Raw genomic sequence first — 71,255 nt, forward strand, 5'->3', positions numbered from 1 at the left:
ACAGTGGAACTATTTCTACTCAGTTTATATTCCTGTTGCTTCCTTTATACTGACACACACATGCATCCTGTTGAGTAGAAAACCGATTTAGCCATCTGTGTCTCATTCCCCTAGAACTAGCTTTCAGTTGGATCAGTTTTCTCATTGCTTTAGTGGCTGGCTGTGCCAATTCCAGAGCTGGATCTTGAGAACAAGAAGGAGCAGATGGAACCAGCTCTGTTCAGTGCGAGCCCACACCGATGCCAGGCTAAAGTGACTGGATTTGCACTCTTGGTAACGGTTACTTTGACTTTCTATGTGGGAAGACATTTTACAGTACTGCCACAGAGTTAAATTATAATGAAGGCATCCTCAGCAGGTGTTTGGGATGGTGATCATAGGACTCTTACTGTATGGTTGTAATGGAAATGTTACAACTTGTGGCTTCTGGCAAGGTGTAGATGTTTGCAAAATATGGCCTTAAATTCTTAAAATAATGTATTCAATAATTTAAAAAAAGGAAAAAAAAAAAACCAAAAAAGAAAACAAAGAAATGTTCATGTCATCTAGGAGCCTGTAATCTTAACTGCTATTTTTACAAGAGAAATTTACAGAAATGTAATACAATAACTAAAACTTATTTGTACTTCCAAAAATTTTAGGCAATGGCCCCTGGAAGCAAATTTAAGAATGCTGAATTAATATTACCGTGTGAATGGAAAGAATGCTGCTTTATAGGGAAATGCATGGAGGAATTTTGTAATCATATTGCGGAACACTTGGAAGAGTACCTACAGCATCCCCTGGAAACAGCAGGTCATTTATGTCTCATCTGTCACGCAGATTACGTTGCAGTTTGGAAGATTATTCCTAGCCTAGAAAATAATACTGATTTCAGTTTACCTGCACTGCAGATGTCCATAGCTTTTCTAAGGCCCAGCTGCATGAAGCACTTAGGCAAAGGCTTATACCTGCTTTTTGCTTCATATCTGATTGCCCTGGATTTTTTTTTGTATCGATAGCTATTACTAATATGGAAAGAGACTGGCGAGGTGATATCATGAGAACTGTTGAGGGGTTTTTTTTTCCTAAGATTAGGGCATCAGCAGGTGCAATTGTCTAGAACAGATTTTGGGAAATCGGTTTTGAATGGCAGAGTTCTTCCTTCTCAGGGAACTGGCCTGCTGCTTAAGAATTCTAAGTTTAAAGTAGCACTTGTATGAATCTTTATAGAAAAATGAAAACTTTTATTGTTTATATGGTATTTGCACTATATGGATACATACACTGGTGTTATTTTGTGACAGGTATTGTATTTTACGTCTTTTTAATAGTGTTAAATGTACTTAAAAGGAAAAATTAAAAAAATTATATTCCGCAGAAAATTATAGTCAGTCTCTGTAGATGTAATAGCAATAATATACTAGACTTTTTAATATAGCTATTTTGGCTCTTGTGTATCCTGCTCTTTATTCTTAACACTGTAATAAAGTATAATTACAGGTGTAGACATTTTAATTAAAGGTGAATGAGTTTTAATTAAAGGTGAAAAAAGTAGAATTGGATGAACATTAACAATGTCTCTGTGACCTAAGCTGAAGAGTGTCATAGTATTTACCTAAGAAAATACTTATTTTTACAAAAGTTTCCTACTGAATCTATGAAGTGCCTTTCTGCAAAAAGTTGTGTTTTAAGGTACAAAGCACTCTAGTATTGCTGCAGTTGTGAGGCAGTGGAAAATCTGTTTGCCACTCAGATTTGCAAGTTTAATCTAGTGCGTTATCAGCAAATAGCAATTACCAGCTTCTCTAGTAAGGTTACTTGCAGATTGTGAAGTTACTACAACTATAAGTACTGTTAGCATTCTCGCTGTTGTGGTGCACAGTTGCAGATTTCACGTGGTGTTCTGTAAAATGTTACTTCTTTCTTATGTTTAGGGCAGTACCCATGTTGGTGGAGAGGTTGTGAATTTGGGGCAAAAGATCCCAGAAAGCTGATAATACATGTCAATTTTCACAGTTACCACACCAAGCTAAAATTCATAGGCTCTCAGTTACGGGCATTGCACCACGATTTGCCGGTGTGTTTGCAGAACAGCCGTAGCTGGCATCAGTCACCAAAGACTTCGGAGGATTTTGTTTGCCATTGGGAGAATTGTGATGTAAGTGAAATATGTTGAGATATTGCTTTTTTTTTTTTCTTTTCCTAATTTTAACTCAGCATTCTTTGGATTTGACTCACTATTGGGAATTTTTGCTCAGTCTTACCTCTGAATAATGTTTCTCACTATCTTTGTAAGTCATACATGATGATTATTATAGTAGCATTCACAAGAATGTAAACAACACATTTGCATAGCATCTGCAACCGCGAATTCAGGTTTTCTTTCTTTTTGTGGTTGCTAAGATGATCTTTTTGACAAAGATGCAATTTCTCTTGTGTTTTAAGAGTGTATAAGCAAAACTTTAATATACCCAGTTTAATGATAAATTAATGAACTTGGTAGTTTGTAGACAGGTCCAGAGTGTTTATTGTTTGTCTGAAGAAAGGCATCAGAGTATCTGATGTTTCCTTGGTCAGATGGAAATGTTGTTTGGTTTTTGGTGTTGTGTTGTGGTTTTTGTTTGTGTTTTGTTGTTTGTTTTTAACTGGGACAGAAATCAGACATTTGCAGCAGGCTGTTCATGTAAGTCTGATGTCCAAATGGGGCCAAGATTGGTTTAAAATAAAAATGGCTTGTATCTTGACCGCTTTTTGGTGTCCTGTATTAAATAAAATAATTATCCATTCAGTTTCAACTGTGCATCAAGTAGACCAAGATGATTAGCAGTTGCTATCTTTTTTTGACAGTGTTAACATAAATAGTGCTGCCTATATATTTTTTTTTTCTGCTTCTTGGAGATGTTTATTTCCAATCAGAAGTGGCTTCATATTTATATGACATTATAGGGAAGCACTTTCTCTGTCAGTGTTGGCCTCAGAAACTCAGCTGTTATTTATAGCTATTGAGCATTACCTTTGCATCCACAAGTGATGTATTCTTACCATCTCCTTTTGTGTAACTGTTGAGTAAGATAGTTATTGGAGCAAATAGTAGTGCAGGAAAATGGTCTCTCTGATCTGCATTAATTTTTTTCATGGTGTATGAGTTTTTTGCTTTGTTTGAGTTAAATTATATAACTGAAAACAAAATATTGGCAAAGAAGAAACAACTGAAATGCATTGCACTGTGGAAATCAGAAAAACTGTAAACCTAAACAATTTTGCAAACCTCATGTGGGCAAATCTGATGTAGGTTTAGCAATGTTGAACTACAAATCAAAACAAAAAACTTTAATGTTTTTCCAAAGGCACTTGATCCTTTCTTCCTTATGTCTCTCTGGGCCTTTCAGTGGTTCATGGGTTATCATCCTTAAATCCTAGTTCTCTATTGTCTATGACTTTTTCATGTCAAAGTTGTGATAAAATTAATTTATGACATAAACTATGCTTTTTGAGGTTATAAACAAACATTAAGGAGGATGGAAATATTTCCATGCAAGGGAATGTCAGACTGGTGGTGCTTTACGTAGTTCTTTTATTCCTCACGTGTATCACAGTCGAATTAGGATCCATGTGATGTTTGACTAAATATACTGCAGTGATGGAGTAAAATTACTTTGTTCTCTGATGGTGGTTATAGCTCACGCTTTGCTTTGCTAACCTCCTTAGTAGGTCTAAAGTTATTTTCAGTTTCCTCTTAACATTTCAGTTTACAGATTGTTTGTTCCATAGCATATATGAAAGGTGAGTGCATCCTCATCTGTGTGCTATTACTGGACAGAATGTCTAGAAATATCCATTTGGCTCTTTTGGCTCTGAATCTAGAATATCTATACTCATATAATGCTTAGATACTTCTCTTTTCATTAATTTTCCCTCCATGAAATAAGGAATGACATAAAAATCAGAGTGAAGTTTATAGAGAGAGGCAATTTTGTTGAGTCAATCTGTGAGAAATAAAGGCTTTTATTTACTAGTGGGTTAAGCATGGAAGTACCCCATGCTGCTCTTTTTAAAGCTGTAAGCCTAAACATAAAATACAGAGCATTATTTATGATAACTTTTGGATTGTTTGCAAAGTTTTATTACAAGGTATTGTCTCAAACAAAACTTATTGCCATTATGTCTCATAGCTTATAGGAATTATTTCTTACCATAGTTATTTTTGTTATTAATGCTTTTTAATACATACCAATCAGTCTTTACTTGTGTACTGCTATTATTCATCTATTTGTTTTAAAAATGAAGAGTTTCAGAAAAACTTCAAAGTCTTCAGAATTTGGCTTTGCTGCATCTGTCAGTAAGCACAGTCTTTTGAAAAACATGCTTTAAAAACAGAAGAAAAATCTTCATATTAATGGATTTTGTGTTCCATTTTTCATTTTTGTAAGTGGGCAGTTTTGGCTGATGGAATCCTTTAGTCCATAGCATTTTGCTAAATCTTTTTATACGTGTTTTTTCAAGTTCAATCTATGTTGTGAATTTTATTAATTAAAAGAATTTTTCCCAACTTAGTAGGCAGGCTAGACTAGACCCAGGAGGTGGGGTAGGGCACACTGTGAAAGAGGAGAACTTTGAGGGCAGGGAAAAGTGCTTACCTTTCCCACCATCCTGCAACTATGTTCCCACAGTTATGAATACAATTCTCTTTGAAAATCACCCATACAGCTTCCCCTGACTCTTGTGGTGCCTCCTACTGTGTCAGATTCAGTTTCCCCAAAGGTAAAGTGTCTGACTCAGGCCAACATCCCCAAAAATTCTCTCCTTTTCTCTCCTATTTACATAGAAAGAAATATTCCAGAAAGTTCCGGCAAAACATTTGAAGAGATGGTGCCAACAAATTAAAATGGATTTAACACCCGTATGGTTACTCTGATTAAGAAGTGAAGAAGCTTTCGATCACTGTCTAGCTCAATACTTTTAGTTGATTCACCTTAATATGCCTATATGTATTTATATACACAAGACCTTGGATCTCTCAGATCGTGTTTCAAGCCCTTCAGAGGATATAAGGGCTTGTCTCCCTGAGGGAGCTATTGTGAAATACATTGCAGCATGAATTTAAAATGCAGCAGTTTGCCTGCATTAACTCCTTGTGTGAATGCTCTGTTCTGCACACAGAATGCCTAGCAGTTTAGTTCAATCCACTCTACTAAGATTAGGATGATTAAAAGCAGATAATACTAAATAAATAGGTTTTTTATTTATATATTTTTCTTTAAAAAAAACACAACAAAACCCCAAAAAACCCCAGTGCTGTTTAAGTTTGAATCAGCTGTATGTTATGGGCAGTGGCAATATCAGCCTAAGGAGTTTCACCTGTTCCCCATTTCCTCTCCCCAGTGTTTTGATTTGGTTGAAAGCCAGATCAATTCCTTATCCCAAGTCAATATGTAGCCTAACGAACTTGTGCTAGCACAACAGAGAGCTTAAGGGGTTAAATTATTGGGAACAGGGAGGAATACTTTGAATTGCAACTGATGACAGTATGCAGTTGAATGACACCCTTGTTACTTGAAGGAAATGCAACAGGCAGTCTACTTTCTCTGTGCAGGTGTGGATTTTTGTGGAGTGAGGCAGAAGTTAATTAAGGTTTAGTCCCCCTTGTCACATAAATACTGACTCATGGAGTGCTGTGTCCATAACACCTAATTCAGTTTAATCACTGTGCAGCCTTCCCATTTCTGTTGGAATTAACTGCATTGCCCTCATAGCCTTCTTGTGACTAGGAGCAGGTAGAAGTGAAGGGAGTGGAGAAGGTAAAAATATACCAAAGAAATAAATAAACAGAAATACATTAACAGACACATCCCTGCCCCAGAGAATGGGTAGCATTCTCTCAATTAGTCTAGACAGACTTTTCAACTACTAGATAGTAGGTGAAAATTCAGGACCTGGTTTCTGTGGTGGATACAGCAGAATGTTCTACATTTTTGTAGTTGACGTAATTGTGTCTGTGTTGAGGTGAGTTAATTAAATACTACTGCAATATTTACTGGTGTCTGTTTGGTTTCTAAAGACACTTAATTCTATGCTCCTGTCAGCTGATACCCTGCCAAAACTATCTTGTCTTCTCCATGCTTCTATATTGTTTTCAGGTTACCTTCAATAACCCAGTGTGGTTTTATCAACATGTTGCTCTTCATGCCAATGCTACTGAGGAAGAAACTGTTACAGATCAGAAGCAAGCTGTTTATTGTCACTGGAAAGGTAGTTCACATTAAAAAAATTCTATTTCAAAAAGTATTTTACTGCAGCGTTTCCTACAAAATTCACTTAGTGCTACGTATTGCATAGGCACTTGTGAGAGATCTTCAGATACTTTTTCATCTATCTTAAGGAGTTGCAGAAACATTTCTATTTTATAGGCATCATGATTTAAGTAGAATAGTTCCTATTTTCCATGGGATTGAACACCCTCAACTTCAATTAATCTGAGCTGACAATTGCCAGCACTGAACGGGGTGGGGTTTCCTCATAATTCTGCCTGTGGTTGGTAGTTCATATACCATTCAAACAGGCTTTTCGCTTATATTCTACCATTCAGAGTCGGGGTTGTCTCCGTCACAATAATCTTTCACGGTGAGCTTACTCTTTGCTTTCCCTCATCTGTTCCCTTCAAATCAAGGGAAGCACGCCTATTGCTGTCCTAGTTTTTTTTTTTTCAACTCTGTGGTGAGAAAAAGCATTTTTAATGCATTCTTTATATTGCTAGCTACCTCTTGTGTTAAAATTATCGTCATGGCTTCAAAGCTGATGTTCTGCCCTTGGCTCTATTGTAGAAGCCACATTCCATTGACAGTCTTTCATAGCAGATGCCTTGATTGTTTGAGTAAGGGCTAAACTATGGACTGCCATTTGATGTGCATGCCATTTAGCTTCAGACCTACAAGTGTATGAGCAGAACCTCTCCAGAAGAAAAGACTTTCTGCTGAAGAATGATGAGACAACTTGTGGAACTCTGGTCCTGGAACAGATCATTCTGTGCTTGCCTTAAACCAATCAATTTGCCTCTGTCGTGTAAAATGTGTCAACAAAGTCCAGGTTTGATTGGAATCCTCTTGGTGAACCCCCCTAGATAAGTGTCTTTTCAATTTATGGGTTAAAGTTAGTTTTTGGGTTAGGTATTCACTACAGCAATGACAAAATCCCATCAGTGGATTAAGGTGACATAATATTGTTCCTTCTCCCTCTTGTGATTAGCTAACAGATGCACTGGTTTTTGGCTGGGGATCTCACTCCCATGACCTGACAGTGCAGAACCTGTAGTCCTTGGAGGAACAAAAATCACACATCAGTGTGATCATAGCTTTAGAAAATATAGCCCATTAGGAGAGGTGAAGGGACCCCTCTGACTGTATAGTCTAAATAACAGAATGGGAAAAGCAAAATGGGGAAGAAAAGGAATATAATATGTCTTCAAATATGTTTAAGAAATACCCTCCTGTTAGGAACAGTGAAATCCTATGTTCTCCATGTTTGTGCTAGAAAGGATGAGAAGTAATAAGCTTCAGTTGTAATAAGAGAAGGACAAGTTATAAGTTAGGAGAGCCATTTTAACAGGGTATTTTAAAATACAGCAGCAGTTGCCTGTTGAAATTATGGAGGTTGTCTATCACTGGGGAACTAAGAAAGCTCCTTTTGAGACCAATACATAACTCAGAACAAAACAGTAAGTCCTGGGTTCTACAGGGTCCGTTTAGTCTGTGATCTTGATGTTCAGAGTGGTAGTATCATTTGAAAGTGACAAACAGAATCTGACAAGCAGAATCATCCAGGCAGGGAAAGATAACTTCTCATTCACACCCCCAGACTTAAAAAGCAAGGACAGGCAAGTAAGGTCTTACCTCTGTGAGGAAGCAGTTGTCATGGAACTGGGACAACAGATAGAAAATGAACAGTCTTTTCCAGGGACCCTCAGTATACTAGCTGGTGGTCTGAGTTGGCTTGAATTTGTGAGGGCACAGCTAGAGTGGGCTGCTCTGCAAGGGGAGGCAAACTGATGACAGTTAGTCAGGCAGGGACGTCCACTGACAGGGTGCTGTCTCACTGAGCCTGAACAAGAACAGAGCAGTTCTGGTGGTGCTAGCCAGGGTCAGCCACAGCCCAGTGATCACCAGCCAAGTCCACTGTGAAAAGACAGGTCTGAGGTCAAGCCAAGAAGTCCAGATAGCAAGTGAGAAGCAGGGCCAGTGAGGTGCAAGGTGTGGGAAACTTCAGCTCCCAAGCCAAAAAGCACAGGGTATGTGAGTGGAGGCCCCAGATAAGCCTTCTCACTCCTCTTTCTCACAACTTCGCTGTTTTCACAGAAGTGTGAATGAAGCTTGAACAGCATCACCGTATTAGACCAGACCTCAAACACAACTAAACTCTTAGATGTGTGGGATGGAATTGGCTACAGAGGAGGATTGCGGAGAAAGATGGCTATGGGCTGGTCAGGGCAACCAGAGACTGTTGGTATACTCAGGGCTCTGGCAAAGTTCACAAAGGAAGGGTGTAAGAGAGAGATTCAATCTGATGTCCTGTATATCACATTTTGAATCTGGGGTTAAACAGAGACAAAAATCTTCATGTTGCACTAGAAGAATAATCTGTCATCAAGCTTCTGATCTAGACGTGGGAGCTTGTCTTTTTTCTATGGCCCCTTCTGATCAGAAGTATCCTGTACACAGTAGAGGTGAAAGAGACATTGATGATCCTGGTTCCTCATTGTAGGCAAGGTGAGGTTTTAGAATTTCTTTTGTCTTTTAATACGGTATCTGGAGTTCTATCCCTTGACTAAGTATGTTCATCTGGAGCTCAGACCTCCCTTCCAGGAAGCTGTCTACATTCTATGGATTGGAGTGAATGTGGGTTGTTATCAAGGCTATTACATTCTTGTTCCACTTGAGTGAATGTCCAGATGGATAGTAGAAATGGAACTTACAATGCACCTACTTGGTTAAATGAATTAGGCAAATCCCTTTTGTGAAATGAATTTTATGTATTAATTTCTGAGACTAAAGGTATTCAACCTGTCACTGAGTTTGATTCACTTTATTACTCTTATCATGCGTCATCCACAAAAGAATACCTTTCCCTACCTCTTGCTCTTGAATTTGAATTTAGCCCTCTTGATTCTGAAGAGTCCTTGATTGGGTCCAGGCTATTATTTCACCTTTCTAAAAAGCTAGCTTTCTGCGTAGCTGTTTTCTTTGTTAGGTAGATGATAGAGTCTCGTGGCTGCTTCTCCTTATGTGAGAGGGTAGGCTGTTCCTTCACATCTGCCTGAAGTTTTCTCCTGAAAGTAGTTCTTTAGCTCCATTTGCACCAATACATTAACCCATTAGGGATTTTCCCTTTATTTGTCACACGTCAATAGCCAGAGCTTTCTACTTGCACTGTTAAAACTTGCACTGTGTCCACAGTACCAGACTGTTCCTGAGCTCAAGAGATCTGAGGATGTAGCTATTTGTATGCAAAGACTGTTTGGTGGATAGCTGATTGCTTGTGGTTAACAACTCTGTGAACATGTCTGTAAAGATGGAAAACGTGCAGATAAAAAAACCGAAGAGGCCAGTAAGCAGGGTTCTCTGACATGTACAGTTGACATATATTCGCTACCCCATCTTGTTCTCCTGGTTCTCCAGAGACTGTGAAGATTGCTGGCGTTCTGTGATGGGGGAAGGGAAGGGGCCCAACATAAATAGTAATAAACATTTTCTCTATTCTACTGTGTGAGCATACATGTGGAGTCAAAAACTGTGACACATGAGGGTAGAAAGTATAGCGGCATGCTCTCTGCTGATTCAAAGCTGAAATTTTTGAGAGACACTTGGCCAATATGTCTCAAAGAATTCTGATTACTAACAAATAATCTGGCTTTGGCATGGGTATTTGCAGGGTTAAATGTCACATGATGTTTGTAATAGTACCAGTCTGATTTTTTTCCAGGAAGAAGCATTTTTGTGTGTTTCTGAAAATATAACAGTAAGACATAAGTATGTAATAGCCTTGTCTGTTTCTACACAAGAAGGAATACAGTACTCATGCAGCTTTTATTCTGTTTGTTTGGTTTAGATTGTTTAGGTGTATTTAAAGGAAAACATAAGCTATGGGATCATTTAAGAACCCACACGCAAGAAAGAATTGTAGCATGTCCTACCTGTGGACGAATGTTCTCCAATAACACTAAGTTTTTTGATCATGCAAAGAGACAAGTTTCAGAAGATAGTAAGTGGATATACTCTTATTTTTGTTTATATTTCTAAGAGGTTTTCATTTAAGGTGCTTTGTGATAATGTGCATGGGTATTTTCATAAATATTCCTATTTTTTTGTGTAAGTCCCTTGCAGGAAAGCAGGGTTTACTCCAGGAAGGCAGTAGTTTTCATGAAGCATAGAAGCTCTCTTGGCATTGCATGTCTGATGAATTAGGGTGTAATGAAAGTGAGCAACAGAACACCCTTAGATCCGTGTTTCAGCAGAAAAGCTATTCACTTGGCAGCTGTGGCATCATACTGCCTCTCTTCCCTTGGTGCCCATAGCACAGCATGACATTCCACTGACACTGGGAAACTGCCCATGAACGGTAAAAACTTGATTATTGAAGAGAGAACCTCCATAAGAGCCAGGCTTGGATTACAAAATCTCTGCAAGTAATCCCAATGAGCACTGAACTACTGTCAGGTCAAAAGGCAATTTTCTTCTCTTCAGCTTTTCTTTTCCACGAATTATTTTCTTCACCAGAACACTCCCTACCTCAATGTACTGTGTATCAGCTGGCATGCCTTCCTGCATGCTAAAGAAGAAGGGAGAGGTGGTTGGTTTTCTTCTGTTTTTAAGTGCTTGGAATATATTTAGGAATTGTGGATGTTTTGGTGATGAAAGTATTTGCATTCTAGGTAATTGACAGAAGAGCTCAAATTTCAAACTGTTAGGGTTTTGAACAGATTGTTAATCTGTTTAGGATAAAATTAGCTTACTGATAAACAATCCTCTTCATTAAGCCTAAGCTAAATTTTCTTCTGAAGAGTATTAGTAATGAAAATGTATATTGAAACTGTCTCAGTGCTGTGTTAGTTTATTCATTAAACTGGCAGCTATAGGTTATTAATTAATAAAACTTCCATAAGTTATTTGTGTTGCCATTAAATAGTTTCTGTTTGAATTCAGAACAACTATTTGGTTGCCAGTACTGTCAGAAACGTTTTGCCAATGAAAGGCTGCTACGGGATCACATGAGGGGACATGGTAAGTCAGAGCTTTTAAAAATAAAACATACTTTTCTTAAGGTCACCTGGTACAGAACAGGTTTGGTAAACTACAGAGTTATAAGTATCATTCTATCAGCTAAGAAAAATAATATATGAAACCAGGGCAACTGTGTTACAAATGTTGGAAGGTAAGAATTTCGCTGCCCCTCCCTCTGAAGTATGGAAATTCCCTTTTCCATACCTTCTGATCAAAACTTTTAAGGAGCTTTTCTGTGTTGCAGTAGCTCCTGTGCAGATGCTTATTCTTCACTTGCATCTCTGTTTACTGGCTTTCATGACTAGGGGAATGGTTAAAGCCAAAGCTGTGTTTTAGCTTGGGCTGCGACTCTGCTCACCTTGCAGTGCATAATCAGTAGCGTAGTCCTTCGTTGACCTAACCACAACCTCCCTGAGGTCCCCAGATTATTCCCACAAGTTATAATACAGCAGCTATGAGTTGCTGGGAAAGAATCCTACAGCATCTAAGCACAAGGAAACATGTGATATTGCTGTTGGACATACAGGAAGTGCAGAAGCCGAGAGAGGGGTGGGTCTTTGTGTTGGGAATAAGAATATTTGAACCATGTAGCCAGACCTGGGTACCAGTCATTTAGGTTGTATAAACATACAGGTAGCTTTGTGCAGACTTGCTCAGTCAGGGTAGATTCTACTTTCTAGTTGCATTCTTAAGGAAATGTGATTTTTCACTGTCTGCAAGTCAACACATTGATGCTTAACAGCTATGCATTTGATTTGGTGCTTACTGTGAGCCACCAGAACTGACCATGTTCATATTTAAATGTCTTTGTAGTTGACATGATCTGATTAACTTATCTTAATTTTTGTACTTTCCATTAGAAAACAGAATTATTTTTGTTTTATTAGTTTTATTCCTTTGTCTCAAGGTGACTTTGGATAGAAATTGGAAATAAATACAAAATCTTTTTTGTTTTGTTTTTAATAGCTAATGAAGCAGTTTAAATATGCTGTTTGGTGGGGTTTTTTTGTTTGTTTTCTGGTTGTTTTTTTTTTAGTTAAAGCATAACACACATTAAGATAGATTGATTAAATGAAGCACATCACTAACTGAACTATTTGTTTCTGGTCAGTCTGGCTGCACTTAAACCTCTGAATTGTACGACGTGCCTGGCTGTCCTTGTCCCCTGATAATTCAGACTGTGTCCTGCTTGCACAGCCAGGGAAAATCACAAGGTGGCTGGATGTAGGAACAAGGATGATATGAACCTGTGCCACGTCCCAGTAAGCCACAGCGAACCAGCTTCAATGTAAACTTGGCTGAGGGAGCTGGAAGGCGTTCCTGGGTCCAACTGTTCAGGCGCCATTTAAGTCCCTTTGGATATTAGAGCCAGTTACTTCCCTAGTTCATGATTCAGCTTTCTTTAAAAATTCTGGCAGCATACATGTCTGCATGTGAGTGCAGACTGCCAGTGCAGACATGACATTTTCAGGTTCTTACCCCAGCATATTTCATAATAGTTCACTGGTATAGATAAATATTGAAATTTTCTTCTAAAGAGTGTGCCTGTGTGTAAGAAGGTATTCTGAAATAAGCTGTAATGTGAATGCAAATGCTGTAGGTATTCTGAAATCACTCCCTACGTGGACATACTTACATGCCCGTTAACTAAGTGAACTGTTAGATACTCCCATTTCAAGAGACTGCTGAACTTCACTGATGCAGTTTTGCAGATTAAGTTATTCCAGACTAGTTTTCTACATGAAGCTATTTAGTGGGGGGGGCGAAAAAAATTTTTCCTGGTTTAGATCAAACTGCAAGGAGAAGTGCCTGTGCAGGGAGTGATTCCAGAATAGTTACAGTGCATTATATTTACTTCCTTTTTTGAGAAAACATGAGCACTTCAACTGCATGTTTTTCTTTGGCCACCTGTAAAGCACTGGGCTGATTATAAATAACACATTGTTTCAAAGTCCTAAATATTACAGATTTTGTCTAAATCCAAAACTTCTTTAATGAGACTCTTCCTAGTGCATTCATCAGGTTGCCGATTCATGTGCAGCAAAGCAAGCATTTGTTCAGCTTAAGATGTTACATCCTGCCTGCCAATCTGCCAGAGGTTCTCCCCAGTTCCAGAGTTGGCAGAGCAAACCTGTGTCTCGGCCATTGCAGTTCATAGCCTGGCAGGTTAGCAAGCGCCTAGCGTTATTATGCCTTAAGCAAATATATCTGAATGTGAAATGGGGAGGCAGAGATCAGACAGATATTCTTTCTGCCACCTTTTTAAGAGTGGTAATACCTTAAACACTAGAAGTAGATTTGCCAGTGCTTGTCTGTCAGAAGGCCTCCAGACAACATCCACCTTTTAGAAATCCTCCCAAAGTGCCAAGGGCAAGACGATAATCATCCTTTGTGTTAGAGCCTAGAGAGTGAAACGTGATCCCGTACATCTTTTTCCCTTACCATCTGTTTTTTGAAAGTAACTTGAAATGTCATAAGACTGACCATTATTTTACTACTCTATTGTATCTGCATTCTACTTAAATATTTTTATCTGTATATTTTATTCCCAAATGTATTATAATATGTTAATTTTAATCTGATAATTTAATACATTTTTTTGGTCATATGTCATAGCAGACAATGCCATGGTAAAGTTGATACATAACTGAAAGTATCTTGCTTTCTACCCTCTTTACTAGTTAATCATGTTACATGTGCCCTTTGTGATATGGTATGCACAAGTGTCTCCTCACTGAAAGCACACATCAGATTCCGACACTGCAATGAACGTCCATTCCATTGTCACCTCTGTGACAGCAGGTAAGAAAATTTGAGGCTTGTAGCTATGTGAGGAGAACTGCAGAACCAAGTTAGTGTTTTACGTAGAAGTTAGTAAAGAAAGAAAATTTTTCAACGACAAAGATAATCAACTGTTCAGTGAAGAAATCTAACAGATTCATCTACCTTCAGCCCCTGAGACATTGTAGTTCATGAACTTCTGGTGCAAGTAGGTCTGGTGGGTTAAAAGCGACATTTTCTTGGCAAGACTATGTGTACTACAAGATGGTCATCACGACAAGTTGAGGTGTGTAACAGTAGTGCCTTAAACTGTGGGGTTTGCCATTCGAAATGATTTGCCGGCTCTTTGCTGGGAGAGTCAGAGTCTTTGAGTGATTTTTCTGCCACAGGGTTACTATATCTTCTGCTGTCTTGCACTCTCATTTTTCTATGGTGGTTTCTTTTCTCCTTTCACGATATGAAGCAGTGAAATGGGGGGGGCCGGGGGGGGGGGGGGGGGGGAAGTGGCATTGTGATATGATAGACCAAGTTGCATATGTAACCGTTGGCAAATTATGTTTAACTTTGCCAGAGAAGGTGAGAGGTCTAGCCTTTGTATGCTGGAAGTGGGATAGAGTGAACAGATATTGAAGTACTTCTGTGTTCACACTGTGGGTGGACAGAAGGAAATAATCTGAATTTCTAGACCAGAGAGGATGAAGTGACCCATCAATAATAGCTAAGAATTTTTAAAATGTGAACAGAAAGAGAGGGTGATGCCTTGCAACATGGTTGTGGAAAAATTACCCAGATTTGGGCATGGTGTGGATGTGTGGGAAGAAAGAGGGAATGGAAAATGAAATCCAGAGCACATCAAAGTGATGTCTGTACTATTCCCTTTTCACAGGTGGAAAAACTGAGGTAGAGAGTGATTTACACATATTCCGCTTTCACTTGTCATTGTCAGAGCCAAAATTTACTACCTCCCAGTCCTAAACATTAACCACAAGACTGCTTCTCTGTACTATTGTATCTGTTATTTGTTTTACTTTGTATTCAGTTTTAAGAACGCGTATGATCTGCATAAACATGTTGAAACACACAATGATTCAGATGCCTACAGCTGTGATGTTGAAGGATGTGGTTTTACTTCACGGACTTTACAAACTTTGAGACAGCATTATAAAAGAGTGCATGTGGTGAGTATATTAAATAGCAGAATAAAATAAATTGCTATAAATGAGACTAAAGTTTCCAATTTATGTGTGCTTAATTTTTTGTGAATTAATGAAATGTTACATTTCTTGCATCAAATCAAGTATTTATTTGCACACATTTCTAGGACTCTTGCAAATATTATGCAAATACCTGACTCATCCTCACCTACAGATTTTGTGTGCTTACCTTAGGTGCATGCAGTTGCATACTGTTGCATACTGACAGTCTTGAACTCTGGACACACCCTCTCCCCCTTCCTTTTTTTTTAAAAAAAAAAGAACATGCCAATCCTAATCTCAACAGGAAACTATTTCGGGGATTAAAATCCAATGTCACCCTTCTCATGTTGGTACTTCATCCTTGGAGCCAATAAGTTACCTGAAAATAGAGGAACTATAAAATGTGTAAAGCTTACATCACTTTTAATCGGGTGAGTCTGGCCACAACATTAAAATACAGTTTTGGCTCCTATAGCTTATGCATGCTTGTTGCCTGTTCCTTCAACTTTCTGAGTTAGGATCACTGCTGTGTTGTAAAATGAATATATTTTAGTGGAAGCTATGTGTCACAGAATGGTAGGGGTTGAAAGGTGTCACACTGTTGTTGGAGATATCTGCAGTACTAATGGCCAATGCAGAGACTTTCGATGTTCACTTGAGTTCCTTAATCAGACAAGTTCTAAACCCACAGTTTAAACATTTTAGGAAGTTAACTTCAAAAAGTTTTCATCTCGTTAGTGTGGTTTTCCCCTTTTCAACAAAGGATTATTTTTTGGTCATATATACGTGCAAGCCTTCAATGATTCTAACAGTCTTTCTTTCCAAGAGTGATGGCATTCTGAAATACAAATGCCACATCTGCCAGAAATGTTTCTCCTGGAGTTATACGTTGACCCTACATCTTCGAAAAGCTCATAAACTCAGCAGTCATTCCCGTTTCAGGTATGTTACCAGATGATCCTTGTTCAGATCATAATGTTTTGGGTTTTTTTTAAATATTTCTTAAGAGATCCAGATATTAAATGCTATCTTAAGATTGATTCAATTTTAAGCATCTGAGCATGAAACAATTTACTGCTTAGGTTTCACTATTGTGCTGGAAAACCTAGTGCAGAGATGGTTAAACCAAGGGGGGGGGAAGTCATCTTGCTGTTATAGCTTTTACCACTGAAAATCTTGTAACCTAGATTGTTGAAAGAAGTTTTTTGTGCCTGCAAGTTGTATCCACCAAAAAGAGTATATAAATATATCAACAGCTTCTGTAGCATAAACAAGCCATAGTCTCCCTTTTGGGACAAGAAAATCCAGCAAATATCATTATGGATAGGTATCTCTTATTTTCTGTTACATGACGTGTTTGATAAATGCTACTTATTGGAACCCTCTCGCAGGGCCCTTCACATAGAGTGTCTTTTGTTTGAGTGCCACCTAATAAATAGCAATCTAATTAATCTCTTAATTGCTGACATTCTCAGTTTTGGCAATCTAATTAGATGATGTTATTATTTTCTGCTGTAAATGCTATGGTTGTAGCTTGTATTTTCTATTTTATTCCCTTAGATATAAAGATGATGATGAGGGTCATATGAGTTTGAATTTAGCAGTATATAATGCTGCCGTGGGTTTAGGTCAGGCTCTTAATAACAAGATGGTTACACATAAGTCTTCACTAAGTCAAAATAGTTTTGGAAGAGAAGGAGGGGACTCTTGCAAAAGAGACACTTCAACAGCAGAAGTACTTTTTGCACAGCTTCAGCCATGGTTACAAGCTACTGGAGAAAACTTTCTGGTAGAAACAGACACTTCTGTGCCAGGGCCTGTGTATTCTGAACTTCAAACTGCTGTCCAGCCCTTTGAAAACTGTTTTACTTCTGCTAAAGTTGATGAAGCAACACCAATGAATGTGAGAGGGAAACTAGCAGAAACGGAACTGGGCTTGGGAATTCAGATAGCTTTCTAGAAAAAACTGTGAAAGAAGAGGTTCAGAAGAGGTTTATTTTTTTAAACAAAATACGTTTTAAAGTCTTCACTTTTATGTGTCAGATCTTGTATATAACACTGTTTTCTCAGCTTTCATGTTAAATTATTCTAATGTGCTTAGGAATACGTGCAAGATACAATATTGTGCACATATAATACTTCCATTTGTAGCCTTTTGGAGAAGAAACTTTTAAGTTCTGTATATTCATACAGAAGACACATGTGTGCGTGTATATTCATTTTAAAAATATAGCCTGTGAGGAAAGTGTTGAGCCAATGCATGAGACAAACAGTTTGAATGGGTAGGTAAAATGACCCATTTATTATTAGCCCGCTGTGTTGTTTAGTTGAAATGAGATAACAGCCTGTGAAATGTATATGAAAAAATGTACAATTTTGGTGGGTTTCTTAGCTTCACTTAGTGACTTTAAAATTATTTCAAGAGTTATTAGAGAGACATTATTTTAATGGACTTTTAAGCTACAATGTATTGTTAAGTTAATACATTTAAATAAAAAAGAAGGTTATATCTAAATAAAGATGTTCATAGAGCTGACTTCAGGATTTATATACCATTTGGTATAATGGAAATTTTATAGTTATTTGCTGTTGGGTGCTGCAGGTACAATGACAAGAAAGTGAATGAATGATATTGGCAGCATAGCTAAATGTGCCTAACTGTATTTTCATAAATAATTCCGCATAGCCATAGTTATTCTGAGCTGTTAGGAAAAGTGCTTGGCAAAGACATTTTATTAATTCTTGTATAAAAGGCATAGACAAGAAGGCAGGTACCTTTCCTCACAGTAAAAATTAATTACAGTGTTCGAAACATTTTTTAAAACAAGAACTGAATAAGCCCTCCAACTACAATATGTAAGACACAGACGAGAAGTCAGCTACAAGGCTAACTTACCTCGTACAAGCTACTACAAGCCAGCCTCCCTTGAGGACCCAGAGGTATGTATGCTCTGAGGAGGGCTTGAGGGCTTGCTGTGCCCCTTTGAAAGCAACTTTCAGCGCATATGTAGAGCAGTATTTCATCACCGCTGCTTACTGAACGGTCACCTCTCTGAGGAGAAAACCGATACGGGAAGGAGAGCCTGCGATGAGCAATCAGCCTGCGCAGGGGTGAGCCCTGGCCAACCAGAATGGCTATCAGACAGCCTGGGAACAGTGTGAACAAGAATAGGCCATCTGAAGGGAGCTTGCCATGTAACCCCGAGGATTCTGGGACACTTCTGTTTGGGAGGATTTCCACTGTGCATCTTCTGTAGTAAACTGTCTCCTCTGAACTGGCCCCTCATCATCTAACTGCCGACCGCTGTGGCATGAGAGGACTGTGAGGCCATGCTAGGCCTGTGTGCGGGACTAGGAGAGGGAAGGGGTCCTACCGCGTCATCCCCACAGCTAGAAAAGCACAGGCTGGTAGGAGCAGGTGAGGAAGTGGTATCAGCATCAGATCCCTTATGCTTGTACATGAACCATTCCTTCCACTTCCTACATTTGCTGTCACAAAGGGCGTGGGGAGAGTGAGCTAACCGAAGAGTCTGCCGTTTTGCTACAGTGGCATTATGAATGGGAATGAGGCTTGCTGGAGGGAGCCCTAAGTAATGCCCCTGTGCCTGTGCTCAGACAGCAGTGCTCACTGCTGCTTCAGCCTAACAACCTAGACCAGGTTGTCTACAATGTTTAGCAATCTTGGCCAGAGAGAGAAAAGGAAATTAAGACCCCTATCACAAACATAGGCAGATCAATAGCGACGGCCGTAAAAATCTCCTCCCGTAGCTGTCCACCTCGCTACTGCCTTGGAAGTTCCTGCTTTGCGGGCAGCTGAGATCTTTGTGCTCAGGCTTTAATATTATTAAATATGCTGGGCTGTAATTTGTGGCAATTCAGCTGATGTTTCAAGAGCAGTTGAGCCATCTGTGCAGTGGGGCCAGACAGATGTGGGTGGCAGCCTGATTTTAATCTGCCTTTGTGCATGAATCAGAGACCATCATTTTTAATACTTTACCGTGCGGGTAAAACTGACTCACGTTTCTCTGGGCAATGAACAGGTACCACTATAGCCTCTGGGATTTCCCCTGCTAAATATCAAAGGCCTGCAACAAACAACACAGGTGTTAATGCTTCCCAGAGAAAGAGTCCTTTATAATGGAAAGTATTAGTCAACCAGAATAGAGAGGAGTCTCTTCCAGACCTTTTACAACAGTTTACCAGAAGCCTCTAATCCAATATCCAACAAGTTACTCCTTTGGGCAGATCCCCATGCCTGCCTGATTGGGACGCTGCTGCCTTCAGTGCAAGCTGCATTGCAGGTACCAAGGTTAATTTACACAAAGCCTGTTCAGGGCTTCACATGATGTATTTAAACATGGCATTATAGATTTGTACTTGAGCTGTGGAACCACGCTTGCAGGGCAAGGGTATGACCTGCAAGTTTTAAATTGCCACAACTTTGTATGAGCCTGTTAAATAGATTTTGGAAGACAAAATCAACTCTGGGAGCAGAAACAATGGGATTATAATTTATTAATGGAGCCCTATTTTTGAAAACCATATTTTAAAATAACTTCCCTCAGTTATGCTGCTTAGTGACGCTGTAGAGTTTTATTCTATATTGCTTAGGTACCTGTTCCACTTTATTATTATTCACAGCGTTTGCATTCACACAGGGGCTTTGCAAAGCTAAAAAGATACACCCATTTTCCTGTCAGTCATCTAGTTTACAATTTATATTCATATATTAGTTTCTATCTAGAGGCTTTGTTAACACTTGTGTGTTTTCTAGGCAACAGTAGTTATCAACAATGCATTTCAAAGTTGTTTTTTCAGAGCGCTTTTTCACATTTCATGTTATGATTTAAGTGTTAGCACTCAAAGATGCTGGTTTGCATGTACAAAGCAAAATAAAACATCCATCTGAAAGCACTTTGGTGAAAAGAGGCACTTTTTTCTGATTTTGATACCAAATTATGAATTTTTTGTGCTAGTTTTTTGTACTAAAATAACTGTATGTAGATCTATTCAGTTTTGAAAACTAGTTTTTTGTTTCTGCTTAATTTTCAACATAATTCTGAAGCTGCTTTTTCCCCAGAAGGTGCTGCTGGGTGCCGTCCCATGGAAGAACCTACAGAGGGTCCCTGCGGACTCACCCTGCCCCCTTGTCCCACAACACTGGGTGATGTGGGGTATGTGTCAAGCAAACATCTTTGTTGATCGCATACTTTATTCAGCACCTCTGGAAGACTGACGCTCTATGAGAAACAAGACATTATTTGCTGGGATTTGTGGGACCCAGCTTGAAAAACAACTTCTTCCCATGCACGCCAGGCATGAGGTGGACGTGAGTCATTAGGTACTTGTTCTCATGGAGCCGGATCATCAGATAAGGTAAGCTGGCGCAGGTCCACTTGACTCTGTAAAACCAGAATAATGTCTAACTGTGGCTCTGGCACGGGACCTTTGTGGATTTTGGTGGGACTGGACTAGCCCTTGGCTTTGTGGAGGCAGGAGGAGACAGCTTGCCAGGCTGACAAAGAAACCCTTTGATAATGACTTCGGAGATGGTGCCCTGCAGCACAGCAGGAAAAAATGTACCTAAAAAATGACGATGTCTGCCAGGAAGCAGAGCAAGACGGAGCTTGAGGAACTCATGCAGAACACCTTTTTTGTTCTCAGAGATTTGAGAACAAAAATTTAAATCTGGGCATTCTTTTCCTTAATACCACAGAAACAACCATGTTAGGCATTCACTTCTTACATGAATGTGATTAATCTTTTTTTTTTAATTGTATTTTTTCACTCTGTACTGCCTCTCTACTATTATAAACAGAGCTGATAATGAGATGTATGTAAAATTGTTTAATACTTTTCAACTAAGTTCCTGAAAGCAGGGCTTTTTATTATCCTTACAGAGGAAGAATGTTAGCAGAAATAGTTCAGTAGTTTCTAAGAAAGCAGTTGTGAAAAAGCAAAGCATTTGTCTTTTGGAAAAAATTCTCAAAGCTGGATCATTAAGCAGCACTATAATTTTGCACAAGCTTTAAAGTGTAGCATCCAGAAGAGGAGCGTTTGCCCCGATCTGGTTTTTGGCGTATAATTCTGTGAAGTAAGACGTGTTAAATGCAATCTGCAAAGCCCACCTAAAGCCCTGAAACAGTAATTTTCTTACTAGAACACATTAAATACAGAGTATGTTCTGTTACTGTCTCTACAGTAAGGAGCTTATATGATCTCCAGCAGATTATGATGTGCCTCAGTTTTCTGCCACTGAAGAGGAGTTCTCAGCTTTACAAGGAAGCCACAGAATTTTTATTAACTTGTGTTCTGATTTGTTGAGCTGTTGCAGTCACAAGCACTAAAAACACACTCATGAAGGCTCAAACATGGTCCCCAGCCTGCCTTTTAGTTCATGGCTGCTTTTGTAGGTTCAAATCAATTTATAAAGGAACTGTCTCATGGGTTGCTGAGCAGGCAGAGCTGCCATCAACTTAAGCTCTGAACTAGCAAAAATTCATATGCGTGCCTGGCTCTGGGCACCAGGAGCAGTCCAGCTGGAGTGTGTAGCTGACTTCAGCAGGGTTACCTACACTGTACTTTTAAAAAATTTTCTTCAGTGGAAAGGTTGGTTTAAGAATTCCCATCCTCTTCCTACCACTCATTTCTACCTCCACACCACACTTGTCTGTTGTTTGTGAGGGTGTGCTTTAGATGAGATTAGCAAGCAACTCCAGCATCTGCTAGGATGTGTAACTATGCCCCTTTCATCACCTTCTTCGGAGGTAGTTTCCTTCCAGTCTACTCGCCTCCCCTTCTGTTGACATTAACGAGCATCTGGGAAGTCATGCCAGCTTTCTGATCTGCCTGAAAACTAACGAAGGGAGGTTTTTTAAGTGAGGTCATTGAGTTGATTCAGTTACTGTTCAACCACGTGAATGCGAGTACAACCGTGTGAATACTAGCACTGACACAAAAGAGGGGATGGCAGCCTCCTTCAGAGACTATGCAGTTTTAGATCAGCTGAAGCCAACTGCACTATCGCACTGTTTGTGTATAAAAACCTAAGCATAGCTTAAATGTTTCAGAGTGGGTGAACAGAGGGTTTTTGTTTTATCTTTTTGGAAAGTTGCAAATCAGTCCTCTTTTGTATCAGCTTTAAAGCTATTACATAGTTGCCATCTGCTCTCTGTTCACAGAATATAGAGGCAAAATATTTTAGCTCCAATGTACAGGAGAAAGGTGCCCTACGACCTGTTGAAGCTTCAGGTTAGTTGACTTCATATATGCCAAGCAACCCTTTAGAAGGATTTCATTCTAAAAAGAAAAGGCTAAAGCGCTAGATTAAATGCTGTTCTCTGAAAGGACTGAGAAACACTGCAAGACAATGAAACAGAGTAAGAAGAGAGTTTCTTTTTGATGCCCCCACTAAAGTACATGCACGGGAGAGGAAGAGTTATACAAGACCAGTTACCTTGCCACAAAAAGATATATCAGGTTGGTTTCACATGATTTGTTCTCAGTAAACCTAGTATTGGCTGTTGTCAGCCTGACTACCTATTAGCGTATTTTATTTATTTATTTATTGTTATCCAGGGACCTGACTATTCCTGAGAATTCCAGAGAATTTCCTTGCCACCTTCTTTTTCTGCCTCTTGAAGACAAGCTCTTCTGGTGCCCTTTTCCAGCCTTCCTACACTTCACCTACTAAAAGCTCAGAGGTTGGGCAGCTAGTTCTCTAACCACCTTAAATGTGAATTTTGTTCAGACGTAGCCCTTTTGAAAGTAGTTAAGTAATTGAAATTCTCTCAGATGAGCTCTTTCCATGTTCTACCATGAGCTGTCACTCATTTGTTGCTGGTGTTTGTTGAATTAATTCTCGAATCACAGTGCAGGTAGGAGGTATGCAATCTACTTCTTGCTTCAACTCAACTAAGCGCAAGTTGGGTTTCATCTAACTTGCGTAGTTTTACAACTTTCACCATCTTCCCAATGAAACAGGTGTTTGAATGACAATGTATCATTAGCGGAATAAAATATCTGGTGTGCTGTTTGGCACAAAGTCATGCACACCTCCAGAAGATAGTGTCTCCAAGGCCCCGGTTCTCCAAATTGCTTCAACTTCCTCAGAGCTGCTTGTGAGCACGGCAGTCTCTCCAGGCTGATCCAGTCACAGCTGAAGTCCAAAATCAAAGCAAGGAACAAGTTAGGATGATGGCCAGGAGAAGGTCAGAGAGAGGTGTACTGTTGGGTCACACAGGTGGCCTAAGGGCTTGTCTCTACACACAGCTATTTCTTATTCCTGATTTATTTATACATGTCCTCATTCAGACTAAGCCATTGTTTAGTTTAATCTGGAGTAAATTAAGCAGGAACAAGTCTATGTGGAATAAAGCCCTGAGAAGAGGCTTGATGTCCCATGTCTTTTGAAAGTAATTAAATGCCTCTATAGATACTTTTTAAATGGAACTTTGCAAAGACAAGACCGACTACTGCTATTATCTTAGCTTTAAAAGACATTGTCCTCTATCTGTTGCCTAACCCACCAGATTAAACGATCATACACTAACTGCCGAGAACAATCAACTGAAGTCTGATATTCACTATAACAAGCAAACACAAGCTTTTATAACCTTTAGACATGTGATAAGTGTGAAGGTCGCCGTGCAGGTCGGAATAGCCTCTCCACCATCACGTTACGTACCAAAGGTCACAGACTCCTTCCTTCCAACTGCAGCATCTCAGTAACAGAGTAAGACCCTTTATGCACTGGTCCGAGCCCTGTGGTGCCTGCGATTAGATCTGCAAAAGCGTTCTGCCGCTGGGATCATCAAAGCTCCTAGTCCCACAGGCAACTAAAAGCCAAGGACACATTGGTTCTTGGCACTACAACTTCCCAGAGCCCAAGAAAGCCCTTGCTTCGGAGCGCGCCTGGCCAGCACCGGCCACCGCCACCGGAGCAGGCTGGCCCGAGTTTCGCAGAGCCGAGCAGGGCGTGCAGGTGAAAGCTTTGTCCTCCTTTGCCGAAGGGACGCGGCCGGCGGGGCCCAGAGCAGGCCCTGCACAGAAGCAAAGGAAGGAACGTGTTTGCTGCTGCTTCCCTCCCCTCTTTATTTAATAACTTAGCTGTCGTAGCACTCCCCTCCTGCCCCATCAGCCTGGGGTGCGGGTGCTGCACCCCGCCGCCAGCCTCCGGCCCTGCCGCCACACGGGAGCTGCCCGGGGGAGATGAGGGGCTGCCCTTTGTAGATGTCGGGAGGAGCAATGGTGACATCTGGCCGCCTACCCAGGGGACAAGGAGGGCGCTACGGCCCTTGGGGCGCTGCCTGCGCCCCGGCTGAGAGCGGGACACAGGTACCCGCTGCCGGCGGTGGCGGGGGGTGACGGGCCCGCCCCAGGAAATGACGCCATCCCGCCCCCCCTCCCGTCACACCTGACTCACCTGGGCGGGCGGCGGCGCTGCTCTGCGCACCGCGGTGCCGGGCGGGCGGACGAGGGGCAGCTATGGCGCGGGAGAGCGGGTCCCCGTGGGCCATGGGACTGCTGAAAACTTTCGAAGAGAGCGAGTTCAGCAGCTGGGAAAAAATCGGTTCGGGGGGTTTTGGACAGGTGTACAAGGTGCGTCACCTCCATTGGAAGACCTGGCTCGCCATCAAGTGTTCGCCCAGCCTCCATGTGGATGAGAAGTAAGGGGCGGTGGGGACGGGGGAGGGAGGGAACGGGGCAAGCGGCTCTCTCCCGCACCGGAGGGTCCCTCTCCATGTACCTCGCAGCCTTCAGTAGCCCCGCGGCTACCTGCAGGCGGGTAGCCGCGGGACGAATGAGGGCTCCCCGATCTGTAGCCCAGCCCCGTTCCGGGAGCCCAGAGTAACAGATTTTGGGAGCCTACTCGAAAAAGGACAAACCAACCCAGCCCTGTGCTAAACACAGCGGGAGCGCTGTGGCTGCAGCCTGTCTTGCAGCCCTGTTTACCTACAGCAACAGCGGGTGTGAAGGTCTGACTAAACCCAGCAAAGAGAGCTGTACAATTAAATATTCCCTAAGCAAATGTGGCCTTTGCCACACTTAGGTGAAGCCCGCACCAACATCTTTAGTTATATCGTACGTAAGGGGACTGGCCTCCCTTAAAGAATGAGCTGTGTTACTTAGCCACTCGCAGCAGCTCGGGAAGAGCCGCCGCTCGGCTGCAGTGTAGGTCTTGCCTATTCCCTCGGAGCCGTTCGCAAAGTATTTTGCCCTGCCGTGGTTGTGCGTGTATTGGCTTGCACTGAAGTGCTACGCCTGCTGCAGCTCCAAAGGTCACCGAAGGCAGTCCCGAACGGCAGGCGCCGGAGTGGAAATGCCAAATGGGACCTGGGGGCTTCTCAGACGGGCCGTGTCTCTCTCCAGTCATCTCCCTACCTTGTAAAAAGCCAGCCCTTTAGCTTGCATTTGCAGAGGCGTTAGTTCTGACTCCCGTGCGGTAGATGCTGGTGGGGCGAGCAGCGGGCTCGGCGTGGGGGGTGTTGGGGAGTGGGTGCTGCAGGGGCGGGCGTGCTTTCAGGACTGGATACTGAAAGGAGACATGCTGGGAAATACGTTCCCTGGCTTCAGTTCAGGGCCAGCGCTTCTCCCAGCACCTCTGCCCAGGACGTGTCCTCACTGGGTAGTCCAGGGTGGAGCCGTGTTGTATCGCAGGTAAAGATGCCGCATGGCGAGAACCCCCTCCAGCTCACTTGCCCTCCATGATCGGCCCATGGTGGAGGACGATCAGCTACACCGTGCTTACACGGTCTGTGTGTGATGGGGGCCTATCGAGTGCAGCTGTGCTCTCCTAGGAGAGGAGAGCTGTCAGATGCATCTTTAGAAACATCCTTCTGTTCCGAGGGACAGTAATGATATCCCAGCAGGTCAGCGTTTCTGTGGAGGAAGGTGAATATGACCAAGTCACCTTCATGGAGATTTTCCAGCTCCACCTTGATCTCTGCCAACTCATGAGCTGATTCTGCGGCTCATTTTTTTGAGATGTGGGTTGGTTCAGTCACAAAAAGTTTCCCTTGTTGAGGTTCCTGCAGGAGGAGGGGGATAAATTGGCTCAAGATTGAAAATGTTTGTAAGCCCATCTTCTACACGATTACTAGCGCATCCTGCCTATTATCTGAATCCCTGGCTTTGCCGTAGGCATAGCTTATATGGCATAGTAAATAAGATAAAAACGTTCCTTGTTTAACAGGGGAGAGGGAGAGTTTAATATATGTATAGGGTAACTGCGCTGCCTGTGAGTAAACTCAAAGTTGCAGAGGCAGTTTTATTGGGTTAAGCTGCAAGCCCTCCTACCATTAAAACTTCAAAGTAGAGTTCAAACCCGATGCTTACTGAGGCCTAATCAAATGTGTATTGTAGCTGACTGATTTTGCAGTTAAAATTAAAACGGGTCTTAAAAAGGTAGAACATTTGTTATACTTTTAACTTGCAGACCACATTTAGAAATCTACTCAAAACGTAATTTTCAGTCAGAGACAAAGGATGTCGCCACCTATTGTAATATGAACAATTAATTTTGAGAGTTGCTACCGAATCTCTATTAATATTTTCAATGAGCAGTAGAGAACCGCCTGCCCCTCAGCAGCTATAAGGTGTGCAGATACTGGAGAGGCCATATGAACATGCAATGCACTAAACAAAAATGCCTTGAGAATTTGAGAACTTTAAGGGTGTGGGCTCCTGCAGCTCCTGGTTAATTTTAACAAACCGATCCTTGAAACACTAATGTGTTTGTTTTACTGCAGAATTTGTGCTGCAGATGTTTAAGGGGAGCAGTAATTAGAAATTGGAGGGTCCCTGGCCTTTAATACGGCTGCTTCTGCAAAATAAAGCTAAGTTGAATTGGTATATGCTTCTCCTTTGGTTCTTAGGCTGCTCTACCAAACCCCTTTTGGTAGCTGGTAACACTGACCCCCAAAATGACTTTTCACCTGAAAGTTTTGTAAGAAACTTGTGCCATTGAAATGGTGGGGTGGGGGACACGGGCAAAATAAAACACTACCTCTTTAGTTCACAGGTTGAAACAAGCCTGTGTAATTAGACTGTTAATCCAGGAGATTAACTTGACTAGATGTTTCTTGGAACCCTGTGAAGCAGCAGAGTTAGGAGAATTACCAGCAGCGTCGGATACATTCACTGAAAAACAGAGGCTTTTTCTTATTTATTTATTTGGTACCACATTAAGACGCTGTTTGTAATGGCTTGGTGGTGGTAATACTCTGTAGTCTCTCTTACCGTGTTTCTGCAGACAGAGTTTTGGAGTAATTCCCTTGGCAATTACCACACCATAGAGCCAAGTGGCCTCGAGCAGAAGTAAAACTGAACGTACAGCCAGAAGTGTTTTTACCTTTAAGTCCAAGCCCCCTCAGGTGATCGAGCCCTGTCCTAACGCCTTACTTGCTCTCACTTTCTGTCTGCTGTGATCACATTTCCTGCACGTGACTCGAGATGCTTTCGAGGTGGGGAAGCTTCAATCGAATCCTGAAGAAAAGAGTGTGTGACCCAGAAAGGTGGAGGAGCCTCTCCCCCAGGACTTGCAGTGGGGAGCGCAAAGTCTCTTCTCTTTACCCCTCTTGGCCAGAATGGAAATATGGTCTGGAGAAAAAGGGTGGTGAGCTCAGAGAAAACAACCTGTGGATTTCTGATAGCCAAATGTAAATGTGCAGACTATAATGAGTGTGAACGATGTAACAGTTCCCAGAGAAGGCTCGCGGGTGGGATTGACTATAGGGCATGGAGGTGGAAAGGTCTGCCTTCCTGATGGGGGAAAAAAATGAGCAAAGCCCTACAGGTACCTTCCTCTGCAGGGCTGGGATTTAGGAATGGAGTAGGACTTAGACATATGGGAAGTTTTAGAAATGCCTTGCTGTTAGCAGATGCTGTGTTATTTAGGTGATGCTGGTGAACGATGTCTGTTCTGGCAGTCTCTGGCTGTGTAGGTAGAACTTAATACTTGCTTTGTGCTTGTTAAAGAGTAGGGGTGAGCCTAGCTGTCCAGATTAACCTGTGACCCTCTCGTACCAGAGCTATGCAGCAGAGGTCTGCTAGCAGGGCTGAGATCTGTGTTAACCTGAAAGAAGGGATTTTCTTACGTTTTTTTTTTTGCCCCAAACATATTCTTCCCTGACCATGCAATGGTGGTTCTTTTCTTCTCTTATTCATGTTCTTCTGTGAGGATCAGCAGTGTGGATGTCATGAAAGCTGAACCCTGCAGAGCAGAGGTCACTGTATGCTCTTAAATATCTGCCATGATGCAGACAAGACAGTCCCTGAAAAAATTCAGGGGTGTTGTATTTTTGTGGACCCCATCTTCACTGCCAGCAGTTTATCAAGTGGTAACTTGCATTCTCCACTGGCGAACAGCATGGCTGTGCAGGGCTGGATCTTCCCTGGGCTGGGCTGGGAGAAGCCTGGCTGCTCTGTGCCTGGAGGTGGTTCACAGAACCAGCCCCATTACAGGTTTTCAGGGCTTTTTGAGTTTCTCTGGAGCAGCTTTAACTGCTCTGTCTCAGACCCCATTAGAGCAATGTGGTGGTAGTGGTGGGGGAATATAAAACTTCAAGGACTGCCTTGCGAGTTTAAAGTTGTCTTTTTATAACAGTGTTATCTCTAGGGCATAAAGATTGGATACGTGTAAACATGGATATAGTCATAATTCTTGCTGTTCTTGTGGCAGGGTTTGTGGTACAAGGGTTGGGCCCTGGGGAGTGAGGCAGTGGGCAGGAGTAAGTCCCTTGTGTCTCCAGGAGAATCCAAAGAATGCAGCCCTATCCATTTGGGGTCTGACTTTGAGTGGAAGCAGACAGCTGTTTTGGGGATGTCAGAGGTCCCCCATTCATGTAATAATTCTGGTGGCTTTGAAGATGGGTGATCTGTCATTGATTTCTCTGACAGAGGTGCTGTCTGGCACGGAACCTAGTGCTAGATCTCTTGTAGTGTGTGCCCCCATCTTCTAGTACTGTTATAGGGGGAAGTGTATGCACCCCATGATTTACATGAGCTCAGCTGTCCTGTGTGCAAGCTTTTTCTGTTTTTGGTGGTTTTTTTTTTAATTTTGATTACCATAATGTTAGGATATAGTACTAGAGGGGGAGGGGAATGGAGCCAAGATGGTTAGAGAAGATAATTCTGACTCTTTAATTGTGTGATGTTAAATAAGAAAATCTGTTATAATAGAGGCTAGCCCCATGCCTCTTGCCTGAGAAGCCTAATAAGGAGCTTTTCTTTTCTTCCGCTTTGGAGAGAAGTGTTAGTGCAGAATAATTTCTAAGCACTGGGAGTAACTAAGCAGCATATCCACCCCCACGCTCCACACACACCCCCCCACTCCCGCCCTATACTTTGATGTGTTAAATGTGAACTTGAAGGATACCTACAGCATTCTTTGCTGCAGCATTAGCAATGTGTATTGAGACAGTGGGTGAGCTGAGAAGCCTAAGAATCTTTTGAGTGCCAGTAGCACCTTTTGCTAAGGGAAAAGGAAAGGGAAAGACCTTTCATCTTTGCCTGTTGGAGGAGATATTGGTTTAACGAGCTGTTTGTGTTAATACGATTAATGCAAGGGCACTCCAGCACTTGGCTAATGACTGAGCTGTACTTTGATTCTGATTCAATTTTGAGCACTCTGAGTATGGGAAGATGCTAAAGGTGGCAATTGTTGTATGGGGTTTTTATTTAAACAGGCAAATTAGATAAAGGGCACTTGCCTGCTAACTAGTCAGTTAACTCACTTTACTGGGTCTGGTCCAAGAAGAAGGGAGCTTTTTTAATTTTGTTGAAACTGGAAAGTCTCTCTCCACTGAAGAGAGTGCCCCATTTTGAGCAGCTGATGCCTGTGATTTTGGTGATGCTCTCTGAGGCCGTCATTAGCACGGGAACCCCGTCCCCAGGAGTCTAGTGGTTCTTTTTAGGCTTTAGCTGTTGCTGTGTTCTTGCCTTGCCTTGGAGGGCTCAGACAGGTATTTTACATCCCTGACTCCAGAGCTCAGCCTGCTGAAGCCTGGTGAATTATGCTGGCTATGCATGTGGCTTGGGGGCAAGGAGTTGGTTGTGTTATTCAGAGGCGCTCCCTTCCAGCGTGCCAAAAAGCAAACTGGGTACTTGTCTACAAAGGCAATTATTTCACAAGAAAGTTGCTGTAGGGAGCAGCAGGAGCCAACATGGTTAACAAGGAGAAAAGATTTCCCTTATCTTTTTTTTTGTTTCTCCTCCTGGTGTATACATCCCTCTTAAACCATCTTTCAGTCTGATCTTGCCTCTGAAATAGGTCTGCTTCTTCTTGCTAGGCTAGACTCGCCCCTAGCATGAAATGTTAACTGCATTGAGTTATTGCAGGCTGCTACAGCTGGTGAGAAACAGGCAGCAGGCTGCATTTCCAGTCTTGTCTGGGCGAACATCGACTCTGCTCTTCCCGTAGCAGGCGAAGTGGAGGGGAAAGGGACGGGGTCACGGGAGTGTCCTAATGCGGTGTCTAAGGGCTAAATGACAGCTCCCAAAATCGCTCACACGTGAGAGCACTGAGGGTCCCTTGCAGGCTATTTTTCAGCACGGGTGGTGTGTGCTGCCCCCTGGGTCATCCAGGCATCGGCAGGAGAGGTGGGACACGGGAAGGGGAGACTTTGCTGCCGTAAGGTTGGACTTGGCATTTCTTTTTAGAAGTGGAGAGTTCTTCTAGCTGGCCTCGGACTTTAAAAAAAAGAAGTTTGAGCTGATAGTTCTGCCATGGCAGAGGCTCCCGTGGTGGTAACTGCCATCGCTTCTTAGTAGCAGAGGGCAGAAACTGTGGCTAGGTTAGGATCGGTCCTTGAGAGCTGAAAAACACCTGGGGACTGGCAGAGGGGACAGGCAGCAGAGCTTTCTGCCTTGCAGAGGGTATGAGCATCTTTCTTCTGATCAGTTGCCATCACAGTGAATGTTCTTGCTGAGCTTTACATTTAAACCTTGAGGTCTTCCAGGAGAGCTGGTCATCTCAAAACACCTGCGTGGGGTGGAAGAGTGTCAAAGCAATGCTTTTTTTCTTTTAAAGTAGGACTCTCAGTTTACCAAGGGTTTGTGTTAAAACTTTGTCCTATTAATTCAGGTGCTGCTCTCCATTACATAGTGTACACATCTTGGGCACGTTACAAGAGCTGTCATGTAATAAGAGAGGGTCTGTTCAGGAAATACTAACTGACCTCCCTGTGTCGTCTTTTGTGAATTGGTGGATAGCAGCAACGGTGATGCATCAGTACCCGTGGCCCCAGACTGCTCTGGGAAGTGCCCATTGTCACTAGTAATGTTGTTTTTGAGAGACTGAAGGTTTTTTTTATCTATCATGTGTGGACGTCTTTGTGGGCACAGTTGCCCTGGGGAGAGAACCCTTGTTCCCTCTTTCCAACTCAACACCCGGTGGGCCCTCACAGGCTGTTGCTGCCCAAAGGCCGTGCGTGAGGTGCAGAAGGGGGGCATGGCAATTCAGGGTCTTGACCTGGGATGCTGCAGGTTGGACTGAGTAATGCTTAGTGCTCTGCAGGGTCAGGCTAAAGCGACCCGTAAACAACCCAGGGGTGTTCATTACACGTGCTGGCGCTGGGCCTGTTACATCACCAAAAATGGCATGCTGGGAGTTTTCGGCATCTCCTGAAGCTGAGCCACCATAGTATCGGAGTCACCAAATTTGAGTTTTGAGGACAAGGAAGCTTTTGCTGTGTCCCCGTAGCTACAGCAGGCAGCTTGCTCCTAAATGGTGGGTCCCAGGGATTCATCTCCCAAGGCCTGGCTCTGTGCACTGGCAGCCTGTGCCAGCAGGGCAGCTGAAGCAATGCTGTCCATGCTCACTCCTGATTAATGCAGTCTTATGACTCACAAAAAGTTAATGACTTTAGCCCAAGGAGTTACAGTGGTGGTAAATCTGGGTGCTACATGTACTGTCCTCATTCTGAACAGCACAGCACAAACATCAAAGCGGGGAGATGGGCTTTACTCTAGGGATATCTGCACTGTTGCAGTGTACAACTCTCCTGTGGCTCAGCAGCTGTGAGCTGCTTACCACTAGAAGCATAAAACAAAGTAAATGTGGAAGTGTGCCTGGAGTTACAGGCTGGTGAGATGTACCACGGTTCAGCCAAGTGATGATCATGAAATATGGTGTTCAGTTTCATTAAAAATATTTTGTGCGTGTTTGGGGGTGTGGGGGGAGAAACAGCTACTCCATCTTCACCATCTGCTCTCTTCTACCCAGGGAGCGCATGGAGTTATTGGAAGAAGCCAGGAAGATGGAAATGGCAAAGTTTCGCTACATCCTTCCTGTTTATGGCATCTGTAAAGAGCCGGTTGGCTTGGTCATGGAATACATGGAAACAGGGTCTCTGGAAAAGCTCCTGGCTTCTGAGCCTCTGCCCTGGGAACTGCGCTTCCGCATCATCCATGAGACAGCTGTGGGGATGAACTTCCTGCACTGCATGTCCCCTCCGCTGCTCCACCTGGACCTCAAGCCTGCAAACATCCTGCTCGATGCCCACTACCATGTCAAGGTATGCACTGGGCACTCTGTGCCAGGGACCCACCTTCTGAATACTCTCGCATGGCTCCTGCCAAACTCAAAAGCCTGAGAGAAACCAGCAACATTCCTTCTGAATTAGAAAAATGCCCGCCAACCCAACTCCTTCAATCCCCAAATTAATCTACCTGATTTATGCACTATTTTGGTATATAAATAGAGGTAGAGTTAGGGACCTTGTGAGAACTCTCCTGAAATTTTAGGAGGGTACTAGTGTAGTGAACTCTGGTTTTGAGACCTAATGGGTCCTGCTATAAATTTTCTTGCAGTAGGGGCACGAGGCAGATGAGAACAGGGAGAGAAAAGCAGTGTGAACCTCTAAACCATCTGTCACTTCCACAGCTCGCAGCAGTAACCTTGTTCTGTCTAGGTCCTTCTAGCTTTGTATGTTCCACTAAATACCCAAATCTCATTTACAGCTGGACTCCAGAGAAGCCTTCCTAGAGGCAACTCAGTCTTCTTCTCTCATTTGCTCAGAGCATGCACAGTGAAGAATCGTCTCTGGCCTGACTGTTATGCATACCAGAGGTCACTTAAGGGAATTTTTGTGGCTGTATCAGCATGAAAATGTTATCCATTTCTAGAGTAAGCTAGCAAACTTGGCCTTCTCTCTTGGAGGTTCTGTTTTGACAGTGGGCTAAGGAGGTTGTGCTTGCTTTTGGATCCTTCCTTTTGGAGAGGAAAAAGACTGAAACACATCTTTTTTTCCTGGGTGTTTCCCCCCACCTACCCCCCCAAATCAGTGGCCAAACTCTTAACCATAGAACTGCAGGATTAATCATGCTGGCTGGCTGGCTGATATAACTCAGTACAAGTAGTCATAGATTTTTATCAGTGCCGTCATCCATCTGCTCCCTGTTTTCCTGTTCCCCTCAAACTGGCCAAATGGCTTTGGTCTTGTTGTACCATTCTAAAACTGAAGTGTTCATTAAATGAAAACATCTCTCCTAATGTCATGAGAGGGTTGGAGCCATAAGAGGTGTGTGCCTCTAATGAAATCACACCTGTGACAGTCAGCTTTTTTTACTAGGCCTCTTAGTGGTTTACTTCTCAGAAGGTTTTTCTTTCTGAGACAGGAGACGTCTGCAGGTGGTTCATGGTATTATGACCAGAACATCAGGGTCTGAACTGTTGAAAGTATATTCTCACACATTGGTGCTGAGAGGCCTTTCCTAAGTAATTATTTACCTAAAGTTTGTGCTTGCTTGCATAACTTCTTAAATTCCTGATTCTTGACTCATCCATGAGCCAAGCAAGATATGAAGGCTGTATTTTTCTCACTGTTCAGGAGGTTGAAATGCTGCCTTATATTCTGCCTGCTGTATAGCCTATATCTGGGTAGTGATGTAATACAAGGAGGCAAAGTGTGAAATGTACCAAAAATAAAAAAAGTGTCTGGTGAGATCATTGGTGACATCCCTAAACTGTTGCTACTCGCTCTGTAAATGAAACACATGAAGATCTTCGGACCCTTTCCATTAAGTTCAGAAAAGAATGGTCTAATCCAAACCTTTTCCCAGCCAGCAGCCTTTTACACCTGCAGGCGTCTTGGAAACCCCTCCAAGCAGCAAAGCAGACACAGGAACCTATATGCAAAATAAGAGATATACCTATTCTGTGAGGCGCCTCCACTTTAAAAATGTGGCCCCAAACCTTCTTTTTGTGTGATGTGAAACTTGTAATTAAATTTCAGACCCTGCAGCTTGATTTAATGTGCATTTTCTTGCTGGAAGGCTAATGGAGCCAATGATTGAAGTGTTTTTACTTTTAAATATTAGCATTAATTTAGTAGGTGACCTGTCCCTAATAGAATCCTAAGGTGAGTGAAGAGATGTTGCAGACTGCAAAAGAAGAGTTTGGAGGTAGGGAGGACTCTTATAAACTGTTTGCCCTTGAGCCAGGAAACAGACAGTCTTCCAGTGGAGCACATTAGAAATGCTTCTGTGCCACATTGCTAGTTAAATGGAAACACGCCATCCTTCTTTTACGAGCACAACGCTTACTGTAAAAACCCCAAGTGAGGATGATGACTAATGCAGTAGTGTTGCACAGAACTTACCATCAAGTGGGTGCCTCCATATCATAAAGCCGTCTCCTGTGTATTACATAAGTGTGTGGTGAATTTTGTTCTTGGGAAGATAATTAAGAGTACAGGATTAGCCTGAGCACTGAGCAGGGGTATAAATGGACGGATAGTAACTTTTCCAAAGGCATGTTGGGGGATTCCTTGGTGATTTTTAAATATATGTATATAATATGAACAATGCAAGGTAAGGCTTTGCTGTTTTTGGAGGGTGGATGCGTGCCTGCCTGCCTCCTCCCCTGCAAATGGTTGTGGAGCTCAGTACCGACAGGAACCCTAGCTGGGAGGTCTCTTTCCTGCCATGTCCTGCTCCATCTTGGTTGCCTTAAGCAGTGTGGTTTCCTTGGGAGAATTATTCCATACCCGGGCAGGCTTTGCTAGCAGGGATCAGCCTGCGGGTTTTTTTTCCTTAATGTCAGCCTGTTACTTCCATTTGTACCAACAAGATCCTCCCTGGCCCTTTCTCCGGTGTTCCATGTATACAGCCTGCCAATACTTACGGCTGTCTAACACCTAGTTTTTGCTTAACCAGACCACTTTGGTGAATCTATTTATGAGCTTGCTCTTCAGCTCTCCTGCCCTCTATATGCGTTCTGGATGTCTCCCCTGGGCTCCCTGTGATGTGGCAATCGCTCGCGGGGAGGTGGCGCTCAGGAATCAATGCCACATTCCAGTGCCCTGCTCGGATGTGATCTCTCCCCAGGGCCCTGGGTAGGAGAATATACCTCCCACAGGTGCAGTAATCTCATACCCTAACTTGTTGCCAGCTACCATGCCCGCATGCTCTCTCTATTGCTGCTTCCCAGGTTTCTTATCTTCAATATCTCATGGTTATGAGTGTTACTTTTTGTTCAGGTATTTAAAATGAAGTCAACCTGCAACTTAACACTTTTGGGCAAAAGCATTATTTGTAAGTTCTTGTTTCTCTTACTATCCAGCCTGTTTTTTGCAGCTCATCATCTTGTCATATATATGTGTGTACATACACACGCACGCATGCGTATATTTGTGGATATACACACACAGGCAAATCCTGCCAGTTGTTTTTCATCTCCCAGATTTTGTTTTTTAAAGAACTTGAATCAGGATGAGCTGGTCTCACCTGTGCACTGCTTTAAGCTCATTGTAGTTGCTTTTATTTTCTTCCCCCAGTGCTCCAGTTTAAACCAGCGTGGAGTGTGAAGTTTGCTGCTGTGTTGTGCTGTGCTGATGGTCTTACTAAACATGGATAGGTTGCCTCTGTGGTCTTCACCTTTATTTGCTTCGCTTAAAGAAAGGGCTGCAGAATTTCTGAGTATGGCATTAGAAGAAACCTAGTCAGAGGGCAAATTGGTTTATCAGAAAGCTTCTTGATGTAGGTCGTTAACTGCAGGTCGAAGTAATACCCAGAGGCCAGGGTGGTAAAGAGCAGTTGTCTCTTTTTATTAGACTAGCTGATGTAGTTAACACAGCTACTTTTCTTTATCAGCTGCAAATGTTCTTCTGTTACTAGAAATGAGAAGAGGCTTTCTTGTTTTGTGTGTCCCTTCTCCCTGTTTCCCACCCATCCTGATCAAGCCTTCCACGTAGGGCTGTTGTTACATGGCTCTTTAATCCCAGCCAACAAAGCTGTTTTTCACCTTGATTGGTTCTCTAATTGATCTAATTGTGGTGGCACAGGGGAGGGAATGAGACCATCCCTGTTACGGTAATGCAGATTTATGATGGATTAAAATAGATGTTTGACTGTGGCTTTGGTTTCTGCTGCTTCTGAAGAAAGCATTGCAAACATTGCACCTGAAACAGGTTCTGAGGAGTTAAGGTTTCAGGGCAGGTTGGAAAAGGATGGAAATATAGTCTGTTTCAGAAAGACTTCTTTTAGCAGCTAACTGAAGTGTGTTTATAAACACTGAAGTAAAGACGTATGTTTGAAGTGCAGATGCTGGTTGTGTCTACACTTGGAATTAGCTTTTATTCCTAATTTTGGGTCCAAATCTGTGACCCATGTAAGAGTCTTAAAAATTTCTGGCATTTCTTAAAGAACAAAATTAAAACAACCAGCCTTTCTTCCCTATCCCCAGAAAAAAAAAAAAAAAAACAACAAACAAAGCCCCCCCTACTCCAAAACAACCAAAAACCCTGTAGACAAGTGTGATGGCAGTCTCAATATCCAGGTGCACAGAGACTTTGGACAGAGATAAATACTGGATATGTCATCAGCGATTAAAAATTAATCTGATGGCTTTGTTATCTATTTGATGAAGAAAACCTTTTGGTGAACTCTGTCCCTTAGTCCATTGCAGTGGGTTCTTGAGTCTTATTTGCAGAAAAATGACAGGCAGCATCAGAAGCTGAGTGCATGCTGCCGGATGGCCTGTCAGGAGACATCAGTGAAAGCACTTTCCAAGCACTGATTTTGTCCCTGGGAGCTAGATCCCCTCAGTGTTTGGGAATAGCTGACTGTACTAACGACTGTAGTTACGTGAGCATATCTACTAGTTTTTAAAAAGAAAAAGGTCCAAAAAATAACTTCACGAACTCAAAGCATCTAAAACTTTGCAAGTGAGTGTTTTTTACAAACTAGAATGGAAATGTTCACGAATGACAGAAGCAGAGACAGGCCTGTGTGCTCAGTAGGATAGATTTAAAACAAACAAAACAGGAAAAAAAAAAGAAGGGGGGGATCTTCAGATCTTGGAATCTCCCAGTAAAGTAGGTGTTGCTGGGAAGTGGGCAGGAAAACATGTACAGCCCCCCTCCCCAGTCGCTACTCACGGGTTTGTTCTCATGCAGACCTTTAAAGAGCAGAGACCAAGTGAGCTGTCTGAACATGAACAATCCCACTGTCTGCGTGGGCTTTGGCCAGTGTTTTTTTTCCTTGTCTTTCTACCTCTTCACCACGTGTTTTGCATGAAGCAGTCTGTCGCCTTCATGTCTCCTCTTAACTCTGCTGATATTAGGTATGCTTTTGAAGCATGATGGGATCCACCTGAAATAACTGATGTGAGGAGTGAGATTACGGGTTCTGTCAGATTGTGGGGCAGGGCAGATCCTGGGGAGGGCTGCGAGGGTTAGCGGGGATGCAGAGGAAGAAGTGGGGAGAGGTAGGTGCCCCACTTTCACTGTCTTCACCAGCAAGGGTGCCTTGTGTTGCAGAACTAGGTACCTGGCAAGCAATTTAAAGGCAAAATAGGTAAGTTAAATGGCTGTGTCTTCCACCCACTGCGCAGTTCCCACTGACGTTTAAAGAAACTGCATGACTAAATACACCATGCAGTGTGGAAAATTTACCCTAAAGGAACTAATAAAAGCCACAAAAGCTGTCTGCAGAATCTTACTATTTTGTTGCAGCCTGGAAGATCATTCCAATTTCCAGTGCTTTCTGCAAAATTTGGTATGACCGAAGCTCTGCTCTACAGATTAATTTCCTATTAATTGGTGTAAAACCTAGTCCTTCACCGTAGGTAGGGGCCGGTTCCCAAGGTAAAGTTCTTGCTAGCCTGGGGGGTATACTATGTACCTTAGCAATTTCTTGGTTTGTAGGCTGAGACTGGGACATCTTCTATCTACCTACTGTGCCTAGCCTCCTGTCTTAGCCCCTAGCCTTAGATTCATGCAACATATCTGGTGGCTCTTAATGCAGGAGTGTCACTGTCCTGTCTGTATTTCATCTTTATTTCTTGACTTACACAGTAGGAAACCCGGTATTGTTTAGACAAAGAGGAAGGTGTATTACTTTAATTACACCTGCGTGCCGTATGGATTTCTTGAGGTGCATACGAGCCTCTGCTTCATGTTAATCAAAGGATAGCAGCGCTTCACCAAGTCGGATCTGTTCAGACTTGCAGCAGTCAGTTCCTTTATTAACCTGACATCACGGGCTCGTGTGATGTTGGGGCTGTGCTTTTGTTCTCCTGGGGAGCACTAAGTGCCCCAAACTCATGCAGCACTTCTTGGGGCAGTCAATTCAGCTCTTCCCAGGGTAAGCTGGCTTGCAAACCTGGGTTTCTTGACTATTTACTGCTTTCCTGGACTCCAATGCTTGGCTTGCTGAGGAGGCCAGCATGAGCTCTGAGAGTGTAGCCCTACCAGTGTGAGAAACTGTTCTTCCAGATGCTGGTTTCTTCCTCTTTTTCCCCTCTTTTTTTCCTTCTCAAGTCATTCTCATATTACACTACAGGTTTAAGATACAGATGGACAACAGGTTGGATATACCTGTGTGCTAGGGTACAGGACCTCTACAGCTCCTGAGAATGTCTCTGTTGAGCTCTTTGTCCCTGGGAGAAGTTCTTCCTGAAGCTGTGTGGGTTGCTTTGTTTTATGGCAAAGGGAGATTCCTCACATTTGAAGACCGATGGCTGTGTAGCCTGCCTGTTCTCCAGGAGGCTGAAGCTGGCAGCAGTTTCCTCCCTTTCCAGTAATGGATGCATGTTACAACTAGCTTTGTGGTATCTTCAGACAGAAACTTCTGAAAGTGGAAAGCTGGAGCCTATTTAAAAAAAAAAAAAAAAAAAGACAAGAAAAAAAGGTGTTTTTAATGATGCTTGTTGTTTTGAGAGAGAACTTTCTCAAAGGAAAAGCTGTGAAGATCAAAAGGGGAATGAGTCATTGAAAAACCAGAGTATTTATTAGATAAAAAAATATGTAAGTTGGGGCAGCGGGGGGGAGCGGGAGTGGGAATCTTATCTAACGTAGACAAAAATCAGTGGGCTGAGTGGTCCAAAAAGGCTTGACTTTTCTTGAAATTCCCACTTAGCATAATAGACATTTTTGACCAGTGAGAAATAAGTAAGACAAAGGAAATTCCTTGCCGATCTGTTTGCTTGATGATTGGTATGCCTTTGAGAGCAAATGAATGCATATTTTCTTGACACTTCAAATTAAAGTGGAGGTGTGTTTTCCTTTTTATAAACTTGCTGTCACTTGTTTTGTTCATTTCAGCTGTGTTCACTGCGTCACTGCACCAACTTGCTGTGTCTCCTAGTTGCCAAAAAGAATTCCCTCTGTGGGTTTTTGGTGTGTGTGTGTGTTTTGGTTTGGTTTTTTTTAACGCTTGGTGCCTCTGGTGTTGGGCTTAGTCCTTGCTGGCATGGTCAGTGTAACAGTAATATCTGACAGAACAATTCTCTTGCACTCATTGGAGAGCTCATGGTCTGAAAAGAGGTGCTCAGAACACTTAAATATAGCATACAATGTCAGGTTACATAGGGAAAGGGGGTGGCAGGACCAATAATTACATTAGTTTGCACTAGCTAAATTTGACTAGTTTTAAATTACAATAAATTGTCTTGACTGTGTGTTGTTTGCTATGTAATGGGCTAACATGCCGCTGCTTGCAAAAAACTGCTTGTCTTTTTTTTTTTTCCACCAGCTTAACCATAAAGAAAAGCCTACCATAGCATAATGCTTCCAGAGATGTTTTCTTAGCTTAGTATTTCTGAATGGCAGCTCACTATATATTTTGTTGGGTCATCCTGTTACATCTCTTATTCTTTACAGAAGAATTTTCATTAATGCTTCCAAAGTCTAATGGTCGCATGCACCTTCTCTTCTCCTCTTCCTTCTCCATTTTTTGCAGATTTCTGACTTTGGACTTGCAAAGTGCAATGGCTTGTCCCATTCCCATGACATCAGCATGGACGGCTTGTGTGGCACAATTGCGTACCTTCCTCCAGAGCGCATCAAAGAGAAAAACAGGTGTTTTGACACCAAACATGATGTGTACAGGTCAGCTAACTATGAAAACACTTAAAAGCACTTTAAATAATACTGTAAAACGAGCCCTCTTTTTCTGGCTATAACACCTGATGGAGCATGAAACCCTTAAATCTAGTTTGAGCCTCATCTTGCAAAGGGTCACATTTGCTTTGCTTTTTGCAAAGCCTTTGTCAGGTAGAGGCCTTTTAACAAACTGCAGCTGATCCTGGGTCTTGAGTGTTCCTATTCCAAGTAACATTTATTAGCCACTGGCATGGGAGGCACTCTGCCCACCTTTAATTTCCCCATCAAAAGGTACACCCTGACCTACTGTTCGAGTCTGTGACAAAATTCTTAAGTTATCTTCAGTGGATTTCATCACTAGGTCTTTGGGGGTTCTTTCATGGTAAGGTTATTAGGAAAAGGAAATCATAGCTGTAGATTAAAAGATATGTCGTATTCTAAATGGAATGCATTTCTTAATAGTGTCTTGCAGGGTAGAAATATTAAATAAAATCCACAGTGATGCTTTGCTGCTGTGTGATTTTTGTCAGTGTTGGTCTGGAGTCGTCGGTAAATGTTACCAAGAATTCAGAAGCCTCCAGCAAGTCCGTATGTTTGCTGCCTCAGGTTCCTCTGTGCAAAAACTAGACTTTTGAATCATGGTTCTTGGCTGCATCTTGCTGTGTGTGTTCATCAACTGAATTAGATGCAGAAGTGTAGGACAAGGAAAGAGAACATAGGAAAATAAATTATACTTCTGTGAGGTTTTTTGCCTTTTTTCTTTTTAAAGCTTTTCTAGAAATTTTTTTTTGCATTTATTTGTAGCTTTTCCATTGTGGTTTGGGGAGTTCTTACACAGAAGAAGCCTTTTGCAGGTAAGTTCTGTGTATTGTGGGTTTTGTTAGAACTTTTTTCCTTTCTCCTACTGATAAGCACGCTTCCTGCCCCACCAGCCCCAGATTACATGTGTGTCCTGCAAATTCCTACAGTCTTGTGTGGTAGATGCTTTTAAGCTCTCAGATTCTGATCACAAATAAAAGTCCTCCTTTGTCCTACCTCGTGAAAGCAGAACCCATATTGCCTCGTGGGGGGCCTAGTCTGCGCCTTTTTGCTTCTGCTGGAGTTTGCTGCGCAGATCCGGATTAGTGTGTGGCCTGCGCAGACTTCTGACATGTTTGTGGCCAACGAGGAACAGCACAGAGCAAAGCCAACTGGCAGGCAACTGTGCTGTGTTCAGAAACAGCTTCTCTGTAGAGAGGTTCTGTAGTTTATTTGTAGATTGTTCTTTTAAAAAAAAATAAATTTTTTCCTTAAAAAAAAGCTGTCTGTGAGAATAAGCCTTGTCCCACCCTACAGTAAATGTACTGATCAACAGGCTGCTGTTTAATCTTTATGACTTTTCCTGTATATGTGACTAGCCTATGTATAGCAAGCATGCTTGGACAGGTTCCAGCCTACTATTAATTCTTCTCTGAGAGATTCCATTTAGCCCAGTGGCTGACTTCAGAGTCAAGAGCCACATTACTGCGCTGCTTGGTTTGTGTTGTTCTTTCACCTTTCTGAAAAATTCAGGTACCTGGTCTAAATAAAAGCTGTGGCTCAGTTTTTCTACAGCAGATATGGAAATACAAAGAAAGGCAGCAAAGAACTTCTTGAGGTTTTCTTTTTTTTTTTTTCTCTCCTTCCTTTGGTTCTGTGTCTTTTATGAGTGAAAAAAGAACACAGTCGCTCACTGACAATTGTTTTTAACTGGTACATGGGACGTAGGTGTTACTGCATTGACGAATGTACTGTGGGAGAATAAGACCAAGTTCTTTTTCCCTGTTGATAAAAGAAAGCACTCTAAATCTAAAAAATTGCATCAAAACAAAGTTTCAGCCTAATACGCTGTTAAGGCTCTTAGACAAAAGAGAAATCATTCCTTTTGCTGAGAGATCTTAGTTTGTGTGCTTTTGTTTTACAGAGGAAAACAATATTTTACATATTATGGTAAAAGTAGTTAAAGGCCACCGCCCAGAGCTACCTGCTGTTTCCAAATCCAGACCTCATTCATGTAATAACTTGATCAAACTGATGCAAAAATGTTGGCAAGATGATCCTGGTGAACGGCCCACATTTCAAGGTAAGATTTCCTCGTAACTTGGCTGCCCATTTATTCTTCTGTGAGTCACGTTATTGCTCAGGACTCTGTTAATCCCTGGGGTAAATGCTGTGAACCTCTGTGACAGAATAAATAGAGCACATTGTATGGTAGAGGCAATGATACAGGCCACTTATTCATTTGTGGAGGAAGGGATTATCTGGGGACAAGTCTGACCATGACAGTGTTATGTAAACACCTGTACTGAATCAAAAGATCCATTTAGCCAGAAATTATGTTCATTTCTGACTGTGTGTATCAGGGCATATGCCAAGCTGGAGTCGGTGTGGTTTTCACAAATCCAAAGCGTTGAAAGCCCTGGCTCTTAACATTTACTGTTGTATGCTGAGGAATTGAATTGTTTTCTTGTAACAAAACATTTTTTACCATCACTTTTCTGCCAATAAAAGGCAGCTTGGGTGAAAGGCTTGAACTTGCCCAAAGCACCTGTTATGAATTCAAATGTGCAGAAGAATGTAGCAAGTGCTATCTCAAGGTAGCTTCATTTAGCATTAATGGGAGAGATTTGCCTCTCTTCCCTCTCCCTGTGCCCCAAACACGTGTCGAAATCTGCCAACACTAGACTGGTTCCCATTTCCTAGTCCTGCAGTGTAGCCACCATGTAACACCAGTCTGGTCTGAATGTGAAAATTATTTGCTCAGTCAGTCCTATGCGCTCTTTGCTTAGCTGCCCACTTGTACCTACCAATGAGGTGCTAGGTGGAATAGTCAAAACTGGAGTCTTTCTCCCATGGTATCTCAAAACTGTTAAGCTCTAATGATAGAGAAAGGCAGCAGGGCATCTCAGAAAAGTCTCCTACTAAAAAGAAACCCAAAACCTTCTCTTGCTTTCTTCAAAGAGATAACTTCAGAAACAGAGGCCCTTTGTGAAAAACCAGAAGATGAAACAAGAGAAATTATAACTCAGGACCCGGACACCAAGAATTCCCCAGAGCAGCAGCCTGAGGTATTTTCTCTTTCTGCCTCCTGTTCAAGCACACTAGGTTTTTCAAGGAACAGGTTCCTCTGTGACCTGTAGCTTCTCAAGCAACCTTCTCTTTACTGCTTTTGAGAACCTTCTTGCCTGATAGAAGTGGGCCTTGATGATGGGCTGGAATGCAAAAGTGACAGCAGATGCATAGTCCAGCTCAGGAAAACCTCAGTACGGGACTGAGTGCAAGTGGATCTTAGACTGTTGAGGGAGAGCAGGACAGTTAGGAAATAAAGGCTGGAACTACGTGGGTGTGACTGATCTTTTAATAAACGCTGTAGACAGAAGAGCTGTGTGGCTTTAGTGGCTGTGTTAGTACTGATGAAAGCTGCTGTCCTGCATCCGAAAATTTTCAGTGACCTTATTGGTAGGTTTCATTTAATATGAAGAGTGCTTAAAGGATACCTGCAAACTAACTTATGTTTCTTCCTGTAGGGCCTCATGCTCAGTTTTCTGTTTAGACCTTTCTAAAATGTTTGTGTGATTTTCTTGAAGGGGATGTCTGCATTATCCCAGCCAAAACAGGATCCTGCTCTCCCATCAGTTAAGGATTACAGTCTCTCAGAGTTGTTGTCCCAGCTGGATTCGGGGATTTCACAGACTATGGAAGGCCCTGAAGATCTCAGCCGCAGCTCTTCTGAGTCCAAACTTGCCTCCAGTGACAAGCGGCTTTCAGGAGTTTCATCTGTAGATTCAGCTTTTTCATCCAGAGGCTCTCTTTCCCTTTCCTTTGAAAGGGAGAGTTCAGGTAATGGTCAGGTTTCTCTTTGTTGTTTTTCTGGGGTTGTTTGGACTGGGGCATGGGAGTCAGTGGATTGGAGAGTAGTCATAAAAAGAATAGCACTCTAGAAATCACTGTTAGCCTTGCTTTCTCTGGCTGTCAGCACTACAAATTTGTTTACTGGAGGTATTTATTTTAAAAAAGAAAAAAGAGTAAGGTGGTTCCCAAACATGAGCAAATGAGAAATAATAAATCTCATTTACTTTTCAAAAGAAGTGACCTGAATTTCCATCAAAGTAATTACAGAGTCAATCATGTAAAGGTTGGTTGGAAGGGAGGTCACCTAGTCCAGCGTCCCGCTCAAAGCGGGACTAAAGCTTTGACCCAGTCAGGTCAGCTGAGTTTGTGGCTTTTTCAGTTATACTAAGCCACCTTCTCAGCAGCACCCATGAACATTGTAATAAAGACCCATGCTGTTACATACCCAGCCCTCCCTTTGCAGTCCAGTGCTGCAAAAAGCAGGCATCTATTTTCCAGTTACGCAAACAATGATTAGTGCAGAGAGATCAACCACAGCATCCTTAGTTCTTCATTTCACAAGAAACAAAATAAGAGTAAGCGGGGCTCCAAATCTGACCTGAAATTGTTCTGAAACTACTGTGGGGGGCGCAGAGAGCATTTCTTTGCAGTGAAGTCATTGCTGAATATGATGGTGTCTTTCTCATAGAATCATAGAATGGTTTGGGTTGGAAGGGACCTTTAAAGGTCACCTAGTCCAACCCCCCTGCCATGAGCAGGGACATCTTCAACTAGATCAGGTTGCTCAGAGCCCCGTCCAACCCAACCTTGAATGTTTCCCGGGATGGGGCATCTACCACCTCTCTGGGCAACCTGTTCCACTGTTTCACCACCCTCATTGTAAAAAATGTCTTCCTTATCTCCATCTAGATATTGGTACTACAGACATACAGAAGAGGAAGCTAACGGAGGCCATTTTAACTGGAGATACCAGCAAACTGATGAAGATCCTCCAGCCTCAAGATGTTGACATTGTTTTAGATGGGAACTCCAGTCTTTTGCACTTGGCTGTTGAAGCTGGTCAAGAAGAATGTGTCAAATGGCTCCTCCTGTACAACGCTAACCCTAACCTCACCAACAAGAAAGGATCCACCCCTCTTCACATAGCCATTGAGAAGAAAGTTAAAAGCATTGTGGAGCTGATTATGGCTAGGAAAATCAATGTTAATGCCAAAGATGAGGATCAGTGGACTGCTCTTCACTTTGCTGCCCAAAACGGGGATGATTTCAGCACCAAAATGCTGCTCGATAAGAATGCATCCTTAAACGAGGTAGATTTTGAAGGCAGAGCCCCCATCCACATAGCCTGTCAGTATGGCCAAGAGAATATTGTGCGGATCCTACTGAGAAGAGGTGTTAACGTGAACATCAAAGGAAAGGATGACTGGGTGCCACTGCACTATGCTGCCTGGCAAGGTCATCTCCCCATTGTAAAGCTTCTGGCCAAACAGCGGGGTGCAAGCGTGAATGTGCAGACCGTGGATGGACGGACCTCGCTACACTTGGCCGCTCAACGAGGACACTACCGTGTCGCTCGCCTTCTCATAGACCTGGAGTCGGATGTCAACATACAGAATGCGCTCTTGCAGACTGCGCTCCACATAGCTGCTGAAACCGGCCACACAAGCACGTCGAGGCTGCTCCTTAAACACGGTGCAGACATTGAGGCAGCAACAGCAGAAGGATACACCGCTCTGCACTTGGCATCTCGCAGCGGCCATTTAGCAACAACAAAGTTGCTGATAGATGAAAGGGCCAGTGTTCTAGCCAGAGGCCCTTTAAATAGGACAGCGTTACATCTTGCTGCAGAAAACGGGCACTCTGAAGTAGTAGAAGAACTTATCAGTTCAGAAAATGTCAATGTTTCTGACGATGAAGGGTTGACAGCTCTTCATCTGGCTGCACAAGGAGGGCATACAAAAACAGTTGAGGTTCTTCTGAAGCATGGAGCACACACCGACATGCCAAGAACCACATGTCAGACCCTGCTACAGCTTGCTCAGCAGAGCAGTAATAGTTCAATTACTGTGTTGTTAAGTGAGACTTAAGCAAAAGGTTCAAACCTTGCTACCTTTTCTACCTGGTGCAAGAAGGCTGCTGTAGCTTGATTTGTGAGGGCCTTCTCCAGTTGTGCAGCGACCCGCTCGTCAGCAGTGTCAGCTGATGGACCAAGGTGCAACCAGCAGCAACCACTTGTATTTGAAAGTGTGATGGACAGCTCAAATGGACTAAGGCCAGATGTAAGGCTAAGAGCTGGAGTCTGCCACGCTGTGGTCTCTATCAGTTGCTCTGCATGTGCCTGCCCTGTCTGTGTATTGACATTCCCCTTCCAAGGATGTTGTGAGAGAAGGATGCAATTTGTGGGTTTCCCCCTTGCTTTCTTTTTATGCATCAAACTAATTTAAGAACTAACATTCTGGTTGGTTTTTTTTTCTTAAGGGGAAAAAAAAAAAAAGGATGGCATAAATTCCTTATATATTAGAGTGGTCTATATTTTAGGCTGAAAGCCTCCACTGTAAAATAAAGACAACACAAATCTGCTTGAAATTAATGCAAGAGATGCTATTTAAGATACAGTTAATCGTGTTTCAGTGTCAGAAAGCACTCTGTTTAATGGAGATGTTAATTACAGATTTCCATATGGCCAAATTGATGAGGCAGGCATATTAACAAGGCAGGATCTTAAAAGTACATAAGTAGAAGTAAAAGCTTAACACTGGTATCTTCATATACAGTACCACCTTGTATGTATTTTAAGATCAATAAACTGAACTAGGTGCTTAGTGGTTTGTCTTAAATGAAAAAGTCAAAAGGTAAAATTCATGCGGGACTGTAACTGGATGGTATATTCTAATACCATTGTACCAATTTGCAAAACAATGTTTGGAGGGGCTGATGACTTGACTGATATACTGTGTATATAGTATTTCTACCTGTTGTATGCTTTTTTTCTACTGAAGAAAAATAGATTGCTTAGAGTGGGTATGTTTTAATACACCTTTTAATTTCACTCTTTTCAAAGTTAAAATATGATCTCTTATTAATAAAAAATTACGTCCCATATCTGTCTGTATGTTGTAGTTGTTAAAGCAACTGAAAACCCATTGACCAGCAGCAGCACCCAACTGTAATGTGTTTAATGATGTTGAAGCCCAGACTGTTGACATGTAAGGCCATCCGCAGTTTTATGTTCCCCTTAGCTTTTATATGGAAGGTAAGGACCTTGAATAAATGGGAGGTGTGGTCTACAGAATAAATTTATAGAATAAAACCCCATATAACCTAGCCTAGCCTTTATGTGCGTAACATGTTAATGTACAACTGTGATGCTTTCCTCTTATGCTGTAGCTGTTCAGGAAGTTTAGTTTTGTTTTCTACCTTGAAGCCAAGTCAAATGTTTTTTGTATCTTCACTGTTGACTGGTGAGCTGCTGCCCAGACAGGTACCTCACTTCTCCTCGGTGGTATGTTCCCACCAGGCATGATCACGAAGCAAGCAGCAGTGGTGTGCTTTGTTCCCACGTCCTCCGACAGGAAAGCTGCTCCAGCTCAAGACCGTTTTTGCACGTACCTGATGGCAGAGATGTTAATGCAGTGCCACCTCAGTATCTGATTTTAGAGGTTGAAGTGCTCCTGTGGGAAACTAGGCCCATGGAAGTCAATACTTTCTTAGAAATCAAAAACCAGCCTCCTGTCATTGGAGATGGTAGTGGCTGAGGGTGATAAGCAAAGGAGGATGGGTGCTTGCAGAGAGAACAGGGAGGCTGCTGCTGTTTGATACTGTTCCTGGCTCTGGGTAGGTACATCTTATGTACCTGTATGCAACTCCCCTAGTTCAATTTCTTGAATTTAAAGACATTAGGCAGTTAGCGAACTGAAACTGTGTTAAAGAATAGATGGTGAAGCCATGCTTGTGCCAATAGATGGAGGTTGGTAAGTAGTATACTGCTTTGTAGAGCATGGCAGTCACAGCAAGCTTCCTAAAGGTGCTGACAGTGAAACTTCTCATTAAACAAACAAAACTGTGATTTTTCTTACGGCTTCCTTCAACTTCTTTTGAGACCAATAAGGTTGTCATGTTTCATTAAGCTGTATTTAATCAGTCTCTCTTTATAGGAAATTCAACCACAGACCACTTAGTCTCAAGGCCTGTGTCACTGTGATTAAACACTTGGCCTAGCCTAGCACACGCCATTCCCTTCTATTTCAAAGTCCTCCAAACAGTGAGGTTTGAGATACTTCCATTCCAGCGGTATTTGCCTGAACTGCAAAAGAGCTGTAAGCCCAGGTAACAGCAGTCTTGTGTCTACTAATAAAGGTGGTGCATGCCAGCTAGGCAAGGCGAAAGTACACTTATAAAATGCTTTTAAAACAGCTCAAGCACTGCTTCACTAGTACATTCCTTCAATGCCTAATAATAATAGCACATTAGCTTCTAATTAAACATGAGGCCGCACTCATGAGTCTTTATTTTCTGTGCCATCTTTCACAATAACAGGCACCAGCTGTGTGTTACACAGAAGGCAACACAGCTGGCACTGGAAAAGAAAACAACGAAGGGATTGCAATGACATGCTGACAGTATGGGAGTGGGTATTTGTCTCTGTGAACCAGCCTTCCTTGGGGGCAAGAGGGGTGAATGGGGGTGCTAAATTAGCACTAATGCAGCAATTACAAATTATTGTTTTGTAAAGGTCTCCTGCGGGTGACTTTCCTGATTGTACATGCACTCCTCTGACTTAGTTGCAGTCCTAAGTGGGCTGCTGACCTAAAGCTTACAGACATTTCTTTGCCTTTTTCCAGTCTTTTCCATGTTCTTTAAAAAAAAAAAAGCCAAAAATACACAGAACAGCCTAGTGACAGTATCAGGCTTTGTCACTACTTACCTACAAAAAAAAAAGCCTCTACCAAAAGAAAAAAAATATTCAGACCTACCATAAATGCATATTCTATATCATGTGACTTCTTTTCCCTAGTTGAGTTGGCAGGGTGAACTCAGCTGCCACATATCTGAAAGGAAACCTGTTCCCCATATCACTTTCTGCCAGCCTCCCTCCCTTGACTTCAGCTCACGCCCTGAAGCAAGCCAAGGCAACGGTGTGAACCAGCTCCTAAGCTGCAGACTCTGCCCACTCACCCGCCAGCGCCAGCCCTCACACCAACCCCTAAAACATGCACAAAACCCTGCATGCCCGCCAAGTGGGTTTGAGAGGTGGGATGAAGGCACAGCGGGCTCCACAGAGTTGAGTCTTGTTCCAAGTCCCTCACGCTGCTGAACTGCTCCCTAGCAGCAGAAAGGGACCATACGCTCTTCTTGCTTGCCTCCAAAATCAGGTAGACGTTGCTTGCAGGGTTTCTGACTAATACTGGTCTTGTCTGCTTCTTTAGGGCTTCTGACCGTGGCCCCAGGCAGCTATTTCAGCCCAAGGAGTAACAAACCTAGGAAAAAAAGATACAGTGAAATGGTGTTAGTGACCATATGCTTCACCTTTTCATCTCTACATGTGATTTTTCAACCTGGCCTCTGCCTGTATATCTGAAGTAGTGTAGTCTGGGTTTCTGCCAGCACCCACTGGTGCCAGTTCCCTGTGCAGGCACCCCAGCAGTGGGGAAGGTGCCTCACACCATCCTCATTCCTCCCTTTTCCATCCCAGCCTCTGCCTCCAGGGGATAGCACAGCCCCTGATGCATTACCTGTCTTCGCAACAGTTTGTTCCCAGCACCCGGTAGCTTTATTTACCTGCTACTTAGCACAAGGTGCTGCAGCACCATGTTTCAACAGGCCTCAACAAGCCTGTGATTCAAACACGCTCAGCGGTGGTGGCGAGGGTAGAGAATTGCTGGGTGATTGCAAAGAGGCCTGGAGGCAAACCTCAGCCCTTCATTCCTGCCTCCTCTCTTGCACCACCTTGGCTCTGCACAACAGGGTTGCAAGAAAAACAAGGCGTGTGGGAGCTGCTCTACAAGGTCTGCTCTAGCAGAGAGACCCAGGGTGGGGGCCCAGGGGGGCTATCTGCACTCCTCCACACTCTTTTAACCCTAGCTGGGTGGCATAAGGTGCAGACTGGCTTACAGGTGTCCCCAAAAACCCAGGCAAAGGCTTTGGGTGCTGTGGTGCTCTGCTGCTGGGGTGCAAACCTGCGTTTCCTCCCCAGCTGCCCCTGGGCCCAGCTGCTGATCAGATCCTGTTGTCCTTTGCCTTGGGGAGGGGGCATCCAGCCTTCTCCCTTCCCTGCCCATCTCAGACAGGGAGGACTTTCTCCAAGCAGCGTTCACTTTGATCTGTTTCTTTGAAGGTGACCCACACAAGCAAGGAAGAAAGAGTGGGCTGCCTTACACACGAGTCCTGGGTCCAGGGGTTTGAGCTAAGACATCAGCCATGCTTAGCCTGTCCTGTTCTTTGGCCAAAACCACCCGCACATGTGCCCAGGTCTCTGCATGAAGCCTTCGACTGCTTTTGCAACACCGGTTCGGTGTTGCAGAGGGATGGGTCACACGTGGCACCGCTCCACTCACTCCCCTCTCCCTGCTTTTGGGATGCACTTTAACCTGGGGGGCTGCGGCAAAATGCTGAACACTGGCACTCCTATCGCTGACCAGAGCCAGGGAGAGATTCACAACCCAAAGTGAGAGCTGATTAAACACGGCATAACAGCACAGGAAGCCCTTTCAACAGGGAGGCAGCAGAAGGCAGATCCCAACACGTTGGGGTGCTGCGGTCGCTCAGTGGCTGAGCGTCATGGGCTGCCGGCAGCAAGACGCAGGGCCGGAGGGCAGCGTGTTGCGGCTGGGAGCAGCGAGGGGAGGTTGTGCCAGTGGGGAGGCAGGCACAATGCCTGGCTGGGCCAGGAAGCCCTCTCTGCTGCATTGGGGAAGTCCTGAACTTATAGGGAACCATGCGACAGACACTTGAGCAAAAACAGGGTTTAAAATCACTGCTGCCGCCACCTTATTTACCTTGTGTTTTTGAAATGCTGTGGGAGAGGCTTTCAAGCTTTTCTCTGCAGTTATGTAGAGCAAAGACCATTTAAAAGCAAATAAAAAGCGACTCATAATCTGCACAGAAACACCTGGCTCTGAGAGGCTCGAGTAGCAACATGCAGAAGCACAAGATAGATTCTACAGCTGTGGCCATGACAAGGGGAAGGATGCTCTTCCCTGGAAGAGCAGGCAAGAGTCCATTTGCAGGTGCTGCTCCCTGGGGCGGGCTGTGCCCCACAGGCAGAGAGTAACCCTTGACCGCGGCAGGAATAAGGGCCCACGGGCTGCAGACTCACAGCACACACAAGAGACAAATTTGCCTGATGTGTCCCCCCCCCCGCAGTCTCCATCACCTGATTGGATCAGAGGAAATAAAGCCTGGCAGAGCCAGTTTTCACATGAGTTCATGCCCTGACCCTGCCTCAGCAGGGACCAAGTCCAATACATTTCCTTTTTATCTATTAAAATAGGATTGCTTTCCTTAGTCCACTAACAGGCTAAACATGCCAAGTCCTGTGCATTACTGATGTCTCCCATGTGTTTGAAAACTCCCACTGAGGCTGGCTTTGTCCCAGCATTGTCTTGCTCTTTGCAAAGATGCTTAGCTAGGGGCATCATAGGAGGTTAAGCAGGCCACAACTGTAACTGACATTGGGAACATTTATCACAGTAGCTCTATCCAGAAGCACATACGCAATGGGATTTAGACATTTGCAAAATCAAAGTTTAGAAGTTTGTATGCTATGAATATAAAGGCTGACCTTCAGCCTAACCTGACCTGACAGTCTCAGGGGCTCACAAAAATCTCCATCATCTTCATTAAAAATGTATATATAGATAGATACATATATTTAGAGCTGATCAGCAGACTAGTCCATACAACCTTGAAGAAGATGCTAGATGCCTTGAGATTAACTCAGCCTGACTACCAGATTCCCATAGCAGAAGAGCCTTTACTTCCCAGTATCTTCCCACTTGGTCCCAATTCCTGAGGACAGTGGCATCCCTCTGCCTGATGCTCCCAGGGTACAACTTGCATAGTACCTTCAGGGCAGGTGGGAGGCACCAGGCTTTCTCCCTGTGTTGAAGCTCCTTGTTTTTCCACACAAGGATGTGCAAGTCTGTGCTCCAAGTGAGCTCCCCCAAAGAGAGCAGATGGGAGGAGGAGGAGGAGGAGGAAGCTGCTCTGCATGGCTCCTGCTGTAATGGTAACTGTGGCCTTGGGGAACAGAGCAGCAAAGGGCCCCTGACCACTGACGAGCAGCCAGGGCTTTCTGTTTCAACTTGGCCTAAATCCAGATTTGGATAGTGGTTTATTATGGAATGGTGGTACTGCTCCATCAGTTTCCAAGTCAAAGCACTCTCAGGATCACCCCTGTTCTCTCCTCACCCTTTGGGCTCCCAACACGTGTCTCAGTGCACTGATTCCCAGGGAAGTTCGCGTTAGTGCACCAAACCAGGCTAACCAGCACAGATACAGACAAGCTCCCTTGCCACAGCTGCAACCCACAGTGTGCACTGGCCTCCCCTTTCACTGAGGCAGCGTTTTCTCTGCTAAAAAGGTGCCAGCTCTGTGACATTTCCAAAACAAGCTTTGCAGTGTTGGAAACTGAGGGGCTCACTTCCCATCCTTGGCTTTGCCATTTTCAGGGAAAGAGAGAGGTGCAGAACTGCTCCTGGCATCCCCTTCCAGGGCCCGCGGCAGTGCCAAGGACACAGCCCTAGACACGCTTTCAGCGGAGCACCCTTTCTCCTTTCTCCTTGCAGGCCTGCCAGGACTAGGCAGCTCTGCGGTAGCCCTTTGCCCTGGGTGGTAAGTGAACCCCAGCAGCTTGCATGGCGTGTGCCGGCACGCACTGTGCTACAGGTGGCTCCGGCTCACCGCCGCCTGCCTTCCTATCGCAGGAGGCTCCTGTCCAGACGAGGCTGGCTGAGGTTTTCCAGCGGACTTTTTGGTAGGGAGGCGGCGCCACAGACACCGCTGGACTTTCTCCATTCGTTTCTCCCCATTAGTAACCAAAACAGCTTCTCCAGCCTTAAGCCAGAGTAAAGCCCAATGGTGAAGGCAGTGCTGCTGGCAGCGCATCCAGTGAAGCAAAATGGATGGGTAGTCATCATAGCTCTTAATCAGCCTATGCCAGTGGGGAAGCTGAGGCCTTCCTGATCCTCTCCTTCCTCCCTCTGAGCTTCCCTCGACTGTCAATTAGGAGCCTCCTTCCTGGAGGAATTAAAATTAAAAATAAACTAAAAGGCCAACAAACACAGAGGAACACACTGGCTTCTCCCTGCTGGTGGAGACATGTGCCTGGAGGGGAGACATCCCATTCCCCCACCCCTCCCCGGGGTGAATGCTGGCAGCTGAAAGCAGGGATGAAGCAGGGCTGGCTTGGGGTCGGGCAGAGGATGCAGCTCCTGGGGGGGTGTGGCACAGCTAGCCAAGCTCACCCTCGGAAAGGGACTGTTTTGCTCCATGCTGTTTTGGGGGCAGTGGGGCTGTGTGAGCTCCCTGACAGAATCTCTCCAGGCTGGAGCAGGGCCAGGAAAAGCTGCTCTGGAGGAGGCTGTCATTCCCTTAATCAATGGCAACCTGTCTCCAAGAGATTTTATGCATAAGACTCTCATTAAAACCAGAGGGATGCTGACCTAAGGGACTTGGCCAGCTTTGTGCTTTGTGCCTGCAGGTGTCTGGGACCACTCCTTCAGATGCCACCTCCTCTGCTCCCTCCTTCCCTGCAGAGCAGCCGGGCTGGGGGGGGATGCACCACAGCACCCTGCTGCCTCTCTCCAGCCAACAGCCCTGTACGTGCTCTAAGGCACCCAGAAAAAGCCCTGCAGGGCTTAGAGGCAGGTTGTTTCCATGTAAAATTCCCAGGACCGTGCTCTGAGGTGTGCCACAAGGGGCTCTCATGCATGCCACCAGTTTGACCCCTCTGCGAGCTCGTGGGCAGGGCTCTCCCTCAGCCCCTCTCCCTCTGCTTGACTGCTTCGAAGCAGCCAGTGCCACTGGTTGGCACCAGTATCACGAGGCAGCACGGCTTCCTGGAGAAGGACCCCACCCGCCTATCAGCCCCACGGCGAGTGTGCACCAACCCTGGCTGCCGCTGCGTCCCTGCTGCTGTTTGCAAACAATTAATAGGGACGTGGGACAGGGCGAGGCGGGAGACCAGAGGCAATAAGGATAGGATCTCAAGCTATTTCAACTTTTTAATGGGGCTCTTTCTTCACTTTGATCACAGGGAAGGTCGGGTGACCGGCATGTGTACCTACACAGGCACAGGTGCTTGCCTACCTGCACACATAGGCTCACACGTGCCTGCTCCCTGCCTGCACACATACATTCACAAATGCAGTATTTGTTGTTTCTTATTTTCATGGTGAAAATTAGCCACTTTTCAAGGCAGGGAGCTCTCAGACCACTACATCCACCAAAGTCACCCCAGCCCAAGCCACACACAGGCATGGTCGTAATTCTTTGCCTTCAGAAATAGACTACAAAAATGAGAAAGGAGACAGCAGTAACACACTGCTGCTCGTGCAATGCTTTGCTAACCTAGTCCCACCAACCACTTGGTACCCCAGCAGTTTGCAGCTCTTCCCTTAAGCTACTCCATCCCCACTCTCTGTGGTCTATCAGAGCATCTGGGTGGCTAAAAGCAGCCTCAGGGTGTATCCCTTGAGGCTGCCAAAGGTTCGAGCCAGACACATCACAGCACTGCCACAACGCCGTAATCCACTCCCATGAGACACTGCTGCTGTCAGAAAGAAATCAAATCCTGGCTGCAGAAGAAAGAGGAATAAACATCCACTCGTGGAGCCATGAATGCTGGTACACTGGCTCTTGTTCAGGTCTTACCAACCCAGTGAACACAAGCTGGATCAGACCAGCATTCCTCAAATTCAGTGTTTTGCCTCAGTTTCCCCGTGTTAAAAGTCTAAGGAAGAATCAAAATATAATCATACTCTAAGCAGTTTGGAAAGAAAATGGTCGTAGGAGTAATGCCGTCCACATCCTAGTCATTTACCACAGTGTTCACATTACCTATTAAAAAATACTTAACTATTTCCAGAATCCTACACTATTCTTAACAGTTACCATTTTAACAAAATCTTTATATATACATACATATTTTTAATATTTTTATATATACACACATGTACATATATATATAAAAACCCTTGAAGCATTTCTTTGACCAGTCTAAAGACATGCTGCCTTTGGATTCTGCTTCTACCTCCTGTTGTGGCCGAGTAAGTTGTATTTACCGTCTCTCTAGCAGTCACATGAGATACGGGATACAAAGTCTTACAGTTTCCTCTGCAATGCCACTTACCAACAACAGCTGCAACCCCATCCCATCCTAACTACCCAAATCCAAACCTAGCAGCAAGGGCTTGGGTCCAAAATGGTACGTGCAGCTGCTGCTGCCCCTGCACAGAGCCCCACCATGACCAAAAACCGGAGAAGCCAGGAGCAACTTACTTACTTTTGACCTTACATTTTTGCAGTGCTTTATTTCTCCCTCTGTCCCCAGCTGCTTTCTTCAACACACTTCTTAATAACTTTCTCTACGGACGCAGCAACAGCCTCAAGTTTACACTAAAGGGCAGCCTTTGGCCCACAGAGAAGGTATTCGCTAATTATTTCTTACATACATTGCAGACATATGCATGCACACAGAGTCAATGGTCAGTCGCAGTGACAGACTGCTTTTACAAGTAGCAACATATTAAGCCTCCTCCTGCTCTTCTGCTGTTTTCCCAAGCTCTGTTTGTTTTCCCAGGTTTGCTCTAGGCCCTAAATATGTTCCGGATTAACAAAATTCACCAGAGACCAAGATGCAAGGGGTAAAAATTTCCAGCCAAGCAGACCACAACCTTCAGCAAAGCTATATTTATCTCAGCTAAAAACATCCCCTTGCCCCCTTGCGATGCTGGTGGGTGTCAGGGGTCTGTGCGGAGCCCTGGCCGTTCCTCACCAGCCATGCAGCGAGCGTGGCTTGCTGCATCCCATTGCCAGAGGATTATGGCTTCCTCCAAGGTCTCCTGAGTGGCTTTAATTATCTTCCTTGATCAGATATCAAAGCTCCTCTACCAATAGTAAATGACAGGAGCAGACCCAGCCGGGGAGAAGACGTGCTCCCAGGCAAGGTGCTGGGCTGCAGCAGGGTGCTGCTGCTGAGCCCCCCGGCCGGGCTGCCCACAGGGAGAGGCAGCCCCTGTACCTCGGCTCCCTGCAACACTGGAGAGGCCTGTTTTGGGGAGAGGTGGAGGCCATCTCTTGCAAGATGCTGGGGCTTTAGGAGCAAGCAGAGCTTCCCCGCACAAGAAGATGGGAGGTGGGTGAACCAGAGAAGGAAAGTCATTGTTGCTGCTGTTGGAGAAACCTGCCAGAAGCTCAGAGCCAGCCTCAGTTTTTGGGTTTGCCCCTATGCCTCAGTGCTTTTAACTCCTTAATGACCTTCCTGAACAACCAACCCAATCCCCCTATTTTGCCCAAAAGGCATTTGGCTGACACAGTGAAGTTAAGATGTCGGTACAAGCACGCCTCTGTTGCCAGCAGAGTTTGGCTGCAGGTCTGAGTTGTGACACAGTTAATATGTAATGAGGTTATTAATGTTACGTTGTGACATACTTAAGATCACCAGGTTTCTACTGAATATGTAATCGTTGAGGAGCCAAGAAATAACCCTTTAACTACAGATTAAATTCAGTCCTATTTGACATCACATCCTTCTTTCAAGCCATTAAAAGAACCTGGGCCAGGAAGCTACCCTTGTTCCTCACTGGAAATGCTTATATCCAGCTGAGATATTTTTCTAACATATATGCAAATAAGAAGTTATGAGGCTTTCCAAGAAATGGTTGCTTCAAGCTAGTGCCTACTTTGTGCCTAGGTTACGTTAGATGCTGTTCCCTTGCCTTAAAAAGGCCATTAAGCTGCAAACCTATCCATCCCATCTGACTTTGACCTCATTCTCGACTGCAAACTTAACCCAGCAGACCTTAAAGACAGCTCCTAGATGCCTACATTTGCTTGCCCCTGAAAGCAGCAGTTGCTGGGGTGCTGTCACCGCAGGGTGACCCAGCTGTACCTCCTGGGTGCGTGGTTGTGCCTACAGCCACTGCACAAGCCAACAGCCCAGCCTGCCCTTCCTTTCCTTAGGTGTGCCAGCTGACAGTGGAAGGGTGCTTAAGCCTGTTGTCTTCACCTCCTGCTCCTCTTCTGGGTCCTGCCCTTTGAGTCGTCAATGATTGAACACATCCAGAGTTGAAGGGTGAAGCCTCAATGACTCACGAGGCCAGGGGGAAAATTAACACAAGGGACAGGCTATGTGTTTCAGCCCCCGGTGCAGGTTTTTCCTCCCTTCTGTATCCTGCAGGTCTGTACCGTGTGCTCTGGGGGTTGGAGGCAGTGGGTACCCGCTCCTCTAGAGAAGCTGTTCCAGTGTTTTGGAGGAGTACAGCTGAGGTACAACCTATGTACCTCAGCCCACCTGTCACCCGGCCCAGCCAGTGCAGTTTTTTCTCCTCCTTCCCTCCTCTGCAGGGACTTTCTCCTTCTCTTCTCTTCTCTTCTCTTCTCTTCTCTTCTCTTCTCTTCTCTTCTCTTCTCTTCTCTTCTCTTCTCTTCTCTTCTCTTCTCTTCTCTTCTCTTCTCTTCTCTTCTCTTCTCTTCTCTTCTCTTCTCTTCTCTTCTCTTCTCTTCTCTTCTCTTCTCTGCCACCTATGATGTAGGTCCCCAGAGATCCTTCCTTCACTTCCTCCTGCTGTGGCTGGGCCAGGTTATTAAGGATCTCACCCTAGCAGCAGTGAAATGGGGAGAGACACAGGAAATTTATTGATTCAATGAAAAGAAAGCCAACAACTCCTGAAACAGAAAGGGGTGGGGGCTGGGGGGAGTTTAAGAAGAAAACAAAAATTGAAAAAGGCAGCTGGGAAAGAAAAGCACATTGTAGAATTATGCAGCATCCCTGTAACAAAATCAGTTATTCATCTACCTGTGAGGGCACCTATTTGCATTATTCATAGCATATTAATTACACAACTTTTTTTTTTTTGAGTCTTTGCCATTGCAGCTCAACACCTGCAGCAGGTAGCCCAGCAGCACTTTGTTGTCTCTGCTCCCCCTCAACACAGCCTATTCAGTTTTCTCCTCTTGCCTAATTATGACAATTACTTTCTTATCCTCCTCTTTTATTTCCCTTTACTTGCATTGTCTGAGCCAGCTATTACAGCTTTAATACTCTTGTAACAGAGTTGTTCTTTGCAAAGACCCCACCCAGAATGGCACCACGATATCAAGCTGGTATCAGGTAACAGCACAGCAGCTGAAATCAGCTCTCCACCAGGTGTTTTTCTGACAGCTCCTTAAAAAAGAAAAATAAAAAAGGAAAAAAAACTAAAAAAAGGAGTTTGTAGGTTTGTTTTGTTTTCCACTGGCTGCTGTATCTTCCCATAATCTTCTCTTACCATCCCTTCCTGCTTGGCATCTGCTGGATGAACACAGATGCACAGTCTCAGGCATTTTTTCAGAAGTGGCAGGTGCCCTGGGGAAGGGCTCAGCCTTAGCACTGCATCCCGGCTCCTCGAAGGTGAAATCCATGGCACCACCTGTCTAAGCACCTCCGAGGACTTGTTCTTACAGTCCTCCAGCAGCGGGACTAGGCAGGCACTGCCGTGTGGGCTCCCTTCCTGCACATCCCAGATCACAGTGCGGGGGGCTGTATGCAGACCACAGTGGGTAACGTGCTTACTAATTAGAGGGCACCAGCAAAGAACCAAAAGAATACATTAGCAAGCGCTGGAAATACATGACCAAGTCAGAGACTAATAAAACAGAGGAATAGGGCTAGTCAGCAACACTCGATCACAGTTGTTTAGGTTATTCATTAAATATAAATTTTCACAGCCAGGTGGGATGCAGCACACTCAAATTTAGGCCTCTAATAGGCCGCAAGTGTGCAAAAGCACCCTCAGCAGTCACTGGAGAGAAAAAGAGGAAAACCCAATGCATTTATTCATCCCACCTTCCTCAGACACCAAGCTGTGTCTCTGGGTGAGCTGAGTGCCCTGCAGTGACCAGACAGGGAGAGCAGACTGCCCAGATGAACCCTGGGGAACTAGGCTGGTCAAAGAAAGGAGAGCCAAGTCTCACCAAAGGCTACCTACACTTTGTTGTTAAAAGAGCCCCAGGAAAGACCAATGCTAAGAAGTTCCTGTGGCATGCCTCAGGCTGCCACTGGAGTTATGGGGGCGGTGTTGGTACAGAAGCTGGAAAATTGGGCTCATGACTGTGTTGTGTAGTCTGTTGAGGAAGGAGGAGGACTGCAGCAGTAGCAGAGCCGAGTATCTCATCTGATGGGTCCTCTTAGGGTGAAAAGTATTTGCTAGAGATTGCTGTCAGAACTAATTGTCTAACAGTTCCAGTTGAGTTGACCAGGCTATTGGGCTAACGCTAGGGTTATGCTTATAGACAAGGGCAAGAGGAACTAAAGAGTTGGGTCTACCACTGTGTTAAAAGCAAGAACTAAAGACCTACAGTAAGTGCTGCTGTCGCTAAGGGTAATCAGGTCATCAACCCTTGAGCTAGCAGTGCTTCACTGAAGTGGTCTGCTGTGTTAGGGTTGGGACTTAGGGCTGCCCTGACAAAAGATGACCTGGGGTACACAGGCACGGAGGCAAGTTTATGAAGGGCTGTAGATAATTCTGAAATTGGCTGAGACCTCCTGGGTGTAGGGAAGCTCACAGCTGGAGGTGTAAGTCAGAGGATCATTTGGTATATGTGGGTCTGAAGAAGCTCAGAACTGAATCAAACACAGCCTAAAATGGAGGATGAGGCAGGATGCCAGCAGGGAGTGATTATCAGCACATGGTTTGCATTGGGCTATTCTGCTAAGGCCAAAGTCAGGGTTAAGAACCACAGGATCAAAAGAAATAATATGAGAAATGTTGCCTAGAAGGTGAATGCAGGCCAATGGTAGCAGTAGGTTCAAATAACTCTCAGGCTTCCCAGTAACAGCCAGCCGTTTTCATTTGTCCTAGACAAACAATCCATCCAGCATTCCTGGCACTAGCCTCATCTTCAGTAGTAAGCCAAGCTTGTCACTCACTTCTCTTCACAATGAGGATAACCCACTCTTTTCTGAGACCCAACACCTGTCCTACCCCTACCTAGTCAACAACCCCTTCCACTTTTACACTGAACAGGTATTATGGTTTGCACCTCATGTACCAGAAACTACAATGAGTTGAATCTAGCCTAGACTAATCGACACTGAATTCACACAAGGAGACACTGGCTCTAATTTTAGCCTTACAGAAAAATCTTATCCTACTTCTAAGTAAATCAAAGCCAATTTCCCTCCACATGATGCAACCTGTATCTTAGCCAGACAGGCTTTGCAGATGCTTATATTACATCAAAATCCTCAGCTTCCGCTCTTAACAATCCAGCCCAGTGATGCTGAGCTGAACCTAAATGAATCATGACCCTTTTGCCTTTGACTCTTACCTGGGTTTTACAGGACTACAAGAACCAAGCAGAAATTACAGCTCTTTGTGTGCTGGCATGAGCCTGGGCAGACCCGGAGTTGGTACAAAATGAGTGAGGACCCTTTCAACCACATGGTAAGCCATCCTACTTTTAAAAGTGTAGCAGGACCCAGCAGAACCACGCACAGAGAGCCCAAGAGATCTTCAGCCCATGCTAAGCCAAACCTTAACAATCATGCCTTCTGCCTTGTTTTTTCAAAACACACCTGAACAAATCAAAGATCAATGTTTTCCCTCAGGATGCCACCCTCAACTTTTGCTTGTTTAGCCTTGCAGACACATGCACATATTGAAGCATGCAGCTCTTTAGACCCTTCCCTTTCCACGTGGTCCTTCAGACACAGGAGCCACAAACTCCCACCCATGTGGCACCAGCAGTAATCAAAGTCTAAAGGCAGTGGAAACGCCCCAGAAAGCTTAGGGCAGGGCCAGGACTTCATTCAACAGGAGCTGAGGAGTTTCCTGTTTTATCATGAGGTAAATACAAGGGCTCAGGATGAGAGTCTGTGCAGCATCCTCAAGGGCTTAATCATTTTTCATGAGGATGAACTCCCAGAGGTCCCATGCTAAGATAAGGGCCAGGATTAGGAACAGCAGGGTTTGAGGAGGAGGGCTGGCATTAAAAGGAGCAAATGACTTTTGGACTATTTTGGGATGAGGCAGGGACTCCTACACATGAGTCTATGGGCACTCACTTAATGCTTGGGTTGGAAGAGCCTGTTTTCCTGCTGTAATTGGCCCAGGGGGAAGGCAGGATGAGAGCTGGTTCATGCTGTCAGGGTTATTTAGCCCTCTCACCATCTCAGTGAGCAGTATCTGGTCAAACTCACCATCAGCTCCACCCATGGGGCCTTCCCAGCTCCAACAGCATGTCTCCTTTTTCAGGCCACGCTGACTCTACTTTGCCCAATGCTAACATACCTCAGCAACTCCAGCATCTGGTGTCTCCTAACCACCCTTTGGCAAACAGCAGCCACTCACCACAGCTGCCAGCAGCCCTCTATTACATATCAAAGGAGGAGGATTGGGCAGGATTAAGGATCAAAATAATGCATGGAAGATCTCAGTCTGCTTCTGAATCATTCAGTGCTTGGAGGCTAGGATTAGAGATGGTGCCACTGGAAGCCAATAGGCTCCTGTTTTTTTCTGGGGCAGGCAGAGTTTGCTGGGATGCTACTCTATGGCACAGTAGTTTTTAAACATAGGGTTGGCATTTTGGTCCAAACTCTATGCCAAATGATAAATCCCGCAGATTTGCATAAATACTGGTGTCAGTCTGGATGGCTTCTATGTAACTGTGGGGCATCTGTGGATCTCCTGGATATACAATAGCAGAAGCAAATAACTTAATAGGTCTGTTGTGAGTAAAGCCTGCTTCAAAGGCTGGAGTTGAAGTCCTGATTAAGAAAACCAAGGGATGGAGAGCTAAGCTGATTTACACATTTTGCAACACCTCCCAAGGTGGAATGAGGGTTGCTGGTAATAGCATCAAGCGTCTCCTGGTTTGTCTTGGGGCACAAATTGTTCTCCAGGCAAACACAGGCAAGCCTAGAACTGGGCTTAATATTAGGGAAAGAGACAACAGGGACTGAAGACCTCTTTATTGTTGTTTTCTCTGAAGTTTAGAGCATTACAGTGGATGCTGCCCTGGCAGGAGCTTACTGATATGCTCAGCACTCAGTGCCTGGCTGGTGCCTTGCCTTGATCAGGGTGCTGTGGTCAGCACTCAGGCAGCAGCATGGAACGAACCACCTTTTTGCTCAGTCCCAGGGGGTCCATGGGGGTTAGTTCAGGTTAACACCAGCATAGCCACCTGCCTTCACCAGGCTATCTAGCAGCACCTTTGCTCCTCAGCCCTAGCATGTGGAGCCACCTAGGCATAAGCGCCCCCACCCCCCCATGGCACCACCCAGCTTTTTGCCCTTTGCTCCTGCTCTCTTTTTACCCCATGCTATTCTGCAGCCCAGATGTGCCCTGGCACCCACTAGACAAAATTTATCATATACAGGGAACACAGACGAATCATCAGGGAAATTGCTTGGGAACTATAACTTCCAGAGCACACATACTGTTATTCCCCCCCCCCCAGCTCTCCCAATAGCAGATATTAGCCTAGATAATCTCTCCAAAAGTTTCCATTTCCAATTAAAAAAAAAAAATTGTACACATATAAAATTAATTAAGTTAAAAAGAAGACAAAGCTTCAATTAGTAAGGTTATTGTTATCTATTAGATTTGTAGAACCTCTGTTGACTCTGAATAATTGTCTTTCTGCTTCAGGTTAGCATTATTGGAAAGGCTATTGAGCACATGCTTAACATGAAGCAATACAAACTGTGGTTTATAAATTAACATTTTATTGCAGTAATCTTTCACATGAGAGGTATTTCTGCCTCATTTATGTATGCCCGTCCACTTTCATGTGCAAGTGTAATGCTCATGAATTTTACTAGATATTGGAAATGCTCACTGGAGTGAGAACAGACTCTTTTCACTGGCCACAAACATAATATGATGGCACTAACATTTTTTCCACCCTGCTCATTTTTTGATCCTGGCTTCTTAATAATGAACCAGGCTGTGAACACACTGACTCATCCCTTGTTTTCTCAAAATAGTGAGAAGTTGTATTTATTTTTTTAATCAGTAACTACCTGAGAGAAAGGAATGCCTCATAAGATAAAGGCATTTAATTAGTTTGTTTGGTGTTAAGAAAAATATGTAGGTGGATATGGGCAAAAAGCCAAGCCAAAGCGGTCTGGCTTTACTGACAGTTCAGCAAAAGAAAGAGATTAGATGTCATGGAAAAAATTACTCCCTGAACAGGAAAAGCTGGACACGGCACATATTTCTCTTCATGATCTAGCTTTGTAACAGTAAAAGGAACCACTAGCATTAGCTAACAGAATGTCCTTAGGGTGTAAGAGGGCTATGAAACAACAAAAGCGTAGCTGAATCGCAGGGCTTTGCCAATTACATGACATTTCTTTCAAATATCTTATTTTTCATCGTTGTTGTTATTATTATTATTAATGCTATTATAGCAAAAGTGAGTACTCCCTCACATCCCCAAGCTGCACAAGGGCCAACACGTCAGCATTGTTCAGGGGCACTATGAACATTTGGCCACGCTATATACATTTCAGAGCAGACTTAGACATCAGGCTACTTTCATTTATAATTCAGAGCACTCTACAAAGAAGAATAGTTTTTGCAACCATATTAGCAAACAAACAGCACTATATAAATCATCCTAATCTTGATTTTAATGCCTTTAACATTCCTGCAGACGTGAAACACTCAAGATACGACATGATGGAATCCCAAAACACAAACAAACCCAGAGAGCCCATAGAGGAGCACGTGCCTGTTTAGACTTCGGCTATTCTTGCTGAAGGCCAAATTTGCATTGCAGCTGGACATCGTTTGTACTCTGTTCACAACTGCATCCTTCTGGTCCACTGCTGCCAAGGAGCTATTCCCCACGCTTGAGTTTGTGCCACATCCTGAAGTGGGAGCACGCCCGCCTGTACCAAGTTCCTCTCCAGGAACTGCAGGGCATTTCAGACAAAGCTTTCCAGCTGGCTGTTACATGAGGAAAGTCTACCAGCATGTTTTGGATACAATATCTTATTGCCAGTCATCCTTTACCCTTTAGACTTTTGTCCCAGATAACAACCAACCAGCTCCCTACCTTTCCCAAAATCCATGATTCTTATCGTCATGGCCTGGCTTATTTTATGATCACTCAACTCCCACCTTTGGATTGTTAAATCAGTTTCTATTAACCAGGACAGATACTGAAATAGCCACTCCAATATTAGCTGCCTCCCATTTCTGAGATTACTTGTTTCTACTGTGTAAGAGGAACCTGTCCACCTGACTGCTTCTCCAGCAGACCTCTGGGAGAGCAAGATGTCTGTTTACCACAAGGTCCCATCCCTCACACAGGTATGACAGCTGCCTTAAAAAGTCACATCCATCCCTTCCCATACCGAGGGGTCTGTTACAGACCTTCCTATCATATTGGTTTTCCCTTTTATAATCGGGGGGTTTGTGTGCATGACTGCATGAATGCTTGTAAGGAACGTAGTGAGACGGTTTCTTCACAGCCACCCACCACCCAGACCAGGTGCAGGTATAGGACGCATCTGTATGCAAGTCTCCAGAGAAAAATTGAACCCAATGGGTGGCATCTAGTTTTGAAGACCAGGTCCAACATTTCCAGTAGCTGTTAGTGATGGCACAGGACCTGCTGGACAGGAGAGGACAGAGAGATGAACAGAGAACAGGAATTTACATCAGGTCAAAGACTGTGAACCATGAGCAGATGGAAATGTAAAAAAAAATGAGCAGGTGGATGGTCTGCTCCCCAGCTGGCAGAAGGAAACCTGGCTCTCACCCTTTCTTCTCCCACAGGATCTTCCCTTACATACACTTCTCCCATTACAACTTCCACTTCCCCCACACCCCAGCAGGACTTCCAACTTGTGCCCTTATGCAACTCCAATTTCCTTGGGAGACAGGCTGGGAACCCTGCCTAAACAGACAGCAACTGGCTCAGCACTTCTCACTGCTGAGCCAGTAACACCAAAGGTAATGCCCACACCACAGGCTAAAAGGGCGCGACTGCCGCCTGGGAAGCCACAGCTCGGGCACCAGCGGCAGCTTGTGTCCCTCAGCGCAGCACCAGCAATCTTCCATGCTCCCAGGCAGGGTTTGCAACTTGTTATTTTACCCTGCATTGCCATTGCATCAGGACTGGTGTTAGACACTTTAAACCTCAGCTGATTACTTTTCCTTTCTAGGGTGCCAAGTGGGGGATGGGGGAAAAGAAAGAACAAGATTAACTCCTAATTATCTCCTCCAGGAGAAATTACAAATTAAATCCTGGTTTAATAAGTCTGTGTTTTACCCAGTCTGGCCCCCCAGAGTGAGGCTAAAGGCAACAAGTTCTCCCTACTACATCCACATGGCTTGGCCAACTTCTGTCCTGCCAGGGAACATGGGTTCCTCCAAGTTAATGTACCCCTTCATATTTTGTATCACCTCATCTGGGTCACATCCCCTCTGGTGGGATGACACAGCTAATAATTTTGCAACACATTCCCTGTATGCACACCAGCGTGGACCTCCCTCCTCTCCTGCCTTTACCCTCCCCAAACTGATAAGCTTCTCCCTCTACTGCAACCACAGCTGCTGTTTTTCACCAGGGAACATACCTGTGCATACACAGCTCCCATCGCACAGGGCTAGAGCTGAACTGTTTCCTTGCTAGGCTGATTCTGAAAGCTGACTCTCTAGCATAGAAGTGGGGAACCTCCACCCCAATGACAACTTCCCTGGCATAGCCTGGTGCCCTGTGAAGTCCCACCTCTGTTCCCCATCCCTTCTACTGATCTTTACCAGTCCCCATTTCCACCCCTTTGTCCCAAAGGATGCTCTGGGACTCCTGCTTCCCAACTCCACAAAGGTCAATGCCTGGCTAGGGGCAGCTCAGTGCTGTGCAGGGGCTACAGCATGCCCCGATGACTCTGGCCTTAGCAAGCTGAAGAAACCTGGTGCTGTGGGGTGGGAGGTGCTGGGCAAGAAGGGGCATGCAGCCCACTGGCTGCAGCTGTGTTCATATCACAGGTCTGTGAGCACTGTATGGGGTCCTGGCAGTAAGAAAGTACAGACTGGTGTGTGCTACTGCAACAGCTGCTGACATGGTCCCCGAGAGCCCTCTGTGGCCCCAAGTATGGAAAATGTTTCTCATCCCATTCTAGCTGAACAAAAGACTTTCCTCTCCACTTTACTTTCTGCACTTTCCATACTCAGCCCAGCTTAATCTTCACTGCACCCACATACAGTATTTAGCGATGTTATTAAGTCTTTGTAGACTGCAGCAGACACACACCACATTATGTGAAAAATATAGGAATTACTGTAATTGTTTTTAAATGTGGTGCAGTCGCCAGCATCAATTAAATACTTAAAGTAAAAGGTATGCATGAGAGATAATAGTAGGAGCATAAAAATGGGGCTGGGCAAACAGCTCTTAAAGAACATGAATTGGTTAAGGAGAGGGGGAAAAATATCAAGAAGGGAGGCCTGAAAGCTTCTATTACATGAAAGATCTCCAAAATAATTTGTGAAACTCTTCTTGTGAAAATTAATATAGATAGATTTAAGGACTTTAAAAAACTTCAATATTCCTTATTTTTATTCATTTGAAGAGCATGTTTTGATACACGTACCAAAAATATATTTTTATCTTGAAAAACCTTAAGTAAGCAAATTGGCTGATCAGATGTGAACAGAGTGAAGAGTCAAAAAGTGGGAGGAGGCATTAAAGAAAAAATGCTTCCCTTTTCCAAAACACAAAGCAGGATATACTAAAAGTGACAATGAAAAATGAAACAGGAACGAGGATTTCCTTTTTGTGAAATGTATATTGACATAAATACAAATTCTGAGCAAATTAAAACTTTTGCCCATAAAACAGCCAGCCAAAAGCCATTGCAAAAAATGTAAACCGCAGCTCCTTGCGCCTTCCTCAACACTTTTGCTCTTCCTCCCCAGCGATGATGTGGAGGAGAGTGGTGAATTTCCTGGCCACAAGAGATGTAAGCAGTGGTTTAAAGGCATAAGGAAGTGCAATAGGAGGTGCAGTGCTAATGGAAAGAAAAATAAGAGAGGTGAGAAGACAGGAAAATATATCCCTTAAGAGAAAAAACCTGACAAAGTAAGAATAGAAGAGTACTGGGGCACAGGAAGCTGACTTAAGAGCCTGGGAGCAATGAAGAACCTTTCCAACGCTTGACACTTACAGTAGCAAGTCCTCGTTCAGCTTTCACTCCAGTGTCTCCCAAGCTGAAAAATGAGTTAGCTAATAGCCTGTACATTTCCTGTACAGTTCACTTGGGAACAGCACTATTCACTTACCATCAGAAGTTGTATTTAGACACCGAGTAATAAGCTTGTCACGTAGTTAGGTCAAAGGCACTATTTGAAACACAAGTATTGATCCCAAGATACCCCCTCCATAAATTTTTATAGTTAAATATTGACATATAGGAAAGAATCTAGATCTGGGACATTCTTCATTCCTTAAGATGCACCCAATTATTTTCATCTCTTATATCACTTTCTCACTGTCATTCAGATATACTTTTTTTTTTTCAGCTCATCTTTTGCCTTAAAAAACAGCTTGACTTCCCTTATCTGTTCACGTGTTGGTTGAGCACAGTCCTCCATATTATCCTCTGTTCCCTACAGATGTTCAGCAGAAGGTTGTGCTGCATCCACTGACTGGCAGATGATAAAAACCTTCCCATCAGCTGCAGCCAGGCAAGGAGCATGCTGTGAGCCCACTGACAGAGCAGAACAACTGGGCTCCTCTACACGGACATAGCCTCGGTTTAGAGGAAGAAAAAGGAAAGAAAGGAAGAAAGTAAGAAAAAAGCAACTCCCATGAAGACCGAGCGTAATGGCACTTGGAGAGGGTGGTTTATTTCAAAGTTTTGCAGAACAGGGCCAGCTTGGGTGCCAAGCTCTCTGAAGCCAGGGTCAGCTTTAAGGGACCTCATTTCACACAGCCAAGTATGGGGGAGGGAGGAGGATTAGCGGGGAAGGAGTCCTGAGCCACAACTGAATCACATCAGAAATACACAATACCAGCAGCAGCTCAGAAAAAAAAGCCTTAATGCTGACAGCAAGAACTCCAAGTGCCCCCTCGCTCAGAGGCTGGGTGGGAGCCGTATCAGCAGGCAGCCCTGGTATCTCTGCACACACGCATGCACATGCACAGGCAAACATGCTGGTTCATCATCGAATGTGTGTGAGCAGCTCTCACCAAGGACAGCTTATCAGCAAGACAGCTATGAGAAAAAAAAATGATAAAGGCCAATATAATTACACCTGTTTGTCTCGTTGCTGGGTAAATATTGTGGGACTCACACTGAGGAGTGCTGAGTCCCTTAAAATTCACCCAAAGCCACCCTGCTTCTCTCAGGATCGGAAACACTAGATAATCTCATGCTAAAATAAAACCAATCAAAATATCTGAGGGAAGAGTTTTCTATTAAAAGAAAAAAAAAAAACAACCCAAACCCATGTTTTAACAGAAGCAAGATGTTTTGCAGAAATAGTTTGATATAAGTGTTTTCAAGAAAGGAAGAGACCAAATAATTTTTCAGATTAACAAAATCGAATGAGAACATTTTTTTGACAGAGTGATTTTTTTTTGTTATTTTCTACATTTTCTCTATTAGAATATGTTTACCTGTATAACAGCAGAGTGTCCATACTATCAAAATGAAAGGTTTCTGGAGAATTTTCATTAGGAATAACTGAGTTTTGTTTTGCAAGAAATGTGGACTTTTTATTCCCACACAGGATTTAAATGTCAACACCGGACTTCAGAACAGAAGTAGTAATTTCTCAGCAGGTCCACCACTAAAAACATGCTTACCCAATTAAGTTTCATGGTAACTCTTGTAATAAAGACAGGAACCAGATAAAGATACTTTTCCTCGAGAAGAAAGGGAAATCTCTGTAACCCATACTTGCTTGGAAAGAGTTAAAGTTAACACATCTTTCCATAGTGGCATATTCCTTAGACTGGACAGAACCTACTGAAGAAGCACACAGAGAAGTCATGTAGCACATACCAATACCAATTAATTTCTCACTTTCCCACACAGAAAATTTGCCTTTGGGCATTTTCACCTCTGCATCTCCAAGTCATTACGTCCCAACCACTCACAGGATAAACTTCAGCTCATTAGATCCCAGTCTCCCAGGTTTTAATCCTTGAATGTCATTTAAAGTTTACACCATAACACCAAAAGCTTCTTGACACCGACAGCTTAATTTGCTGTCATTGATCGCTCCACTACCACTTTAATCAGATAGTCTGCAGTGTCAGAGACCCACTGAATTAGCTACCTGTGGTGTAATCTTGGGTGCGTAATACTGAGTTTTATATTAATAAAGGCTGATATCACTGTGATGCACTCCTGAGGCAGATAGGAGATGCTGAAATGAGTGGAGTAATGAGAAACCCCACCCTTTCCATATATACTTGCTAATAACTGGTTTCCCCTTAATAAGGCTCTTCTAAAGGACAGGCCTCTTCCTTCCCAGCAGCCATACATAATACCCACATAAGCATAAATGCAGACATTTCCTTCCAAAGCATTGCTGTTTTGCAATGCCAAAAGATATATCTCCACCAAGCCAGGGGCATGTGAAGAGAAAACCAATATTACACACAGGAAAATGAAGTTAAAGTGGGAACTGTCCTGTCTATGAGTAAACCCTTGGTGGACATTACATTCCCACACTCTTTTCCAAAGGGTATCTCTTCTCAGAAGGCTCCAAGCGCCAGCAGACAGGCAGAGCACAGAAAGGGACAAATAGCCACGGTTACATCTCTTTGAGCTCATCTCTCACCATCGTTGGTCAGATGCCTATTATACACAAGCAGCAGAAGAATCAAGGCCAAAATCTGCTTACTTTATGCTTTTATCATTAATTTCCTAATAACTAGCCTAGAAGTCCATCCTGCAGCCTCCTTTTGCTGTAAATCAAATCCTTTTTCTCTTTCCTTTATTACCACCACAGAGCATGACATTTTCTTTCAAGCCCTCCTAAAACTTCCTCTCTGTGCTGTGCCAGCTTGCATTTAAGCTAATTGGAGAGAGATCATCAGCCAAGTGAAGTAAGGTCTGAACACAGCTGTGTGTCATATCTCTCGGTCTGTCTATAAGATAAAGCTGGGTGGAGCTCAGGGAGGAAAGGAGAGCAGAGGGGACCTGATGTGGGGCAGGTATGAAAGACCCAGGAGGGAAACACACAGCGCAGGAAGGGGCGAGATGCATGCGGCTCCTTGCTCAGTGCAGTAAATGGGGAGCAATGGGAGGATGATGAGAGCTCCTGGTATAAGCCAGGCATGAAATTCATCTCTCCAGGGATACAGCAGAGCAGGGGGAGAGGGATGCAGGGAACTGAAAATCCCTGAACTAGAGGGATGGGAACAGACCATGACATATTTCATGCCTAGCAGTGTTCATAGCACTGATATTAAAGACTACCCAGGCTATTAAAAGGACTGCAGCCATACCGGAGAGTCCTACCCCTCAAAAAAACCAAACAAACCCAAAAACCAAAAACAACCCACCAATACCCACCTTATCCTCCCATCTGCATATCAAAAACTTTGGTCCAGATCCTGAAAGCAGACCCACAATAAGGGAGCCAGACCAAACCCGTGGA

General features: G+C 43.9%; 2 protein-coding genes across 2 annotated transcripts; both read left to right on the plus strand.

Annotated features, from left to right (window-relative positions):
* Window positions 1-644: 644 nt before the first annotated feature.
* LOC142053031 (histone H4 transcription factor-like) lies at window positions 645-17,290 on the plus strand. The gene is made up of 9 exons (XM_075084133.1): window positions 645-795; window positions 1,917-2,140; window positions 6,120-6,231; window positions 10,081-10,233; window positions 11,175-11,252; window positions 13,934-14,054; window positions 15,073-15,211; window positions 16,056-16,171; window positions 16,790-17,290. The coding sequence occupies exons 1-9, from the start codon at window positions 645-647 to the stop codon at window positions 17,187-17,189; spliced, it is 1,494 nt and encodes a 497-aa protein (XP_074940234.1). The 3' UTR covers window positions 17,190-17,290.
* A 7,362-nt stretch (window positions 17,291-24,652) lies between these two features.
* On the plus strand, window positions 24,653-48,488 carry RIPK4 (receptor interacting serine/threonine kinase 4). Its single transcript, XM_075099507.1, has 8 exons — window positions 24,653-24,897; window positions 32,454-32,745; window positions 40,412-40,560; window positions 41,359-41,408; window positions 42,497-42,655; window positions 43,534-43,640; window positions 44,160-44,412; window positions 45,334-48,488. The coding sequence occupies exons 1-8, from the start codon at window positions 24,716-24,718 to the stop codon at window positions 46,509-46,511; spliced, it is 2,370 nt and encodes a 789-aa protein (XP_074955608.1). The 5' UTR covers window positions 24,653-24,715; the 3' UTR covers window positions 46,512-48,488.
* Window positions 48,489-71,255: the final 22,767 nt, after the last annotated feature.

Source organism: Phalacrocorax aristotelis, chromosome 1 (assembly GCF_949628215.1).
Source record: "Phalacrocorax aristotelis chromosome 1, bGulAri2.1, whole genome shotgun sequence".
Lineage (NCBI taxonomy): Eukaryota > Metazoa > Chordata > Aves > Suliformes > Phalacrocoracidae > Phalacrocorax > Phalacrocorax aristotelis.

Excerpts from the sequence above, each read along its gene's own strand:
- LOC142053031 (XM_075084133.1), top strand. The coding sequence starts at position 645 with ATGGCCCCTGGAAGCAAATTTAAGAATGCTGAATTAATATTACCGTGT. Across the intron at positions 6,232-10,080 it reads TGTTTATTGTCACTGGAAAG|ATTGTTTAGGTGTATTTAAA; the intron begins GTAGTTCACATT and ends TGTTTGGTTTAG. Across the intron at positions 16,172-16,789 it reads AGCAGTCATTCCCGTTTCAG|ATATAAAGATGATGATGAGG; the intron begins GTATGTTACCAG and ends TTATTCCCTTAG.
- RIPK4 (XM_075099507.1), top strand. The coding sequence starts at position 24,716 with ATGGCGCGGGAGAGCGGGTCCCCGTGGGCCATGGGACTGCTGAAAACT. Across the intron at positions 40,561-41,358 it reads ACCAAACATGATGTGTACAG|CTTTTCCATTGTGGTTTGGG; the intron begins GTCAGCTAACTA and ends ATTTATTTGTAG. Across the intron at positions 42,656-43,533 it reads TGAACGGCCCACATTTCAAG|AGATAACTTCAGAAACAGAG; the intron begins GTAAGATTTCCT and ends CTTTCTTCAAAG.